Here is a 53,220-nt window from a genome sequence, read left to right as displayed (position 1 = left end):
CAGTAGTGCTACAGGCAACGGCACTTAAAAGACAACCTAGATGACTGAGAACCTTCACAGTATACTATGTACTTTCAGTCATACTCTGTACTCGCCTCAGTTTACTGCCTACTTCTGTTTCCATATCAAACAAATCCCTTCCCAGCACAGGAATGCTGTGTCGTGTGGAGCTGCAGTAACCGAGGGCGATAAGTGTAGAGTCTGGGTTCATCCATACACAGTAAAAAAGGGAAGAGGAATGTTGCTAATGTCACCTATCTATCTATCTATCTATCTATCTATCCATCTACAATCCCACCAACATAACTAATGGCAATAACACAAACTACAGTATAACAAATCAGATGTAAAAACCTAAGAACACTACATTGTATACAGTGTCACATTTATTAATAGCTTTGTAGTAAAAAAACAGAACAAAAAAAACAGTATGCAATAAAGTTTGACAGGTTATGTTAATCATGTTTCCCCTCCCACCACACAGATATACGCCCATGTGCAGGTGTGCAGACAGGTGTGCGCGTAAATCAAACACAGTATCGCCTGTAAAGCAGCTTTTTGACAACTAATAAAAACATGTAGCTCTAACACAGTTGTAGATGTAGGAAAATTAAAGTTAAAGAAGCGTCAATGTGAACTTCCTTCCACCAATCATATAAACATTTGACTTTTAACTTGACAGCATTTAATGTTTTTTTTTGTTATAGCATTTTAACAGCTTTTACAAATGTTGGACATGTTGTCATGTTATGCAAATGTAGTTATGTCTATCTAAAATATCACTCACATCAAATCAGATCACCTGCCACCATTAGTCTCAACCACCGCTGCTATGCTGATGACACCCAGCTTTACCTCAAAACTAAAGCATTTACTGAACTCCCTCTGTAGTCTCTTATCAAGTCCTTATATGAAATCATATCTTTCTGTGGCTGCTACATCTGCTCTGCCCCAGACATCCACAATCTGGATGTCATTGTGGACGTACCCTTTCCTTACAATCTCAAACAAAGTCACCACAAAATCCACCTTTTAGTATCTCAAAAAATATCTCCATCCTCAAGTCATCCACTCTCCACCTCTGTGGTGGAGACGTTCATTCACACATTTATCCCTTTCCACCTAAAAAGCCTGGGTGAACCCAGCTGAGTCTGCCAACGATTCCATTTTGCAGGGTAACAACAAAGTCTTGTCCCAAGGACCTGGATCAAGTCCAGAATGTGCAGAGCTCAGCTTTTCTCAACCAATCCAAGCCCTGGCAACACATCATCTCCACACTCCAGTCAAGTTCCATTTCACACACAAAATACACCTCCTCCCCAACAACCTTGTATTGATCTATTCAACATATCACGATGTTCTGATTGGACAGCACACACAGGGTAAGAGTGGGAAGCAGAAGACAAGGCAAAGAAAAGAGAAGAGGCCTTAAAAACCCAAGAATGCCGTAATACCCTTCTCTGTCATACTGCACCATTTATGTTTTGAGCTGATCACGAGTTGATTGTCCAAATAAGGACACTTGTTCACCTGTTTTCCTCTGTCTTGATTGTCGAAAATGCTTGTTCATGTCTGTGTGGTGAGTGCTTCTTCTTCTGTTTCTCTGGTTAATGCTTCTTCTTCTTCTTCGTCGTCTGTTTCTCTGGTTAATGCTTCTTCTTCGTCTGTTTCTCTGGTTAATGCTTCTTCTTCTTTCTCTTTCTCTCTGGTTAATGCTTCTTCTTTCTCTGTCTCTCGGGTAAATGCTTCTTCTTCTTCTGTTTCACTGGTTGATGCTTCTTCTTTCTCTGTCTCTCTGGTTAAGGCTCCTTCTTCTTTCTCTGTCTCTCTGGTTAACGCTTCTTCTTCGTCGTCTGTTTCTTGGGTTAATGCTTCCTCTTCTTCCTCTGTCTCTCTGGTTAATACCTCTTCTTCTTTCTCTGTCTCTCTGGTTAATGCTTCTTCTTCTTCGTCTGTGTCTCTGGTTAATGCCTCTTCTTCTTTCTCTGTCTCTCTGGTTAACGCTTCTTCTTCGTCGTCTGTTTCTTGGGTTAATGCTTCCTCTTCTTCCTCTGTCTCTCTGGTTAATACCTCTTCTTCTTCGTCTGTCTTTCTGGTTAGTGCTTCTTCTTCTTCCTCTGTCTGTCTATCAGTTTCACTGTCACCTGTCATGAGCTTATTCTCAGTTTGAGAGGATGTGTGGAGAACATATTCATCCTCATCTGGGATGCTAGTTATTGTTTGCTGTACAATTAAAACACCCTCTTCGTTCACTCCATCTTGTTTGCTGTGTTCTGAGGTGGGACATTTGTCCAATTGTGAAATCACACTCTCTGGAACTTCTTGTTCACTCTGTTCACCTGTGTCATCATCAGCCTTATCAATAATGTTGTCATCCGTGATAAACTCATCTTCCATTTGAGGGCTTGTGCTCAATAAATCTTCTCTTTCGCTGTCTTCATCTTGGTGATCAGCATCAGTGAAACACTTCTGAGACAATCCTTGCTCCAAAACCTCCATCTCACTACTATTTATACTGTCTCCATCAACATTGACTTGATTCATGTCTTCTCCTAATCCCGATGTTGAATTTTGGTCATCTTCTTCTTCTTGGTGGTCCGAGCTTCTGGCTTCTGCTAAAGGCTCTAATGTTGACTCACTGGACTCCACTGACTGTACTTGAGTGGTAATTTCTTCTGTTGTCAAATTTACATCATCCAGATCTCCTTCTTCATTGTTAGCAAAAGTTGGAACTTGGGCAGAGGCGGACTTCTCTTCAATGTTTTCTAAAACCTCATCTGAAGGGGTTGCTGATGTTTCATCTTCTTTAGGACAAAGTCCCACATCAGAGACAAACTCTTCCCGCTCAACATTCTTCACGTCATGTGCGTCACATGTGTCAGATGTCTTTTCCACCAGATGATCATCTTTTTGGATACAATCACAAATAGAAGTATCCTGATTATTTTCTATGTTTAAAACGATCGTCTCTATTGCACTAAAATCTCTCTCCTGCTCAGTTTCTCTTTGATCCTCGGTGGAGACATTTGATTGGGATTCTGATTCTACTTCAGTAGTTCTGTCCTGTGGAACTTCTACTATGCCAGGTTGAACCGTTTCACGTTCCTTCATCAAATGTTCTCCCTTTGTTCTGTCCTGATATTCTTCTGGGACATCATGTGTATGTTCATCAGCCTTGACATGGTCTGCTGTAGAATCTTCTTTGCTTGCACACTTTGACGTCTCTTTCTTCTCTTTGTCTGTGCAATTTAATGCAGTAACTGTTGATTCAGGTAAAACAGCTTCTGTACAAGATGTTTGACTGACTATAGGTTTATCTTTTGCAGAAATAACGTCAGACAGAATATCATTTTCCTGTCGTTCCAGTTGTTTGTGATTCTCTTGACTGTTACTGAGTCCCGTGGTCTCACATCTCTCCACCTTTTTTGCGTCCACATCAATGATTCCAGGCACAATTTCATTTGCTGTATCTGCCGGTTGCTTTTCCTCTGTGTCAGGCTGATCAAATGATTCATGTAATACATCTGGTTCTACTAATGGTTTCACAGCGGCTTCATTTAGATAATCAACTGAGGACTTTTCTGACACTTGAGCTATATTCTCTTGGATACCTACATTGTTTTTAATATCAACATGGACCAACTCACTCAGGTCATCTCCTTTTGTGTCCTCTTGTGATGTGAAGGTAATCACATCCTCTGATGCTGACTCTTCAATTGTACCATCTGCCTTTTGCTGAACTGCATCACTGCTGTCCTGAAAGAGATTTCTCATCTGGACCTCTTCCTTTGAGGGTAGATGACATTTTATGATTTCAGCAGGAGTGAAGTTATATGTAATGTCAATGGTCTTGTTCTCCTTTTGTGAATCAAGTGTACTTGCCTTTGGAAAACCAGCGGGATCCATTGTTTGTCCTAAAGTAGTGAAACTTCCTTGGAACTGATTTACACTGGCCTGCTGAACACCCACTGTACTAATTCCAGCTGGCCACATCCCAGCCACTCTTGGCTGCCCAACACCAACTCCCAAAACGGTAAGTGGCCTGAACCCCATCTGCTCTGGCTGCCCACCCCACATTTGCCCACCTCCATTACCTGCAAAAACACCCCCATTTTTAGCAACAGTGTGTCCTGGCAGAATGCCATACACACTCTTCTGGGCTGCTGTGCTTGATATCCCCTGAGGGGAAGCAGCCTCTTTTACCAGGACAGCACCTCTGGGCAAAGTACCCTTAGATGAGCCTGAACTCACAGGATCTGTCGCACTTGACAAACTTTTCTTAAGTTTCTTTTTAACCATCACATAATTACCATTGGTATTTGATCCTACGACTTTCCAACCCTCTGCACGGAATGAGCCCTGGGGCAAGTTTATGCTACCAGGTAGCAACTGCGTGGGGCTGACAAGTCTGGTCGGGCTAGCAGAGCTTTTGGTGCTCTCAAAGCCGTGCATAACCAGCCCAGGAGCAGGGGCAGGGGCTGTGGGCATATTGAATGGGACTCCAGAAGCAGTCTGGGACCCACTGACTACATACAGTCCTGGAACATTGGCTCCATGGGCCCCATCTGCCAAAAGAACTGTGGTCTGCAGCTGTGGTTGAACTACGTACTGCATGGGTTGTAGCATAGGGCTGGTGTAGTAAACTGGCTGCTGCTGCAGGACAACAGTCTGAACCGGAGAAGGCAAAGTAGAAGTGTGTTGGATGTTAGATGACTGATGGATGTGAGATGACTGACTGATGTTAGTGACCTCAGCCTGAGTTATTTTCATGGGTGGAGGATCGGTTGGTTTCGTGACGTTAACAGACGACACTATCTTCTCTGTATTCACATTGGCTAGTTTCGTCTCAACAGTGTGTTGTGTGTTGATTACTAAATCAGCATCTACAACTTTGCCAGGCAGGGACGGTTTTGGTGTCGGAGGTAAACAGATGTCCGCAAGAGTCTTGAACTTGGGCTCAAAGTCATTTAGGAACTGTAGGTCATTGTCAGGCTCCAGGAGGCTGCAGCAGCCCACTGAACCAGCACAGGAACCTTGTCCCTCATAATTGAACTGCAACAGACCATCCCTGCCCAGCTCAGCAAACATTGCTTTCTGTTTAGGGCAGAGAAAAAAAACAAATAACGGTGTCAAATGATGCTGGGCATAGATTTACATGTTGAAAATGTGGTGAAAAACAGCTTCATATTTAACTATCATCGTACCTCTGTGTAGTAGTGATCGAGAAAAGACTCAGGTAAAGCCATATCCTCATAGAGATAAGTCGACTTCTGAGTACCAAATCCTAGCTTCGTGAATTGCTGCGATTTGCTGCTGCCCCGGTCAAACGATTGCCGAGCAAACCTGTAGCCGTCGACCTCCATGAAGCTTTGGCTGCTTTCCTGAAATTTCTGCACGGATTCATTATAGTATGTTTTGGTCTGATAGTTTTCCATGTTTAATAACCTCTGCTTTTGAAAGTTCACGTCCGGTGGTGAATCAACTAGGACTTGCTCTCTCAACCTGATAGGGACACTTTGGAGTGGGACTTCCTAAAAAAGGAACAGAGGAAACATTGTGTCATTTATTGTCGCATAATAACGTCTTGGATCAAATGTTATTTTACTTAACACTAACATAATGACAACAACATAACGCGTTTTCAAAGTTAAATAATAAGTAATTCCAGAATGATCATATTTCAGTGACACACGTGCAGTAAATACTGTCCCCGGGGCATTTACCCAAAAACATACTAAACATGTCAACTCCTGGGAAATAATACCATTATTTTACTTATCATTTTTTAGTAATTGTTGTGCTAGTTGTATGTTTTCACCATCTACCTGCCAGGGACTGCAGATCAACCCTAGTGTTATAGCTGAACTTTGCAAGTCGTAGTTGGGAAGCACAGGGGATATCATTTCTCCTGGGCTAAGATGTTGCTACTTTGGGCTAGCACCTTTATTTATTCTGGCAGATGATGAACACACAGACACTTCACGTGTCAGGAGGAGTCTGGGCATTTATTTTATTGCCATTGGCACGGAACATTAGTTCCCTCCTTTGTCACTGCTTACAGGAAAACTGTGTGCGATCGCCAGCAGCAGTCCAGAAGCAATGGTGGCCGTGAGCAACAGTGTCACTTTCATTCAAATGGAAAAGGTTCAGGAGTCAATTTCTGTAAAATAGAATAAACAAATGCCAGCTCACCTTGTCCTCGCCTTTGCCCTCAGTGTGGTAGGATATGAGGTGTTGTTTAGTGTCAAACGGCAAATCGTTAAATTGATCGGGAAACAGGGCCTCTTTTCCTCCGCACTGACAGAACAGTAGGAAAAGAAGAAGTACTGTGGAGAGAAGTACACCATTCACATCAGTGAAGCTCAAAAGGATGAAGCGATTGTTTTCAAAAATAAAACAGTTTTATCACCTAGATGTGTCCTTTCTAAAATACAATCATCATTTTCTTTGATAGATAAGGTATAATATAGTCCTACTGGAAAGTACTGAAACAACAAGTAAGACATGTAGATTTTAGGGCGAAATAAAGTATTTAGCTGTAAAAAAGAAGATTAATTATCACACTTTATGTCAAAACCCATCTGGTTTTTAAGCAAGCATATTGGAACGTGTTGCTATTTTGCCGTCTCCTGCAGCCATGTTTTCACTGTGGGAGTGAAAACTAGAAAACTAAATCCTTAAATCCTTTAACTGTAAAGAAAATCAACAGCGCTGATCTTGTCATTCAAGCATTTTCTTATGGAGACTGTTAACTCATTTTCACTTGCGGCTCCGTAGAGATGAGTCATTCAAAACACGAGTAAAAAGCTTTGCTTTTATGGCGACAAAAAGTCTCTAAAAAGTTTCTTGATTAACACTCGACTCACGCAGCAGTAAGCACATTGCCAGGAATATCAGACCGATGGCTGGGGCAGCAAGCTCAGATGAAGGCGTTTGCAGTTTCCTGTAGCACGTCTCTGCTGTCCCACAGGTACAAACATCAACGTGAAAAACCTCCTTGTCTGGGCAGGACAGACCCTGATTGTCCGACACCTCCACTTGCAACTCGTATGTACCGGGCCACAGAGCCTCCTGAGAGTGAAGAGCAGCAGTCGTCTCTGCAGGAAAAATGCCACAGCTGTTAAAGGCGACATAGACCGGAAGCTCCAATTAACGCTGTGTTTGTGTGTGTATCTGCGTCATTACCTTGTTTATGAAACCCTAAAATCCTGCTGCCACCACGCGCACAATGAGACCACTTTTATTACTTTTGCATTTTGTTTAATGCTCTTCTCGGCACTTTTGGGAACTCCGTCGGCAGACACGCTCAGCGGATCCGTTGTTTACACCAGGGATCAGCTGTTGGTGTTGCGCAACACCGCTCTCTCTCTCAACGTGGAATGGACGATTCCAACGGTTTTAAAGAGGAAGAGACGGGGCTGCAGAGCGGGTCGGAGGAAACAGGAGAGGAAACGTAGGTTCCGTCCTTTTATCCCATCTATCATCATGGGAAATGTCCGCTCCCTCGTGAATAAAACGGACGAGCTCGTGGCGCTGACCCGGCACCAGAGGGACTTCAGGGAGAGCAGCCTGCTGTGCTTCACAGAGACCTGGCTGACGGAGATGACACCGGACTCGGTCGTTTCCCTGGAGGGGTTTAAGACGGTACGTGCGGACCGGAATGTGGCTGGGAAGAGGAGAGGCGGAGGAGTGGCGGTGTTCATTAACGAGAGATGGTGCGACCCCGCGCACGTCTCCATCAAAGAACAAGTTTGCACAAAGGACATTGAGTTTGTTGCGGTGGGCATCCGCCCGTATTACATCCCGAGGGATTTCTCACATGTGATTGTGTATACAGTCTACATCCCTCCCTCAGCCGATGCAGCCGCAGCATGTGAGAGGCTGCACAGCTCAGTGTCAGCACTGCAAACTGAACACCCAAACTCTCTCCTGCTCATAAATGGTGATTTCAACCATGCCTCGCTTTCCCCCTTTTTCCCCACGTTCACACAGTACGTGAAGTGCCACACCCGGGAGAACAAGACGCTGGACCTCTTATATGCAAATATAAAGGGTGCGTACACCTCCGCCCCCCTCCCCCCACTCGGCCGCTCTGATCACAACCTGATACGTCTGCGACCTGAATACACACCCGTGGTGAGGAGGCAGCCCGCACAGAAAAGAACTGTAATGATGTGGAATGAAGAAGCCAAGGAGAGGTTGAGAGACTGCTTCGAGACAACAATCTGGGAGACTTTCTCTGATGGAGATAACATCGACGGCTTCAATGACTGTTTCACACATTATATAAAATTCTGTGAGGAGAACGTCGCACCAACCCGCAGGGTGCGGTGCTTTGCCAACACCAAGCCATGGGTGACCCCTCAACTTCAAGTTCTGCTGAACAAGAAGAAGAGGGTGTTTGCTTCAGGGAGCAGAGAGGAGCTGAAAAAAGTCCAGCGGGAGCTCAAGCAGGCGATCAGGAAGGCTAAGGACGTCTACAAGAGGAAACTGGAGGAGCAGATGGGACAGAGCAAAGCGAGGGATGTGTGGAGAGGCCTGAAGAACATCACAGGTCATGGACAGAGTGGAGCCAGAGTCACAGCAGGGGGGGACCAGCGATGGGCCACTGAACTGAATCAATACTTCAACTGATTCGATCAGGGCCCCCCTCCCCTCTCCACCTCTGCCCCCCACTCCTCACACGCCTGCTCTCCAGCGGCTACAGCCACCATCCACCAACCGTCCTCACCTCCAAAACACCTCACCCCAACACCCCACCCCCCACAGCCCCAGCTGCCCACCCCCCCTCAATCCCCCCCCCTCTCTGTGACAACTGAGCAGGTGAGGAGAGATCTGAGGCGACTGAAGATCAGGAAAGCTGTGGGACCAGATGGGATCAGCCCCAGACTGCTCAGGGACTGTGCTGACCAACCTGAGCCTCAGACTGGAGAAGGTCCCGGTCCTGTGGAAGACCTCCTGTGTGGTTCCAGTTCCTAAGACAACGCACACAAAGGAGCCGAGCCACTTCAGACCCGTCGCCCTGACCTCTCATCTGATGAAGACCATGGAGAGGCTGGTCCTCAGACATCTGCGCATGGTGGTGAGCCCCGTGATGGACCCGCTGCAGTTCGCCTACAGGCCGAAGATCGGGGTGGATGACGCCGTCATCTACCTGCAGCACCGGGCACTGACTCACCTGGAGGTCGCCGGGAGCGCTGTGAGTCATGTTCTTTGACTTCTCCAGCGCTTTCAACACCATCCAACCGGCGCTGCTGCGGAGTAAGATGGAGGACGTAGGAGTGGGGACACAGCTGGCTGCATGGACCACCGACTACCTCACCAACAGGCCGCAGTATGTGAGGCTGCAGGACTGCAGGTCTGAGGTGGCCATCTGCAGCATCAGGGCTCCTCAGGGGACGGTGCTCTCACCGTTCCTCTTCTCCCTCTACACCTCAGACTACACCTACAACTCCAGCATTGTTGGCTGCGTGTCTGAGGGGGACGAGCTGGAGTACAGGTCGGTCATCAAAAACTTCGTGGACTGGTGTGAGAGCAACTTCTTGTGCTTGAACACCGGAAAGACGAGGGAGATGGTGATCGACTTCCGGAGAAAGACCCCACCACACCCACCGGTGAGCATCCAGGGCTCGGACATCGAGCTGGTGGATAACTTTAAGTACCTGGGTGTTCACCTCAATAACAAACTGAACTGGACCACTCACATCGACGCCCTCTACAAAAAGGGTCAAAGTCGCCTCCACCTCCTGAGGAGACTGAGGTCCTTCGGAGTGTGCAGACCTCTACTCCGCACTTTCTTTGACTCTGTGGTGGCCTCTGCCATCCACTATGCTGTGGTTTGCTGGGGAGCGGGCAGCACGGACCGGGACAGGAATAAACTGAACAGGCTGGTCAGGAGGGCCGGCTCTGTCCTGGGCTGCTCGCTGGAATCGGTGGAGGAGGTGGGACAGAGGAGGACGTTATCCAGACTGTCCTCCATCATGGAGAACACACTCCACCCACTGCACCTGACTGTGGAGGGGCTTGGCAGCTCCTTCAGTGGCAGGCTCCGGCACCCTCAGTGTAGGACAGAGCGCTACCGAAAGTCCTTCATCCCCACTGCTGTTCGGATATTTAACTCCTCTTAAATGTCCACTCACTTTCCCTGATAATACTCTATATTAGAGTGTAATTTTATCTTTTTTTTACTTTTTATCTTTTGGTAATTTTGTCTTACTATTGTATTGTATTGTATTTTTATTTTATCTTATTTTTATTTTATTCTATATTTTTATTCTTATTTTTACTTTTATTCTATTCTCACCTTTCTTAACTGAGCTGTTGTGAATGTGTGTTTCCCCCCTGGGGGAGGAATAAAGTCATTCAATTCAATTCAATTCAATTAAAGTTTCAGTACAAACAGTTCAGCCACTGCTCAGAAAATAGGGTCGGCACTTGTTGATGTTGTCATCAGTATACCTCACCACTCCTCTCACCACCGTAGCACCTCCTGGTGCGGGCACTAGTCGTACATTCAACCGCAGAAGAAGAAGAACTATTCTCGTTGTAGCGGCTGTGATGCAGAGCATCCACCGTGCCAGAGGGGGAGCTGTGTATCTGAGAGCTGGCCTACCAATTACGTCACTTGACCTGGCCAATCACAGGACAGTGGGAAAGCTCTCATTCTGGGGGTGTGATTTTGGTCTGAAACAGCGCGGCTGACAAGAACGTCAGTGAGGAGATATTTCGATCAGCTCGCCTGCAGCGACTAGGAGGTTTTTAACCATGAAAACAGGTTAATATATGTAAGTAGACCTCCATAACTAACATATATGTGCGATACGAGCATTCGATGTCACCTTTAAACATGCACTGTACGATCATTATGATAGTGGAGGAAGTAGAGCAGAAACAATACTGCAACCTTTCCTACTCTATGCCATCATTAAAAACTATTTACTCAAATACTTTTTTAATGTTTGTTGTTGGAATAACTGTGCGCTAACTCCAAACACAAGAAGAACAAGATGATGACAACAAAGATTGCAACAGTGAACGTGAGTGGTGTGGAAAAAAGTCCATACGATACAAAACTCTTGTGGATTCTCCTAAACTCTGGCTTGTGTGTGCAGACCTGTAAGAAAACACTAAAAATGGTTGTCTGTAGCCACTGCAGTACTAAAACAAACTACGTTATTTTGTGATCGTCATATATTGTATATAAATGACCACAGTGACAAGCTTCTGCAGCAGGAAAAACAATCATATCTTCACTAATGTATCGATTTCTTCCCCCTAACCTGCGAGCATGTGTTCTTACCATTGAGGACTTCCATTACCCAGCTGCCATGAGTCCCCTCAGACAGGATTCTGAACGTGAACGGCGCAGCGTTGGGATGGGAGTCCTCGTCCAGGCCGGTGACGTAAACCGTTTTTTTGTTCGAGCACAGAGTGACGTGGCTGGTTTTGAGAGTGGGGCAGTGGTCGTTGAAGTCAGAGACTTGGATGGCGATTGTTCCTGTTGCTGTCTTTGCCGGCATGTCTGAGGACACAATGAGTCAGCGTAGTTAGTTACACAGCAGTGTGCCTGTAATGCCACATACAATTAAAACTGTAGTGTTTAACTTTTGGAGGTGCAACTAAACCCCTAAACTGTTGTAAAGCAGTGTATATGTGTATCTAGGGATAGTATTTGTTGATCCAGGTGCAAATCTTCACAGTTTAGGAGTTAAAGTATTGAAATTATCCAAGCTGTCACTGTTCCCTCTTCATCACGTGTGATGTCTGTTCCATTGAAACCGTTGTTGCATGAGTTTGCCTGGTTATGAGCTCTGTGTTTCTCAGTATATCACAGTTCAGATCTTGCGTCTTCTGGACATTATACTTATGGATGAAAAGACCATTCAGACCAGCATCTCTGCAGCAGCGAGAGTTAAGACGATGTTTTAAAGAAATAAGAGTAATTGAACCCATCTTCATATGCACCCATCAAGTTTAGTCTGGCAGTGTTTTACTTGTTAAAGCAGAACTTTGCAAGTGTGGTCACTTGCTGTGATGAACGTCCTGATTCTGAGGACGCCCTTGATCTTGCAAGTCTGGTCTTCCACCAGCAGATGATAGGGGGCAGTGAAGACAGCCCACCAATCTCCCCACAACAAGACTTTTACTTCACAATGAACTGTTATACTAGGGTAAAACAAATCCTGCATAGTTCTGTTTTAAATGCTATAAATGTAACTTAGTATATACAGTAGAGCTCCAAAGCTCCTGAACATCTTCTCTTATGATGTCTCACCGTATCACTGTGAACCCACTGATCTGTCACTTGAGGTGAGGAAGAGTCTTGAGACTTGAGGTAACATCGCGGGCCGGATCAAACTGGTTTGTGTGCCGGATCTGGCCCCAGAGCCGTATGTTTGCCCATGTGTGATCTAAAGCATGTGAACACGAAGGACTGTATGGAGTTGGCGGGGTCACCACGAGAGAAGGTGAGAGGTTTATTGATATTTATCTTCATTATCTATTCAATTAAGTGAAAGCAGTTTTTGTGACATGAGTCTGAACAAGTCTTTTGTCCCCATGTCAAGATGTCTCCTACTGTCAGTTTGTAGGGGGACGACTGTTAGACCTGGCAGTGGAGGGACAGTTTATTTACCTGAAGGCTTTTATCTGGTTAGTGCTGTTTTATTTCATAAAAAATCTTTGACAGCTATGTTTAGGAAACTGCTCTTAAGTTAACTTGTCGGTGTTTTGAAAGACACAACATGACCACACTGGATGTGTGAGTAGCATGTCTTCCTCTTTATTTAGGCCGGGGGTGCCCAAAGTGTGGCCTGTGGGCCAAAGTTTGACCACCAAAGGCTTTCATTTGGCCCACCAGACTAAAAAAATAGGCCTTAAAAAAGGCAATATACTACACAAAAATCGAAATATAATTATTAATTTTCTTAATGTGTGCGTAAAGCACAGGTGTAAATGCAGAGCGATGCTCCTCATATAGTGCTTTCAGTCAGAAACCAGAACCTGGTGCTGTTCTGGAGCCTCAGAACCACAGCCCATGTTCAGAACCGACCCACGTTCATATCACTTTAAGAGGAACTACAGGGACGTTACTCTGCGTTACTCAGGCAGAAGTAAACACAACACCAGCACAATCTCCAAAACCTTTCACACTGGTGACGTCATGGTTTGCATGGTTCCATCTGAAAACCAAGAGCTAACAGTGGTCACCGTTACGGCAGGAGGTCAAGAGGTGAACAATGTTAACCTGTGTAGTTGTGGTTCTGATTGTTTAAAAAGCTGCTATTTATTGTAATGGAGACACCTTACAAAATAATATTTTACAATGTTAAATAACACATTTAAATGACCAGGACTTGCTTTCATCTACATATAAAACAATAGAGCACAATGGGTGTTTACTTTTTGCCCACAGCTCACAATTAAGAGAGAAAGAAGTTTTAGAAACATGCAAACTTGTTTCATCATCTTGTTCTTCTTTGACTGACACACACACAGTGGTTTGGCAGGTTCAGTCATCGAGATTTGTGTGCTTTATGTCAGTAATTATCTTTGACAGCTGCGTTAACTTTCTTTTCATCGTTATATATGACGATGATGTCAAACAGATTATTCAAGAAAGACAAGACAAGTGTCCACAGCAAGAGATACATGTGCAGTTCTCAGAAAACTAGTAAAGTATCTAGTATCCTTCTCCACAGTTTTAATATGTACTATATATCCGTTTAAAAACTCTGAACCACATTTCAAAGTAAATGAAGATTTTCTGTAAACTAAATTGCTAATAAAGTTTTTGACTGTGATTTTTTTTCTTGACAATTATTTATTTTGTGTATCACTCCAGAATATACACACTTAAAGTTATGGTTATTAAAAAAAAAAAAGGCAAAGTGGATGAAGAATTATTTCTTTTGCCACGAAATTTGCATTTTAGTCTCAACTTCAGCAGTAGTAAGTATGTTCTATATTCATCCAATTTTTTTTTTCATTTTGATTTTATTGTTTTCCCCCTCCCGCTTTGTATTCGTTATTTTAATCAGATATTTAGCCTAACTTTGAATATAACATATCCTCCGTGTGCAATAGCAGTACACACATCCACTGTAACCCAGGCCCAAAAACGTATAATATGATAATTTACCTTTAGTTATCGCCACAATCTTGGCGATGTACGTTCCATTCACCAAGAACGGTGACTCCTTGTCAGGTGCTTTGATGAGTTTGATCTCTGCCGTTTCTTCATCGATGGTAAACCAGTGGTCTGGATCATAGGCTTTAGCATAACTAAACAACAACAACAACAACAACAACAACAATATTGCTTATTAGGCTTAATAGATTTCAGTTTTTCACACACAATACTGATTTACTATTGTTTAGTATTCTTTTTTTTGGTGCAGATATACAGATTTATCCTAAAATGTAAATAGTTTTGTTTGGTCAGTCCAATTATAATGTGAGTCAAGTTTTAATATCCATATGTCTAGAATATGTGTTCTCTAGAGAATGTGCTCTCTGTGATCGGATAGCACTTTACTACATGCATTTACACCTGGTATTACATGAAGTCGTGCTATTGTATGGACTCCTCTTTGCTTTTCAACAGTAGGGGAAGTCGTCGTCTTCGAGTTTTGCTTGAAATCAGTTCGGATGTTTCTGCCAACCTGTCATCCAACTGAAACGTAACTGTGAGTCGTTTTGGCCCCTGAACATGGTAGGTGTAGGTTAGTTTTTAGTGCACCGGAATTTTAAAACATGGGTTGACCTATGGGTCGTGGGCCACATGGTTGCTGTAGTGGTTAGCACTCTTGCCTTTGCAGCAAGAAGACCCAGGTTCGAGGTTGTTGGTTGTTTGTCTCTATGTGTGTGGCCCTGCGATGGACTGGCGAACTGTCCAGGGTGTACCCCGCCTATTGCCCTATGTCATCTGAGATTCGCACAGCACCCCCCACGACCCTCTGGTGGAGAATAAAGCTATATAGTCCATATATAATCTATAAAGTAGATGATGGATGGACCAATGGGATGAATTCCTGCATACGAGCCGTAGTTATGTTATGATGGAGGACAGTCTTGATTACACTCACGTAGTTGTTGTGGGTGGAGGTGTCTCAAACCACCTCCCAAAGTTGTTTGGCCGATTGGATAACAATCCGTTCAAGTGGTCAAGCACTGTCCGATTGCAATCCGATCACACTAAATGCATATTAATACCCGGTGTAAAGGAAACCTTTGAGGGCTTGACTTACTTGACATTTTCTGCTGGTTTTCCTGTGTCTGGATCAGTAGCAGCGAACACTGTGATCACAGAGTCTGTAGGATCTTTATCTGGATCTTCTGACACAGGAACAATCTTGGTGTCAGGTATGAACGCTGGATCCTCTGGCATATTATTCACCGCTATCTTAATGGGATAGCTATGCTTTTTTGTGTCTGGCTTTGCTTCCGGTTTGCCATCAACTCCGACCGGTACATTAGCATTTGCATCCACTCCAACTCCAGCACCGGCACCAGCACCGGCACCGGCACCAGCACCGGCACCAGCATCGACACCAGCATCGACACCGACACCGGCACCGACACCGACACCGGCACCGACACCAACACCGACATCGGCACCGGCACCGGCGCCTGCACCAGCACCAGATCCGACACCGGGAGCGCCACCTTCTCCAACCTGAACATCCACATTCATCGCAATAGCACCACCCTCCACAAAAGGTGCTACATTTTCAATCAGAAGGCCAAGCTCAAGATTTTGGATTTCCTCAAAGTCCACAGGCTATTTGGTCATGGTTCACGTTCAGAGAGAAAGAAATAGGCAACAACAAACAAGTGTTAGGAGCCGTCGCATAATGAGTTACGGTCACTGCAATGAAAACAAAATGAGCTAGTCTAAATACCTTGATTAGCTTCAGGATGCCCTCATTTGTTTCTCTGTCTGTCTCAATTGAGAAGAGATTGTCCTCGTTTCCTTTGTCGATTGAAAAGAGGGTCACCCAGTTGTCTGAGTGCTCAAGGTCCTTGTCCAGAGCTTTGATTCTCATCACAACAACGTCAACAACATTTTCATCCACCGAGCCAGAGTACTGCAAACAGAAAATAATAGTGAGGACGTGGGCCATTTTCATTAGAACCATTTGACGATAGTAAAATTCATTGTGTGTACTGTTTCTGATGGTAACTGAAACTCACTGAGCATGACTGGTGTTTTCAAGTAAACAGTTCTGGAACTACTTGGCTTGACTCGGTTTTTTTTTTTTTGCTTTTCCTTCAGTGACAGTTCCTGGTAGCTGGTGCTTTTGTGGTACCTGCTCTGACGAGGTATAAAGCGATCTGCGCCGATACTAAAATGTGATGTCAACAGACTGCCGGCCACTGATTGGTCAGAGAGCGTCATCACTGAAAGAGTCATGAGCGCGACGTCCAACACAAAAATCAAAGTGAACAATGCCATGCTGATTTTCGTCAGACCACACCCTGGAGACAATAGGAGGTTTTCCCCAGACAAACGTCATCACACATCCCATTCACCGTGGAGTTGGTCTGCTTATCAGAAGCGCCTACACATCAGCTGTGTGCAACGTACTGGCCGTATTTTCTACTTTGGACATTTCAATAAACTGGTATGTTAACCCTTCATTTCTAATATTGCCTTGTTGAGACTTCTGTTCTAATTAGTTAAAAATCTGTTATTGAATATTTATTTAGTCTAGTTATATGGTGAGATTTAACACTCATACCCTCCACCTCTGAGTTGAATAGAAAAGATTGAGTATCATGTCCTGTAAACTGTTTAGTTATATTTCTGAACTCTGAATACTTCAATCATCCATGTGGAAAAAGGTCACTGAGTGGTTTTAGTAATATAGACCATCCCTGAACTAGACTGATGTCAGATTTCTTGACAGTAGGATTTCATTCTTAAAGGGTTTACATTTTCAACGATTGGTTAACTTAAATTCACCAATATTTAAAAGTAAAGTTATTTGTTTTGTAAATGGAGTCAGATTAAATAAACATTTACTTTTCTTTATTTTGAAAAACCTCAGAAAGACAAAATACCTATTGGGGAGAAATTGTTACATGCTGCTAGATAATTCCTCCCCTACAGCACTGATTTAAAAAATCTGTTAACCTCTGATATTTAGCAAAGGAAATAAAATGTCCATATTTAACAGTTTTTGTGTGGTGTATTTAGTGATCGTGAGCCGAATCACAACCACGTTTAGTGGTATTTCAGTTCAGTGATATCATGTCTGTTAACCGTTAGAACACGGAGCATTTAGGCTGCTTTTTTCCATTACTATGTTTAATCATACAGTATATACAGAGGCATAAGAATGTGCAATATAGAGTGTCTTATATCCTTTTTTCATTCCCAGTCTTCTCCACGCGTCATTTGTTGTGTTTGAGTTGTGCTTTTCTTTAGATGTTGTTATGCAAATAAACTTCTTTAGGACAACAAACTCTCTGATGACATTTCAGTGACATCGCCGCCTCGAGACAAAGTACTTATATCTTCTCCTCATCTCCTTGAACTTCACTCTGTGTAAGCAGCTATTATCGCTGTGTAAGCAAACTACTCATGTTACAGTTTCAAAACTACATTTAGTTTATAACCTTTCACTCTTAGGCTGTGGAAAAGCTTCATAACGGCTAATTCACACTAAAATGAATGGGTATAACCCTTCTTTTACTAAGTTCTCTCTTTAAATTAAGCAGACAAAGACTTTGCTTGTTCAACCAGGTCCTTAACATTCCCACTGATACTGATCAGAGCCAAAGTTGATAAAAACGATTGCCAATTTCCCATTGGTGAAAAATCCCTTAACTGATGTGTGGCCTGCGGAAGTCTTATAAAAGTCTTATCAAAGAAACTTACGGGTGTTCTGTACTGGTACACAAGATCAAATGTGTGTGGAGATATTCCTCACCTCAGATTTCTCCAGAGTGGGGATGTTATCGTTAATATCCACGACCTTGATCTCCACTGTTCCTGTCCCCGATAGCCCTCCTGGTGCTCCGCCTAAATCTCTCCCCATTACAACCAGTTTGTACAAGTCATAAGTCTGTCGGGGGAAAAACAGTGAAACCCGAAAACATGAGCTGCACAATCTTAACTTCTCTCATGAGACAGATTCACGCTGTCCTGTGATAGAATGTAGATTAGATGTAGATTGTAGATTGAAACAAAATTATTTTCAGTTCAAAGGTTTTCTCAGCCTGTGGAGCGTGTATTATGACGTATCCACACCAAAAAATGTTTTCCATAAACACAACATCGCGTCAAGAAGTGTGTTCATCCACATGGAACCCCCCAAAACCACTCGGTAGATTCACTAAATCCAGAGAAGAAAATGTTGAGTAGCGCACTTTTTGAAAATAAAGCTTTATATGAATAAGTATACATCGCAATTAAAGAAACTGATGGAATGAACCAAGCCAGAAGGACAAACAAACAAGGGGACACTACGATTATTAGTGACAGCACAGCACAAGAGAGTGAGCTGGGATTATTAGTATTAGTTGTAAACATGAAAAAGCATCGGTGTGTGTGATAAAATCGCTCCTGATTTGAGAAAAAACTAAAGCGGATTCTCTGGAACTCGTCTTCATGTGTACGGGAAACAGTTGCACTCACCTCTCTGTCAAGCGTCTGCTCTTTGACGTACACTTTGCCCGTCTTCGCGTCGATGGTGAACATGTGACCTGTGCCTGCTGGCTCCTGGCTGATGATGCTGTAGGAGATCTCTGAATTAATATGTCCTGCTTGGTCGTCATCTTTCCCCACAATCTGCATGACAAAGGTTCCTGTAGTGGAAAAAAATCAAGTCAACGTCCAGTGGGCTCATTCACGTGGACAAATACTGTAAGGCCATGATGTTCAGTTACCTTTCTATACAGATCACATCTGATGGTTCACATTCAAAACTACTAAGTGTCATGTGATTACCACTGTTTTCATGTTCGTTTGTGGCCACGTTCATTAGAATTGAAGTTAAACATTTCTTGATTCCCTCCACTTTAGCTTGAGTGACGTCTTGTGCAAGATTTAGGACAATTTAGTGGCAGGAATGGAATATACTACCAATAATATGTTTGTATAAGCATACAATTGCTTTATAATAAAGATTCTTAGGTACTCGTAACCTTAGATGAAGCCTTTTATGCATACTTTAGGTCATGGTCTTGCCATCTTGTGCTGCAGTGTTTCTAGCAGAATAAAAGCAGTTTTGTGTGGACTTACTATGTACTGTAAATCAAGACAAATGGCTCCACCAAAGAAGAGAGAGAGAGAGACTGAAAGAGTGTTTACATCCTTGGCCACCATAGTTTCGGTAAAGGGAGGGGTGAGCAAAAGAGTCACTACTAGATGTCACTAATTCGTACACACTGGTCCTTTAAACCTTCACTTTTGACATTGCATCATTTTCTGACTCTAAAATGACATAACAATGACATCGCTGTCATGAATAGTGAAGATGAAATGGAAAATAATCCTGTTCTCATGCCTCAGGCATGTACTTCCACATTCATATGGATCATTTACTGATCAACATAAGGTTTGGATTTTCTGGCAATAAACACACATTACAATTTTTCCCCTTCACTAAAATCAGAGGTGGGTAAATTAGCCAAATAATAACTACTCAAGTAGAAGTAAAAGTCAGTCAGTCAGTCATCATCTACCGCTTTATCCTCCACCAGAGGGTCGCGGGGGTGCTGTGCCAATCTCAGCTACATCGGGTGATAGGTGGGGTACACCCTGGACAGTTCGCCAGTCCATCGCAGGGCCACACACACACACACACAGATAGAAACAAACAACCATTCACTCTCACACTCACTCCTATGGTCAATTTAGAGTGTCCAATTGACCTAATCCCCACATTGCATGTTTTTGGACTGTGGGAGGAAGCTGGAGAACCCGGAGAGAACCCACACACACACGGGTACAGAACTCCATGCAGCCCCTTGTTCCAACCGGGGCTCGAACCCGGGTCTTCTCGCTGCAAGGCGAGAGTGCTAACCACTACCCCACCGTGTGGCCCGTAGAAGTAAAAGTCAGTCAGTCATCATCTACCACTTTATCCTCAACCAGAGGGTCGCGGGGGGTGCTGTGCCAATCTCAGCTACATCGGGCGATAGGCGGGGTACACCCTGGACAGTTCGCCAGTCCATCGCAGGGACTCACACAGATAGAGACAAACAACCATTCACTCTCACACTCACTCCTATGGTCAATTTGGAGTGTCCAATTTACCTAATCCCCACATTGCATGTTTTTGGACTGTGGGAGGAAGCCGGAGTACCCGGAGAGAACCCACGCACACACGGGGAGAACATGCAAACTCCATGCAGAAAGGCCCTTGTTCCAACCGGGGAACCTCGAACCCGGGTCTTCTCGCTGCAAGGCGAGAGTGCTAACCACTACACCACCGTGTGGCCCAGAAGTAAAAGTACTCATGAAAATAATTACTCGAGTAAGAGTAAAAAAGTATGCAGGATAAATACTATTCAAGTACTCAAGAGTACAAGTACTGAGTTTCTCCGAATTTATCTTTGAAATTTTCAGAGCAACAAAAATGGTGCAAAATAGACACAACATAATATAAAACAGCAATGTTCAAATTATTATTATTTTAAATAAAACAATAAAAATCGTCTTTATAACAAAATAAATAACCCAGCTGAAACCCGGCGTCCGGAGTGTACAACAGAAACCCGGAGACAGGAGACCAGAAACCAGAGACCAGAGCCTTGGTGTCGGACACGGTGAACAACGAGCCGCTGGTGTGTTTTAAGTCCACTTGGTGCCGAAATCTGCGGCTAACAGCTGAGCGGCTTACAGCTGGTGCTGCGACACGGAGTCACATGACAGCACTTGTCATGTGACTCAACTGGCTGCATTTGATTGGCAAGATTTTGTCAGCCATGGCCAACAGGGAGAGAACTAGATCGCGCAAGCAATAAAAAAAAAAAGATATTAAAAAATAAAGTAATGACCGTCACTTAGCCAGATGGAACGGCGTAAAAGTACCGTTCTTATTTCAAATATATACTCAAGTAAAAGTATGTTGCAATAAAACCACTCCTAAAATGACAATTTATCCAAAAAGTTACTCAAGTATTTGTTACGGAGTAAATGTAGCGCGTTACTATCCACCTCTTGACTAAAACACTAGAACACATGTTTTCTCACTGAAACTGCTCGTCTCAGACGACTGAGAGGAGAAGCAGACACTAGACACAGTGTGGTCATTTCAAAAGTCCAGCATTACCTGTTTTGCTTGCCTCGTAGGTGCTCCCAGATTGCAGCTCAAAATATGGAGAGTTGTCATTCTGGTCTAGGACTGTGACCACCAGCGGGATGTTCTCTTCTGCTGCATTTCCATCTCTGTATTTAGCAACTCCAGTCAACTGCAGAAGACAGATGAAGAGAAAGGGCACTGTTTTGTTACAACGTAATGTTAAAAGTCATTCTGTTGCTTGCTTAAGTAATTTCTTTAAACAGGAAGTAAGTGAGCATGACTCTGATAGCTGTTGCTTATTGTATTCACACTAATCCAGTGCCATCTGCATACATCTTATGCCTTTTTGGTTGCATCTTGGGTATGTATCTGTCATTTTATGTGTTACCTACAACCATAGATCATTATTTGTGGGACAATGTTACATTTTGTGAAGTTTGATGCTAGAAAAATACCGGGTTACATATACACTGTTCTTAGGCCTTTGGAAGTTCATAAGAATAATAAATATATGAATAGACATGTTAAAATGCATAAAACCATAAAAACAGTAAGAATATGGGTTTTGATTTACAGTAAAGACTGAGTTATGTTATACTGTGTATTAATTTAGCATAGAGTATTGATTATGTTTTTTTGTATGTTTTAGTTTCACCTTTCCTTGTGTAGTGGGTCTGAAATAGCCACATATAGTTTATTATGTTAACAGACACCCCCCTCTTTTTCATTGTAATATTTGAACCTTTATAAAAACAGTTTTGCAGAAAGCACTACTACTTTGCACCAGTAGAGGGTGCTATAACACCAGTGGGTCCAAGCAAACTGCCTCCGTTCTGCTTTGCTCGGCGCCTGTTCAGAGAATAAACATACCGAGCAGCAGTAGCAGAAGCTAACAGCCCTCGTGTTGTGTGTTTGGATCCACATGTATGTAAAATGTACCATTTGTACAGTTCTGTTCAGTTCAACTATGTAACAACATATAAGCGAAGCTATGAAGTAGAGCTAAGCATTGTATTATGTTTAAATATGTACTTTATTGCCGTGTTCACTTCCGTCCGCAAAAGGTCGGTTACACCAGAATGAGTGTATAGCCGTTCCGTCCGTAAACGCTGCTGGCTACTAGTTATCTCTCTCTCCCCATATCCCACATCTCCAAACTTCAATCATGGCAGCTCGAACATAAATGACTTTGTAAGATACTTCGCTCGTCGTGAGCTTGTGGCTACAGGCTTACTTCAATTCAATGACAAGCCTCAGAACTACAGAGCCTGGAAACATTCCTTTCTAACTGCAACCAGCGGTTTAGACTTGACACCAAGTGAGGGGATGGATTTTTTGCTTAAGTGGCTCGGCAAAGAATCAGCAGAACATGTCGAACAGATAAGAGCAATACACATCAATCATCCAGAAGCAGGATTGGCAATGATATGGGACAGACTTGAGCAAACTTATGGCTCAGCAGAAGCTATGGAGCTTCAGCCATCATCATTCAGGCAGTGCAAGAGGAATCCTACGGCCAAGAGATCAAATGCATCAAAAAACACTAAAATATCTCTAAAAGTAGTCCTCTAAAAAATCTGAATCCCTTCGTTGATGCACACGGACTTCTGAGAGTCGGAGGCCGCCTCCACCCAAGATCCTTGAGCAGAGGGAGAAGACTCCTTTGATTATTCCTGGGAAACATTACTTGCAACTCTACTCATCAGACAGCACAATCAAGGTCGTCTCTTTACAAAAGGGGCTGACAGTTCAGCTGGCTTTTGGATAGTTGATGGGAAGAGAAAAGTGAGCATCATCATCCACCAATGCGTAACTTGCAGACGGCTTAGAACTCCATTTAGTGTCCATAAAATGGCAAGCCTTCCAGCAGATCGCCTTTCTACGGACCCTCCATTTACAAATGTTGGGTTAGATGTGTTTTGGCCCTCCGAGTGTCTCCTCGGACGTCGGACAGCATAGGCACAATTAGACAGTGTATCAGTGATTGGATTTGGGCTGGTCTCAAACGAAAGATGGTCTATATGAAACATTTGTGGTGATTGGGTGGAGTGGCTCAGTGGCTCAGTGGTTAAGAATGGTATCCTGTGTGCGAAAGACATCATGGTCGCAATGGTCGCAAGTGACATGTAATGTAATGTGATTTCTTTGGGTGGTCCGACGTTGTACTTTGGATTCAGTGGGTAAAGTAGTTAAGACTGTCAGAAATTGTGCTACTATGACCTACAGTAGGTCTACTGACTAGCAAATAGAAGTGCAACATGATAGTCTGGCTATGAGTATCTGAGCTCTTGTTTGTCTTTTGAATGTGTTAAAAATGTGCATCTCCATTCCATTGAGAAGCAAACAGGAACTTAATTTTGGGGTAACACGCATCACTTAGGACAGTTTTACAACATGTTCACGATCAAAGCCTGTAGGCCAGTCCTGGATAAGTCTTGTTGAAGAAACACTTCCTGTAAGTGGCACCACTGTCAAACCTGTTGTTGTTAATATTAATAATAATAATAATAATAATAATAATATTAATAATACTAATATTTACGATCATGTGTATAGGATGAGGATGTTAGAAAACCTTTAAAAAGTGTGGTCCTGCTCATGGAGGGCAGAGTTGGACTGAGATTGTGCTGAAACACTCGCTCAAGCTTGTAACAAATAGAGTTCTCTTTTTTCTATACGAGCCAACAACCATCAACTCATCACCTGCTGTTCTTAAGAAGAAGGAAGCCTGACTAAACGACAATGCAGTTGGACAGACCTACAACCAATCACGTTGTCGATGATGATGTATTCAGAGCAACGGAGAACATGTCAGCAAAGGTGCTTGTTGTGGTTTTCTAGCAATAATGACATATAACAACTAAAAACTGAAGCAACAGCTAAATGTTGGATGTTTACAAAAGCTGGCAAGAGGTTTCTGAATTTTCTGAGATTCTGTAGTTTGCCAAAAACAGCATCCTTTCCAAGACGCATCTGTAGAGTGAAGCTACCTCAATGGCAGACTCAGCAACATGAGCAAAGCACCAGGTTAGAACCAGCAACCACTCATTTCATCCGTGATGGGGCTTCCCTTAAAACCTGTTATGAGAAGGGAACTTACGTTGTAGGTTGGATATTCCTCGCGGTCCAGGATACCAGTGATGGTAACAAAGCCTGTTTCATGGTTCACCAAAAAGAGGTTGATGGGTGGTTTGTCTGCTCCCGGTCCAGAAAGATAGTAATCCACTTTTGTAGTGAGGTCATGATCGGAGCGAATCTAACAAGGAAACACAATTTGAATTTGCATTGTTGTAATTATTGCTGGTAATCCCAGAGACACAGGATTAGTGACTTTGAGACTATAGGACATACTTAAAAATTGCTGATTAAGACATTGTATAGTATTGATATTACAATAACTGTGCTGTCCAAACCTAATGAAGCTTCAAGTACGAGCACTGCTGCAGTCAAATGCAGAATCTGAGTTTAGTCAGACATAATAAAAATCATATTTGGGGGCTTTGACATCATCCATCCAGGATGGCTCTGTTTTTTTTTTAAACATTGTTTTTGATGAAGAGAAGTCAAATGACCTTGGCGATGAATGGCTTGTGGGTGTAGTCTATGTTCTCCATCAACTTGCTAGGAGGAAGAATCCACGCTCTCTTCTTCCTCACAAGTGTCTTATTCTCCCCCTTGGCCTCAGCGCTGAGAGTCTGAAACAAAGCATATTAGTGTTATGTTCATTTCTTTTCGTCTGGTTTAGAAGTGTTAAATCTTGTGGAAAAACCTTCAATAAAATATTGAAAGTCTTCAGCTTTGGTTAAAATTCATACGTCCAAAATGTGTTACCACGAATAAATGTAAATATAATAAATGTTTCATGGCAGACTACTATACCAGTTTGCTGTAGACGACACTTTTTTGTTGCTAGAGGTTAGTTTTTATTTATATACACTGTTTTGAATATGTTTTCATACTATAATATCTATTTATATCCAGGGTTTTTTAATAGGCCAGACTGCAGCTATAATGTGGTAGGACATCCTATGTATTGTCATTTTCTCTTAATTGTCTACCTGTCTTTTAGTTTTCTTATGTATTCTTATGTAGCTGTTAGACAACAGTACAACAAGCACTGCTCTCAGTAGGCAGTATATTTTACTTTATATACTTATATAATTTCCCATGTTCAACCTTTGTTTATTTATACTGTAAAAAGTCCATACTGTGTATATTCTCCAAACTGTCTATAATGTACATTATAGACAGATTCTACTTTAACTCATTTTGTATAGTCGCAGTGTTAATATCTTTATATATTGTACATATTTTGGTAGTGCATGTTTATTATTTGTTATCTTTATCTTTACTGTAACAATGTAAATTTCCCCACTGCGGGACAAATAAAGAACTATCTTATCTTATTGTACAATGTTCTTATTCTGTCCTAATTTTTGTTTGTTGGCTTAGTCTGGTCACTTTTTTGCCCTTTTCACTTCTAGGTGAACTAATTTGTGTTTCCCTGGTCGGCTGCCCTGATCTTGCAAGGCTGGTTTTCCTGCTAACAGACAGTAGGGGGCAGTGGAGACAGCCCCCCAATCTCATGTAACCATCACAATATCTCTAAAGCTGTTACATAAGGGTAAAACTCCTGCATAGCTCTGCATTAAAAGCTTAATGTTTCCAAACAGTGCTGAACAATATGGCTATAGTCTCGAGTCTCTCATGTCCTGCCTTAGTTTGTGATTCTGCTTTCTTTGGTTCACACCTGCAAAATACCTCACTCATGAAAGTGAATGTAAATTTAAAAATGTCCTCAGGAGATTTCGCTAAGCCATATACAGTAGACATCTATAGGTAACCTGTGCGTGTGAGTGCTTATTTCAAGACTGTAACTCTCTCAAGTTCTGCTGCTAAGGTTGAAAGGTGACCGTGAAGCCTCGGAGGAAGGGGTTTAACCTTTCGTCAAACTAACAAACAGAAACAGACAGGTGGAGCCAGTCTTCAAACACTGCAGGACTATTTCCATATTTATTTAGTTACTCTGTCAAGTGCAATGCTTTGAAATGACAATTTACAAATACAAAACTTAATTGCAATCATCCCAGATCTAATATGGATCATATTCATTCTATTTATTTTGGTTATAAAGGGCAGGCACTTCTCCCAGCCACAGTTTTCTTCTATTTTATTGTTAATTCATATTATTGTTTTTGACAAAGTTGCAAATTCCTTGTATGTGTGGATTGAAATGAACTAAACTAATAGTGAGTAATAATAGTTCAAACTATGAATGACTACGACTATGACTGAGGATATTTAAAAAAAAAAATTGTCAGTCAATCTAATCCAAATTTGTGAACATTTTCCATGTTCTAATTTTACTTTATTTTCATAAAATACAACAAATAAATAAAAAAGTTCATATCGAGAAAAATGTATTCTTCTGGGTTTTTAATTTATCATCCTAAATTTGCACCATCAGCAGGGCCGCTCCAAGCCTTTCTGGGGCTCTAAGTGGAGTAGCCGATGCTTGACAAGTGGAAACGTGCCGTGGCGAGTAGAGCCGGTGGAAATACGCCATTATTGATACCAATAAAACACTTTAAATTGCATTAATTATAGTTGTGTTATTTACACCAAACCAGTGCCACTGCAGTTAAAATCACAAAAGTGGACAAGTATTAACTTGCATCTTTGTATTTAAAGTAAAGTGTGGTAATACTTGAAAATGTGACCTACTTTTAATTCCCGCCCCTCCCCATTCCACATGCACACACACACACACACATTTTTTCTACAGTACAGTAATGTGTTTCAGTATTTCAGAAACTGCTGATCACACACAAACATCTACAGGATTTACTGTTTGTCCTCTGTACCTAATATAATGGCCAGCAAGTGTATTATTTCTTGTCTAGTTGAAGATTCTTTATTGCCAAACGCTCGGTAGCTGCACACCATCATTACAAGTCAAACTCAGCTTTGTATAACAAATCTAAAATAGTTACACAAGTGTTATATAATTGCGTCATGTTATAAAACTCGCTGTACGTGTATTTGTGACCTCTTCAGGAAAATAAACGCTGACCTTGTCATGACCAGGAGTCCACATGGAGACTAAATGGGGCACACCCTCGTTTCTGAGGAACTTGGCTGTTGTTGTCACTTGTTTACCGCGACATTAATCTGTTTTGCATATTTAAAACGTCACTTCCTCATTCCCCTGTTACTGATCACGGTTGTAAGAATATGCTGCATCAACCGTTTCCATTTCAGCTCACATTGATCTGAATTGTGGCTCAAACTCAAATGACCTGTGGGCCACTGACGGTCTCGTCTGGTCAGTCGGGGGCCAGTCAAGTAAAAAGAAAAAAGCCCAACTTTTTTGGGAAAAGCAACAGTAATGATGTTATGAGCTCATATCATTTTTTTATATGTACTTTATTGCCTCGTGTGAGCTTTTCTGTCTTTTACTTCTTTTGTCTTTTATCCATTATTCTATACAACTCGTACAAGAATAATACGACTCGTAACAACTTGATATTGTTTGGAGGGCCACATGCAATCGATGGGAGGGCCACATGTGGCCCGGCCACTTTGAGACCCCTGCCCTAATGCAAAGCCTTTGGATATATGTGCTCAAAATTAAAATGTAATTTACAAAATTGGCAACATGTTCTGCTGAAGAAGCCCCAAAAACCAGCGCTGTAGACGCTACAATATCAAATAGGGCAGTAACTAATGGTTATTTTCATATTCTATTTTGTGACATTTTTCAGCTTCTTTAATGTGAATATTTTCTATCGATTAATCTGTCGATTATTTTTGTTGATTTATCGTTTGGTCCATAAAGCCTCATAAAATATTGAAAAATATTGATCAGTGTTTGTGAAACCTGGAAATGACGATGTTCTCAAACGTCTTGTATTCAGTTTAATGATTTCTTTGTTTTATGGAACAAAGAAACCAGGCAATGTTCACATTTAAGAAGCTGAAAAATCACAGAAACTAGTTTTAATTCTTTAGAAATCACTCAAAACGAATAATTTAATAATCGTTTAATCCAGTAATCGTGTAAGCCCTAATATCAAGTAGACCCTCATTTTCCCATAGACTTTAATTAAATTTTGTAGTGGCTCATCCTGTTATAATCACAGATAAACATATTGTGTGATTGCTTATATACTACTACTACTACTACTACTAAACATGAGAGCACAACTACTGCAGAACAATTTCTTAACTGAAATTTTCCATCAGCATTAACACAAGCGTAAGAATAAGGACAATAAACACTCACCAGCACTACCAACAGCAGCAGGAGGACCATTTCTGGGCTGTGTGGAACCATGAGTGCAGGGGATGTCAAGTCCGTCTGTCCTTCCACTGAGCGTGCCGACGACTCATAAAGGACGACTGAGCACAAACTGGTTATCAGTTCCACTGAAGTCACACCTCTGTTGTCTTAATACACCTCATTTCCCTCACACGCCCACCACCTCCTCCTTCATGTATGCTGTAACTAACATGCATACATGTTTTTTTTGGTTTTCTTTCTGCAACAGAAAAACAGGTTTTAGGGGTTGAATGTTATGTTTGATTCACTTCTGAAGAAGCCCAGTGAGCCGGCTTCTTCAGAAATTTTAATTTGCCTGGACTTGTTAAAGTCACACAAAACAACACAGTGACACAAATCAGAAGCTTTCAGAGCCACACTTGAGTTACAATTTTTTACAATGTATTGATTTATTTGTTCTCCATTTAGTGATTGGAGTCATAATCATTGATCTCTTCTAGACTTTGAATTTGTGTATGTTCTCACCATAGCACTCGCATCATGTCATGATTATTTTACGGCTTCTAAGTAGTTATTGTATTGGATGGTTGGTTGTGCGCACTCACACCAATGACAGTTTCAGCTGTGGACTAAAGGATGTAACTGTAGCAACAAAGCTGTTCATCTGTTCAACTCTTCCTTAAAGATACTTAAGGAAGAGTTCCTTCAATCTGAGTATGTTAAGTACCAATCTGTAAATTGTCTGCTATTGCTGTTCCTAACTTATTCCTATTATTAGGGGTCATGGACCTGTGCAAGGGACAAGAGATAAAAATTAGCCTTTGACTATCATCTTATATATTAACATTTGTCTTATGTTCATTGATTTACGCCCTCCCAGTCTTAAAAAGTGAGGTTTGCTAACGTCATTCCTGGCTGATGGTCAGGTGATGAATGCTTGTCATAGCGCTGCACTGAAAGTGACTCAGGAAATTTGTACTGCTGCTAAAAAAGAAGATGAAAAACAGGGTTCAAACACCTTTGTTGACATCAAATTCAAGGATTTTCCAGGACCAGTTTGGCTTGTTTTCCCTTTCATTGTGGGCTTCATCTGTTGTTGAACACCAAGAAAGTGAGTAAAGATACTTAAGGAAGAGTTCCTTGAATCTGAGTATAATTTCCTTGAATCTGAGTATTTTTTGTTTTTTGAAAATACAAAAATACAGTAGTTTATTTATTAGTTGAGTATTTGGTATTTTATTTTAAAATACATGCATTTTTGCTCCCATGTGACTATTTCTGTGTAAAACTAACTATTGATTTCTGCATTTTTTGCAGGAGCTTTGGGGAATTGCTGAATTGGATAACTCTAAATGTGTGTAAGGTGTAAGTGTGAAAGTGAATGCGATGAACTGGCAACCTCCCTGCCTTTTGATTCTCAAAAAAACACAGAATTTGTTACCACAGCTATGCAGCAACACAAATTTACATCGCCCATATCACCTGACAACTGTAGCCCAACACAAGCGCTCAACGACTGCATTGAGCAAATTAATGAGTGGATGTGCCAACTATAAACTCCCAGAAGGAACAGGTCTGCGAAACCAATTCATTCTTTTAAATCCAGCCTGAAGACCTACCTGTCTGCCACTGCGTTTCAATAAAAACTAGTAGAAATTGGTGTGTTTTTTATGCCGGTACGACAATAGTGCTTGGGCGAGTTCGCTCATTTACGTAGGGTGCAAAACGCCATAATGGACGCCAAAATTCAAAATGGCTGTTGAGTTGAGGCCATAGTTACGGTCGACTTTTTTGTTCGTCTTGGTCTATAACATCTTCCATCAAGTTCCTGGAAATTCGGTGGAACTCAAATTTGCCTCTGTTTTCAACTTAGTGGGCGCTATAGAGACCATGAGCAACGCACGGGTCTGGGAACTATGCCTATATTGCATTTTCGTCAGACCTGACCTCCATGCAAAGTTTCAAGAGTTTTTATGCACGTTAACCTCCTCAAAAATGACCTCAAAGACCGGATATAATAATAATCTAAAGCAGGAGTGCCCAACCAGTCGATCGGGGTCTACTGGGTGTTGGAATAAATAATTTAATTTAATTTTTTTAATTTTTTTTATTTTTGGGGTGTTTATTTTGTATGTGTGTTATATTTTGTATTAAATGTACACTACAGCCTATCATCAGTCTCTTAAACACGTCCAAAAAAAAGTATTAAAAAAAAAGAGAAAAAGAGGTAGTGCGTGACGTGAATCACAGGAAGTTGACAATCAACAGTGGCTACTAGCTAGCAAACAGAGTGGTTACAGTCCTTTTGTAAACATGGCTGAGGGGAACGAGTCAAGACCTACCATTTTCACCCTGAATGGGAGGAAGATTATTGTTTTGTTTATTCTATTCTAGCCTGTCTGTTTGATCTGCAATGCAACGGTGGCGTTTGCCAAGAAAGGGAACCTAGAGCGGCATTTAAAAACAGTACACGGGAGCTACGAGAGGGATTTCCCTACAAAAAACGCCTTTACGCGCCACAAAAGTCCGAGACAGAGAGAGAGAGACAGGCAGAGAAGCAGAGACAGAGAGAGAGAGACAGGCAGAGAAGCAGAGACAGAGAGAGAGAGAGACAGGCAGAGAAGCAGAGACAGAGAGAGAGAGACAGGCAGAGAAGCAGAGACAGAGAGAGAGAGACAGGCAGAGACGCAGAGACAGAGAGAGAGAGAGAGAGAGAGACAGGCAGAGAAGCAGAGACAGAGAGAGAGAGAGACAGGCAGAGACAGAGAGAGAGAGAGAGACAGGCAGAGAAGCAAAGACAGAGAGACAGGCAGAGAAGCAGAGACAGAGAGAGAGAGAGTCAGGCAGAGAAGCAGAGACAGAGAGACAGGCAGAGAAGCAGAGACAGCGAGAGAGAGAGACAGGCAGGGAGGCAGAGAGAGAGAGAGGGACAGTTTGGTTCATATTAAGGTCAGTTACACACACATTATCCCTCATGCACACCTTACACTACTGACTGCACTGATCAGAATCAGCATCAGAATCAGCTTTATTGGCCAAGTATGTGAACACATACAAGGAATTTGACTCCGGTTTTATCCAGCACACGCTGTACATTAAACGTAAACATGAACATACATAAACATCAACATAACTTAACATACATTCAACTTGAAAGAACAAAGGACAACAAGAACAATAATTTAAAAAAATAATAATTTAAAATATTCACACTATATTTATATAGTAGTATTACATATCGTAAGTATAGTAATTATATAGTAAATGTTCATTTCTTAATTTGACTTTTGTTCAATCAATGACTTTGTTATTCCTTAAAGTGGTGTATCTTGCATATTTGTCATGCCTTTAGAGTCAGGGTGTGACAGAGGTTAGTTACTGCATGCTGGAAACGATGTGTGTGGGTTTGCAATGTTGGCACTGGACTGGTAGATCTTGGGAAGTTGGCTACTTAAAGTAGATCTTGGGTCAAAAAAGGTTGGGCACCCCTGATCTAAAGGATAACAATAGGGTCCTCTCACAAATTGGTACCAGGAGCCGTTTTGGCCCAAATTAAATTATCATCACTGCAGCACCTCAGCCGTACCTGCACATTTTAGTGTCTTTTAATCGTCCTTTTTCTCCCCTCTTTCCATTTTTATGATGCCTTTTATATCTTTAATGCTGCTGCTGTCTTTCTTTTTATTCTTATTGTAAAGCCTTGTTGTTGAAATTAGCTATACAGATAAACTTGCCTTGCCTGTTGGGACCCTCATGTGGAGGATAAACGATGATAATGAGGACATTTTAAGAGTGAAGTCATAGATGTTACACAATGCTGAGGAGAGAGAGAGCGAGATAGAGAGAGAGAGGGTGACTGGAAGAATGAAGGCTCATCCCAACAATGAGGTGAATCCATTTAAATGGTACCTTGGTATCAGGCAGCATGACACTAACTCCTATATAACTATATATATAATTACATGTTTAATGACTTTGTGTTTGAGAACATGTGATTTATGGTTTTGTTCTGTACCGTGGGATTAAATTGGACATCGAGTATTTCATTTATTGGTTTGCTGTTGCACTTTACAGAGAGAGCACTCCTTTTTAATGATAACTGAAGTTGACTTATTTTTTTTGTCTGTTATTGCTGATTTGTTTTGTTTATCTAACTCGTTTTTTATTTATTAGGGGCCATGAACCTGTGCAAGGACAAAAAACGAAAAATCGTCGGATTATAATCTCATATATTAACATATTTTATGGTCATTGATCTACGTCGTCCCTGTTTTAAACAAATACGCTTCAAACTTCAAAAAGTGAGGTTTGCTACCGTCGTTCATGGCTGACGGGGTCAGGCGATGAATGCTTGTCGTAGCGCTGCACTGAAAGTGACTCAGGGAATTTGTACTGCTGCTAAGAAAGAGGAAGATGAAAAACAGGGTTCCCACGCCTTTGCTGACATCAAATTCAAGGATTTTCAAGGATCAATTCCCTCAAATTCAAGGACAGAATGTGCTGACACAGCTTAATTAAGCCACTTTAATTGATTTGCAGCAACGCTCTGCATCTGGACAAGTGATTGTCCTTGGGATCTTGGTCAAAGTCAATCTTTGTACATTTTCTTTGGTGAGACAGAGATCTTGGTCACGTCGTCATTTGCTCCACTCTTGCTTAACTTTACTCGCTCGTTTGAGCAGTATTTTCACATATTATAAATGAGTTCAGTGTTATCAATCTACTAAACTGTTTGAGGTTACCACATAAACACAATGGAATACTTTCGATGTTGGCAGTAACTTGGTAACAATCCAAGTTTAATGTAATAATAAGGAAGTTACACAAGACAAGGGTGAAGACACCAAACATACACGGATACAAAAATCACAGAGATCACCGGGAGCAAACCAATCACTCTGACAGCGAACAAAAGGAGAAGAGTGAGTATTTATACACACGCGAGAAAACTCAGCACAGGTGACGCAAATTGGAGCAGACAGAAATCACAAAAGCTGGAAAGCGGGCAAATACCAGGGAGAGGTGGAGTACATGAAACAAGACAAGAGGTCAAAACAAAATTCTCCAGGCAGAAAACGAGTGCTGATATGGATTGTGGCTGCAGCAGGTTATTGTCTCTGGGAGCTCACTCCCTCCCTCATTTTTTCCAGCAATTCTATAGATTGTTAATTGACCAGATTATGGCCCTTCCAGCAATCATGGGTGTCTTCCGATTTTCTGCTGATATGAACAGATTATTTGGCCAAATGATCCTGTAGTGTGAGGGTTAACAGATGCATTGGAGTCTTCCCAACTTCAAATGCTGGTTTGAATATAACTGACATTTATTTCTGTCTAAAAGTAACATACATAACAGTTTAAATACCTGCAATGAATTGTGGAATCTGGTAAGTCCCAGTATACATGCGGCGGAGAAAACCGATTTATTGGCCGTGTACGTCTGACTCTGCCTCCGTAGGTGGCACTGTATCTCTCTATAAACTTGTGCATATTCAATCAGTTTCCTGTTGACCTTTGCGTCACAGAAAAACAAGGCAGGAGTAATCGGACTATGAATGATCTAGGTACGTTAGTCCAACTAAGACTAGATCAATTTTAGTCGGACTACGTGTTCACATGACATAAAGAAAACTAAATGATTGTCTAAATCTGACTTAAATCGGACTTTTAACACTCATGGAAACGCACTGAGTGATGTCTTGAACAAGTTTTAAATGTTTGACGAGACACCAGAATGTTAGGAAACAAAGTTGAAGACGTGAAATTACAGTCTTCAGCTCTTTACAGTGAAATATGTCATCTGCAGTCTCAGATGCTGAAATGAAGCCACATTTTTTGAGCTCTGTAAATTTACGACTGCCTGGTTGTAAAAGTCCAGAATGTGTTAAGAGTGGCCATCATTTTTATTTTATGTTTTAAGTTACAGAGCAGACACACAGACACTCTCTGAGTTTCTTTGTAATCGTGTAGAGCAGGATCGTGTAGACTGCCTTGCATGTTTTAGATCAACCACACCTGAGTCAAACCATCAGCCCTTCAGGAAGCTCTGCACAAGCCCGACAACAAACCATGTAGTTGAACCAGGTGTGTTGGAGTGAGGAAACGTCTTAAATAATAAAAAATAATAGAATTTCAAGATGTTTATTCGTCATTTGTGCATGAAGAGAGTCTGTATATTCTCCAAGGGAATCTTGCACTGATTTTCAGTTTTATTGCACTTGCAAAATATGAGTTGGTGAGGAAACACACAAATAAATTGCATAAGGTGGCATTAGTTCAGTGCTTTATTTGGTTTCTGCCATCAGTCTCAGGCTCCACTCTCAGATCTGGCTTTTTTGTTTTTGAGTCGGACTTCATACCACGCTAGTTGCCTTGGGAAGAAGATGATCCACATGTGTGTAAAGTTTTGTCAGAAATCAAACACAGACTGGGGGCCACACGGTTGGTGTAGCAACAACACCTGGATTCGGGACCCGGAAAACAAGCGTCTGCATGTTCCAGGTTCTCTGGTTTCCTCCCACGCTCCACAAACATGCAGATTTCGTGATTTGGCAAATCAGACACTCTAAATTGACCACATGTGTGAGAGTGGGTGGAACCACCCACTCTCACACATGTGGTCAATTTATGTGGAGAATAAAGCGGTAGAAGATGAATGAGTGAACACAGATTGCCCCCATTCTTCTCCTTTTACTTATATATTTAACCCCACTGGTTATCTTGGTAATTTTGTTTAACTCAGCACATTTATTTGTATCATAAGCACACATTCCTGTGAGATTGTGCACTCCCGGCTCATCACCACCATCAGCTCCTGCTGCTTTTTCTTCTCCACAAAACAGAGCTGCTTTCAACACAACAAGGGAACACACAGACAGTATAGTCAAGTACAGATGTTGACGCTCTGGAGTTAAAACTGAAGATTTAACACATGTTGTATAAAATACTGTGCTGTATATTGCCTAAAAATATGAATATGAGTTGCACTGCTTTATTAAATGATATTTGTGGTAAGTGTAAGTGAAATATTGATCACATTTTTTATTTGACTTTTCAACATTTTCTAGCTTCAGAGCGTCAGAATTCCTCACATTTCTGAGTTTTTTTAACCTGCATCATTAAAGACAACTTTAATTAAAGACAACAACGTACATCATCAGACTATAGATTATGGGTTTTGGAGGGAATTTAAATTTAACATGCAAAGTCCTATTTGTGGTTATTTTATTTATTTTTAATTCCATTTTTAGGTGAAGGCATATATTGCGCAGCAGCAGCAGCAGCAGCAGCAGCAGCAGCAACTCACTTATAGTGTATATACATATGTACACAACTGTAGATCTTTCCTGTCAATCCTGCTCAGGTCTTACATAATGGGTGGAGCCATCATGTCCAGACCTGCAGGTTGTTGTCGGCACAGAGCTCTGAGTTTCTTAAAAATTCGATCATTTTTAAAGTCAGGTACTTTAATCTTAGTCTAATTTAATTCTAAGTGTCATCATTTATGCTGCATTTGACAGTTTTTGTGAAGGAGACTTGGTAATGAGATCATTTCTTTGTCTGCTCTAAAGTGCTGTTGTTTCTTTTTACTGTGACAATAAACTTAAAGGTTTATTCTTGTTTCCTCTGTGTGAAAATGTTGGCTTGTTGTTTCTTCCCTCACAAAGTTGTGGTTTAGTTTAGATTACCATTATTCTATATCCGCTTTTGGATACATGTGTGCATGTTACATTACTTTGTCGGTTTTAATCGAGCTGAAGTCAGAAACGTTTTTAAAATATTAATATTAAAAGTCATTTTTTGGTGAAAATTTCCCTTTTTTAATGTGTAAAACACCTTTGAATCAAGTCAGATTTACAGCTCAACAGGTGTAGTCATATCAAGGTTTAGAGTGCCGACTGCTGGCCACCATGTCTAATCACACTTAGCCAGTATATACACATAGGTGCCTGACTCAAACTAAAACATGACAGTTATTTTACGGACAGATTTATTATTTATTCTTAACTTAAGTATTAAGTATTTAAGTATTTCAGAATTTTAGTAAGAAAATACTAAAAACATGACATTTTCTGACGATAACCAAGGCAACAAAAGTATATTTAATGTCGTCTGTCACAGATGAAGAGTTTTTTTTAGATTTTTGGCAACTTCAGCAGCAAACACCACCACTGGACGCCACTGAGGACACCAACTTTATTCATTTGACACTAATTCACCATAGCAGCACATTACAATATGGTGAAACCTGCAGTACAGTAGCAACACTGACAAATTAAGTTGTAATCTTGCAACACAGTTGTGGTTCTATGAGGTACTTCCCGATTTTAGCCACTTCTCAAAACACTATGTTTGTATATTTATATGTTTGTCACTGTGACGGGGTCCTTGGTGACACCCTCCGGAATGATATGGCTTAGTCGAGTTGTTACATTCAAAAGAAGTTTATTTTCACCGTGCCCCCAAAGAACCAATGACGAAAAACAAAAATATTTCCAAAGTAACAAAAGAAAAAAAATAGATGAGAACCAAACAAACAAACAAACAAAATCAACCCAAACTATTTACAGAGTTTCGGTGCTGAACAGAGTTCCTCTTTAACTCCTGCACCGTCTGACTCCAGCAAATAACAAAAAAAACAGTAATATTCTTTCTCGTTTGACCTACACTGTACCACATGTCATCAACTCTCTCCCACCTTGAACAGGCTCAAAATGGTTGCCTTATAACTGTTATGCCCCTCCCACTGGGCGTTGCACAAAATAGTACTTTCTAATTTGCCACCTCAGTCAGGTGGTCACTTTCCCGCCAAGAGCCCTATTTCTCCACCGAGATAGCTACTCCCCTGTTTGGCAGAGAGCAGCGGGGGAAACGCCAGCGTCTCTGGTGAGTGTGCCTGCAAGTGCAGTTAATGTGTGTGTGTGTGTGGGGGGGGGGGGTGTCGCTAACGAGTGTGCACCCTAGCTATGGAACTGTGGGGAATAGATTATGATTGCGTTTGTGTCGGATGCAGAGAAGCGGAACGGGACGGGGAATTGTTTGGCATGTTGCGTATATGTGTGGCGTGTATGTGCGCGCAAACTGCCCTCACTCAGTGACGGGGCCGCTCCGTCACATCATCCTCCTCCTCCCGGGGATTGACGATGTGCGGCAATCTGGAGAGATAGTCTGCCACCACGTTAGTCTTGCCCGTCCTGTGCCGGATGGTAAACTTGAACGGTTGCAGTGAGATGTACCATCCTGTGAGGCGACTGTTGTGGTCCTTCATAGAGTTGATCCAGGTGAGAGCTTGATGGTCCGTCTCCAGGTCAAACTCTCGTCCCAATAAGTAGTAGCGCAGGCTCTCCAACGCCCACTTAATGGCCAGGCCCTCTTTCTCCACTGTGGAGTATCTCGTCTCGCGTGGCTGGAGCTTGCGGCTCAAGTACAGGACTGGATTCTCTTTACCAGTATCCCCCTGGGCCAGCACTGCTCCAAGGCCCACTGCTGAGGCATCCACTTGGACCAGGAATCTCCTGCTGAAGTCTGGACTTTTGAGAACTGGCGAGGAAGATAGGCGATTTTTCAGACAGTCGAAGGCAGATTGGCACTCCTCTGACCAGGTTACAGGATTCTTCCGGTCTTTAGTAGTTAAAGCTGTGAGTGGGGTGGCGATGGTGGAGAACTGGGGAACAAATCGTCTGTACCACCCTACCAGACCCAGAAAGGACCGCACCTCCTTCTTGGTCCGTGGCCGAGGACATTTCCGGATAGCTTCCACTTTATACACTTGTGGACGCACCTCCCCTCTTCCCAACTGGTATCCCAGGTACCGAGTTTCGTGTCGGGCCCACTCACACTTGGCCGGGTTAAGCGTCAGTCCAGCTTCCTGGATTTTCTGGAGGATGAGAGAGACGTGTTGGGTATGCTCTGACCAGGTGTTGCTGAAGATCACAACATCATCCAGGTAGGCGGCACTGCAGTGGTCACAGCCCTGGAGAACTCTGTCCATCAGCCTCTGGAAAGTAGCCAGAGCTCCATGCAAGCCAAAGGGCATCATTTTGAACTGAAAAAGTCCCACTGGTGTCTAGAAAGCAGTGTAGGGTCGACATGACTCTTCCAGTGGCACCTGCCAGTACCCCTTGCACAGATCCAGGGTGGTGATAAATTTGGCGGCACCAATCTTCTCCAGGAGATCGTCAACTCTGGGTATGGGGTAAGCATCGAACTCGGATATGGCATTGAGCTTTCTGAAGTCGAGGCATATCCTGAGGGAACCATCCTTCTTGAAGACAATCACCACTGGACTGCACCACTCTGAATTGGATGGCTCAATCACCCCAAGCTTCAGCATTTCTTCCACCTCAGTCCGCAGCTTTCCCACCAGTTGTTGTGGGACACGATATGGGCGTTGACGGATAGGTTGGCCATCCTTTAGACGTATCCGATGCTCTACCAAGGCGGTCCGGCCCGGATTGGCGGCGAATAAGGAGGAAAACTCACTGAACACCTGCAGGAGCTGTGCCGCCCTATCAGGTCTCAGATGCACCAGGACAGGATCTGAGGATGCCCTGGAGGTCTCTGGTCCAGTGTCCGGCTCCTCCTCGTCATTGACCTTCCTGGCCAACAGGACCTTCACTGGGACCTGGTCTGGACGCTCCCGCCATTCCTTCAACAGATTAACATGGTATGTTTGTTTTACCTTCTTCTTGTCGGGTTGGTAAACCTCATAGGTGACTGGACCCATTTTTCTGGTGATTGTGTATGGCCCTTGCCATTTTGCCAATAATTTGTGACTGGATGAGGGAAGTGGTAGCAGAATCTTTTGGCCCGGCTGGAACCTGCGATGTCAGGCCTGTTGGTCATACCAGATCTTTTGGCTCTTCTGTGCCTTGTACAGGTTGACCTCAGCCTCCTCTTGGTACTTTGCAAGCCGCTCTCTCATCTCCAGCACAAACTGCAAGATCCCTTTGTCACTTGGCATGGTGGAGGGGGCTTCCCAGCCCTTTCGTAGTAGGTCCAGTGGGCCCTGTACATCCCAACCATACAATAGTTCAAATGGGGAAAAGCCAGTTGATGCCTGGGGAACTTCACGGTATGCAAAGAGCAGAAAGGGTAGCCAGCGGTCCCAGTCCTTTCCGGTGTCAACCACAAACTTCTGATTTGCGCGCAGGGCATGTTTTCTGACAAACGGGGCATGTTTTGCAATATTGCTGAACATCTTTGTACATGGATGGCCAGTAAAACCGTGAGCTTATGCGTAAATATGTCTTATGACGACCTAGATGCCCCGCCCAGGGAAGTGTGTGCCCCAGGTGCATAACAATACTTCTGCAGATAGCAGGGACAACCAGACATTTGTGACCATCATTTACGCAATACAAAACATCATTTTCCACAACACATTGTTCTGCTCTCACACTGATGTCATTTGTTTCATTAACTATATTTGCAAACAGGAGTTTTAAAGTTTTATCCCCCTTTTGTAGCTCTGCAATATTGCTAGATACAGTCCACGATGAACCCAATGTGGCAATACGTAGTTCATTGTCCTGGTAACTGTCAGGTGTGCTGCAGTTCCACCCAATCACCGTGGGAGACTGCCACATAAAGGCGGGCGTAAAGCACCTGTCAGCCCCTTGCTTGCTGGAGGCTGGGTCGCGTCACTCCTGTGCTTCCTCCATTTCCGCGTTCGTGTGGTTACAGGTGGGCTGCCGGCTGCACTTCTCACGTATGTCGCCCATCCAGTGCTAATGTTATTGTTTTATAAAGGTCCACCTGGGTGTTGCTGCTGGCTGCGCGCTGTGTGCCGCGCTGTGTGCCGCTCACTGTCCGCCGCTGGTCGCTCTCGGGGAGCGTGATTCCTCCGTCCCACGCTGTGTTGGCCGGGATCGCCTGATCGGTATGTAGTGCAGTGGTCTTAGCTTCCTCCTCCAGCCATTCATAAGTTTCTCATTGTTTGTTCACTTCATCGTAGGACGACTGACCGTAACGGCGCAGCGCCGACTAACCCGCTCCTAGAACCGCTGCTGCTTTGCTTCCGCTTTGTCTCTTCACTTAAAGGGTCTTTGCCTCATTTAAAGAGAATATTTGGACTGGTTGCTGTGCCTGATTGGAGCTGTGTGTTTGCGGAACTGATCGCCTCGCTTGCGTCGGCATTTGCCGCTCCGCCAGGTCGCTTGGTAACGCTGTCTCCGATTGTGGGCAGCCACGTCTTAAACTGCGTGCGTGCGTGTGTGTGTGTGTGTACTTGCATGAGAGGATATATAACATATATTTTATTTTGTTCTTTTGTGGTAATTTCTTTACTTTCGTTTGTAATTTGTTTTACTGTAACCCATAATTACAATTATTCTGTTCGTTTTGGGTTATTATGGGTTGCTTTCCAATTGCTTTTATATAGAATTTTGTTTATTTGTCATTGGGTTTAATTATTATAATTCCTGTACATTTAATTCTTTGATTTCTCTTTTGTTATTAGTTATTGTTGTTTCATTATTTGTTATTTTCTAATTGGTTGCTTTCTGGTCGCCCCCATTCAGGTGCTGAGCCTACGGTGGTGGATTGGTGTCCTGGTCACGGTGTCCCATTTTTGTTGTGTTAGCACTTTGTAGCTTCTTTGTTTTGTTTACTTTTATTTGCTTCACGTGTGGTGTTCCTGGGATCCCCTTTTCTTTTGGATACGGTTTATCGCTGTAGGTCTCAGCACTGATTGGTTCCCCTTATATGTCCCCTTACGTGAGTAATTATTTTATATTATTTTTAAAATAGAAATTTGTGTAAATAAAAGTGTTTTTGTATTATTGAACTGCCGTCTCTGTCTCGTTGCATAACGAACCTCAGTGCCTCCCTTTATTTGGGGTTAGTTCACTTAAAAGAAATCCCTGGGTGAAATTCCCAGGGTGGCGTTGTCTGGCAACAATTAAATTTATCGATGCTGCCTTAAAAAGGCATTCCCCCATATCTCGTGTCGCCACACCAACATTTCAGGTTCCGCCAACCTCAAGTGCTTTTCAAAGCGGCGTTGGCGACAAGACTTTTTTAGATCTTTGATGCTACTGTCACACAGACTACTGTCAAAATCTGGGAGCAGCAGAACATCAGGATCGACTTTTCTTGACTCCTGGGTGTCCCCCTCCCCCAGACTACTGTCAAGGTCTGGGAGTGGTTGGACCCCAGCTTTTATTTGAGCTCGGGTAAGCACAGGACAAGACATTTTGATTTCTACCTCCCCTGTTTTCCCAAAGTCAGTTTCCACTGGTCGATCCCCTAACAACATGTCCAGCAGTGTGGGCACGTCCCAGCCCAAGAGAGCTGCGGTAGGCAGTCTTTCCACAACACCCACAGTTAACAGATAAGGCTGTTCATCAATTGTCACAGTCACTTCAGCAGTGGGGTATGGATGCTTATCCCCGTGCACACAGACAATGTCCTGTTGGTGGCTATAATCAATGGCGCTCAGTGGCACCAGATCCTGTCGCACCAGAGACATAAAACTGCCACTGTCCAGCAGAGCAGTAACCTCATATCCATTAACAGTCACAGTCTTATAGTGTTGCAATTTTACTGTCCCCTCAGCCACTTCAGGCCGAGGTGCATAGCAGGCACCTGTCAATTTTGCTCTGCGTAGTGGACACAGCGAGGCTTTGTGGCCGGCCTGCTGGCAATAATAACACACAAGTTCCTTACCGGCTCCTTGTTGGTTTGGGGCAGAACTGGCTGTACCTAGGAATTCCTGGTTAGTGGCTTCCCTCCTGGTATGTCTTGGCTGGGATGGCTGGAACATAGGCTGTTGGGCTGTACTTGTGGGTCGTGTAGCTGGTCCTCCTATGCGGGCGTTGAGGTTTTGCAGTGCCAGCTTGGCTGCGCTGTGTCCATCAGTTGGTTCATGCTCCTTCACCCAGGTCCTCACCTCGGGGGGAAGCACTCGAAGCAGCTGCTCCAGGATGATGACCTCACCGATCTCCTCCTTCGTGTGCTGCTCGGGTCGGATCCAGCGACGATAGAGGCCTCTCAGACGGTGGTAGATCTCTGTGGGGTTCTCACCAGATGGCACACTGAGGAAGCGGAACTGTTGCCGGTACGTCTCAGGAGAGATGTCAAATTTCACCAACAAAGCAGCTTTCAGGTCATAATAGCAATGAGCCTTCTCCTCATCCATCACGCTGTAGGCCTCCAAGGCCTTCCCAGACAGCAGGGGAACAAGTCGGCATGCCCATTCAGCAGCTGGCCATTTCCAAGTCCGAGCCATGCGCTCAAAGCGCAATAAATAGTTCTCTATGTCCTCCCCCACCTGGTATGGTGGTATTTTAGGTTCAACCTGAGGTCTCCACTCAGGTCTGGGCTGCTCAGACACCCTGCTATCAGCCGGCAAATGCAGAGTCAATTCATCGGCTGATAAATCAACGTGTCTGCCCCGGGGTGTCGGTGTTGGTAGCCCAAGCCGTGGACTACTGGCGGTTACTGTGTCGTGCGTTGCAACCGTAGGCGCAGCCTGAGGCAGGGAAGCTCTTAGGCCTCGCAGCTCGGCCAGTAAACCCTCCTCTCTCCGACTTTGGGCTGTCAGAAAGTCTCTCATTAATCCAAGCATCTCACCCCCAGTGTCACTCATTGCTACGGGAGCAGGCCTCCATCGACGAAAAACAAAAATATTTCCAAAGTAACAAAAGAAAAAAAAAATTCCTCTTTAACTCCTGCACCGTCTGACTCCAGCAAATAACAAAAAAAACAGTAATATTCTTTCTCGTTTGACCTACACTGTACCACATGTCATCAACTCTCTCCCACCTTGAACAGGCTCAAAATGGTTGCCTTATAACTGTTATGCCCCTCCCACTGGGCGTTGCACAAAATAGTACTTTCTAATTCGCCACCTCAGTCAGGTGGTCACTTTCCCGCCAAGAGCCCTATTTCTCCACCGAGATAGCTACGCCCCTGTTTGGCAGAGAGCAGCGGGGGAAACGTCAGCGTCTCTGGTGAGTGTGCCTGCAAGTGCGGTTAATGTGTGTGTGTGTGTGTGGGGGGGGGGGGTGTCGCTAACGAGTGTGCACCCTCGCTATGGAACTGTGGGGAATAGTTTATGATTGCGTTTGTGTCGGATGCAGAGAGGCGGAACGGGACGGGGAATTGTTTGGCAAGTTGCGTATGTGTGTGGCGTGTATGTGTGTGGCGTGTATGTGCGCGCAAACTGCCCTCACTCAGTGACGGGGCCGCTCCGTCACAGTCACTTTATCTTGTATTATGCAGCCTTTTTTAAACCTTATACGCTAATTCTCCTGCACCAAAGACCTTAGAGAATGTATGTTTGTGTCAAATGTGTTACGCTCCCGAATGAGAGCGGTTTGAATATGTAGAGGACCCGAAAATGCAGAGGAGACAGATCACGGTTTTACCAGGGTTTTTATTGCTGATGCAGCTGTGCCGGGAAATAGCGAGAGCCCAGTGTGAGAGACAGTGAGTGCGGGGATACTGGCAGGAGCAGACTCACGATGGAGAATCGAGACAGGGGAGGTTCCAACGGCCAAGATGTGTCGTGGGGAATCCGGAGCTTTCGGGGAAGCAGGAGGTGTGGCGACCTGAAGCAGAACAACAACGACTGTGAGAATTCCGGGAGTCAGAGTTTCAAAGATTAAAGCAGAAGTCATGGACGTTACCACTAGAAGAGCAAAAACAATCTGACGCTGGTGACTGAGACGGCAAAGGCTTAAGAAGGCTCCTGATTGCTCATCAGGAGCAGGTGAGGATGAGCTGCCGCAGGTGTTGCTGATCACCAGCGTCATCAGTGGAAGTAGGTCAGCCACGCCTCCTGCAGAGAGGGGAGAGAGGGAGCAGCACGGAGGAAAATAACAAATAAGGATAATAGTGGTGGAGGAGAGTGGGATCGTGACAAAATGTGGTTCATCTGAACATAGGAATAACAAAATAACACATCTGAATTTAGTGAGTGGATTACAGCCGTGGATTATCAACTCCTGTGTGCTGGTGTGTAAAATCTCTATGGGCTTTGGGGCAGGAAGAGAGAGCTATTTACAAACAAAGTTTCTAGCCTGATAAAGGTTGTATAATAATGAGACATGAGATATATTCTGGAATGGGATGCCACACTCCAGAAACTCCTGAATTTTCCTTTGAAAAGTCCCAAGTTAGAGTTCCCATAGAATTATTGATATGAAGATCCTTCATATTGATCTTTAAAATAAAAGGAGAAGCTCAGAATTGAGCTGAATCTCCATTTGCTTCATCCAAGCATAGCCTGCCACCTGCTGGTGAGTCTGTGACCTGCACTCAAATATCACCATGACAGATCTGTTTTGGAAGACGAGTGCCTACATTTTGGATATTTTGTAAGAAAAAATAGGGAATATCAATAATTATATCAACACTGTGTCCATTTATGCAAATGTGTGAATTCTACACCAATCTATATATATATATATATATATATATATATATACCTTTCAGATAATCTGTCCTCGCACCGACAACATTAAACACTTGCTGACCTTATGCCATTTTATAAAAAAAACTATTTATTAAAAGGAGCAAGTGTGAGATTAATATGTTCCTTGAGACAAACATTAACAAATGATCTCAGTTACCCATTTCACTGAATCACAACTGTGTGCATAGAAATCAGTCAAAAACCATGTCAACATGAGATTTGTTTGTTTGTTTGTAAGTTCTACTTTAACATAATTACTGCTTGTAGGTTATTTAACAAACATTCTTCGGTCAAAAACAGGAAATCCTGGCTCAGTATCAGAACTAATCTCACGTGTACTCCAGTTTATTTCATGACCATGTTGCTCTGTGTCTTCCAGACAGTGGACGGTTCCACATGTGGCTATCAGGAAAACATTGACAATTTTTACACAAATAGTCAGCCGTTCAGGTAAAGTGTGCGCACAGCGAGGTAACGCAGTAACCTCACAGCTCTCTTGTCCACTGACAAAGACAAAACACGTATAATTTTAAAGCCATTTAGCTTTCAAAGCTGAGTTTTTATTGCATCACAAGAGTCACAACCTACCTTTCATTACAATATGTTAAGACACAGACCTGCACTTGCATTCTCACACATAAAAAAAAACACCACTTTATACTGCTTAGCTGCAACTCATTCAAAACTGTGCATCGAGAAAATACAGAAAACCAGGGCAATAGTTTATTAAACCTTTCTCATAAAAGTTCCTGTTTAATCAAGTAATTTGTGTTTTAATTAGCTTTTGGTAATAGAATGTGCTTTAAATACAATAGAAGGTAGAAAGTAAGTTTTTGTGCCCTTCTGGCAGCTAACAGTGAGGCTGTAGTTAAGCTCTACACTTGTGAAAGTATAGTAGTGCACCTGAGATGTATTGTGGCCGCATCTGAAATCCAGTCACTCAGACCCAATTGGAAGTTCTCCCAACAGCGTGTTTGTGTGTAAACCTGAGTGAACTGAAATATTTTCTAAGCTCTCTATACCTTAATTCATACGTGGTCACATTGTTGTATCATCAGTATATGAAGAAACATTTTTACCAAGAAAATATGCGATAAGTGAGATCTTACATGTGGTCACGTGAGACATTATATGGAGATGTGGTATCATGTTTATACCAGGTCTGAACAGCTTCTTTAGACACACACTCACAATGACAATACTAAAATGCAGCATGAGTGTATTTAACTTGATTACAATCATAACTTACTTAGCAGTAAACACAAAGTGCAGCTTTGGCTGATGGGAATATCAGTGCATTTACTATAAACAACATACTGGGAATGTTAAACTTATTTTGCGACAAAGAGTCTGCCAATACATCCTGTATAACTAGATCAGTTTATCAGAATAAATGAGAACATTGACCTCAAAGCATTATTTACAAAAACATCACGGTTTGCTTCGTGTTTGGATAAAAGTGAACATAAGCATTAAGACTGACTTTAAATCTAACAAAGTTGTTTCAGTGAAACTGCAGCTGAAGCTGTAACTTTAGCATGCAGGCATATGTGACTGTAGTCCTTATCAAGCTGCTGTAACACATCCACCACCATTAAGAAGTTGATATACACACACAGAGTGCTGCTCAGTAAAATTCTCGAGACGCTACCATGGCAGAAAGTCTTTCCTCACATCGCAGTTCAGCGAATTTCTCTGGTCTCCTGCACCACCACTTTGCGGACAGAGGGCGTCGCACTCATCATGGTGGATGAGGAACCCACCAGATTGCTGTTGGAGCCTGTGGTTGTGCTGCCCTTGCTGTAGAGGAGTCTCTGAGAGCCAGATAAATCACTCCTCTTGGAGAAACTTCCAAGACCTCCTACTTCCTGGACCAGTTGTCCTCCGCTGATTGATGATCCTCCGACCACCAAGACTCTCTGAGATCCTGCACCCCCTTGTCCCTTGAGAGTTCCCCCCTGCACGAGATGGGTCTGGCCCTCCTTCAGCACTTTCATTGACCCTACAGGGACCTTTTCCTCCACAACCATCATGGTTTGGGAGCCAGCGAGGTTTCCAGCATGAATCAGGTTGGTTCCTCCCCCCTGGATCCCGCCACTCTGCACCATCACCATGCCGGGGCCTGGGTATTGTCCACCTGACATCAGTGTCTGCCCCTGAATGACCATGCCTTGGGTGGGTAGAGTCTGGGTGCCATTAACCATCACCATGCCCTGCAGGTTGGTGGCTGGTGCCTCAGCCAGCAGCATGGTGTTCTGAACCTGTGGCTGGACAACGTAGTGCATCGGCTGCATCATTGGGGCGGTGGTGTAATACACAGGCTGCTGCTGCTGCGGCTGCTGCTGTAGCAAGAGCACCTGGCCTTGATTCCCCATTCCCCCTCTCTGTGTGGCCACATTCTCCCTCACCACCTGAGAATGTCGATTTGACTCCTTGATCACCATGTGGTCTGTTTTGGCGATGGTCGGCTGCACCTGGGTTGGAGGTGGTAGTTGTGGGGGAGCCATCAAACTTGAAACTGAGGTATGAGTGTTGATGGAGACACTCGGCAGAGGAGGAGGAGGAGTGAATTCATGCTTCTTGACTTCGGAGGGGATTTTCTTGTTGTGGCACACCTCAGCCAGGGTCTTAAACTTTGGTCCAAGGTCATCAAGGAATTGCAGGTCATTGTCAGACTCCAGAAGGCTGCAGCAGCCCACTGAGCCGGCAATCGAACCCTGGCCCTCATAGTCATAAACCAACAGATTGTCCTTCACTGCAAGGTTCTCAGTTCCACTGGCCAATCTCTGTATTAAAGTAAAGATAATCAATCACTAAAATGTACTTTTAAAACTGTAGTGCGTAACTTTGAAAAATACAAACAAATGCCTGTTATATTCAAACCATTGTCACATAAGTTCAGACAACATTGATTAAATCTATCAGCTCTTGATAGGTTGAAAGTTGAAAGTGCCCAAAGAAACTTTCAGAAGTGAATTCTACTGCTCAACCAAACAAAAATCCCCAAAGTTACTCGTGACAGGTTTAAGAAATGTTTTGACATAAAAAAAAATGACCATTAATATGATTATGTGCAGGATAGCTTAATGCCTTCTTTGGGTTACAGGAAATTCAAGGTAATATATATTTAAATAATTCCTCACCTGAGTGTAGTATTGTCCAAGGAAGTGGTGTGGCAGAGCCATTCCGTCAAACATCCCTCCTCTTGCCGATTCCCTGCTTTCATACTCAGAGTAGAAGCCACCACCACCACCACCTCCCATCTGCTGATTCATTGTCCCCCATCCTTCTTCTCTGAGATGACGTGCAACGTCATCTTGATAGACACCGCCGTTCATCCCATCCATTGAAGTGACTGATTTCACAAAATCCATTCCTGCCATATTTGCATTTACCGAATTTCTGTTTATGTTAAAATCACCAGCATCTACTTGTGTTGGCATGGTCAGCAGTGGAACCTCCTAAAACAGACCAACGATCCATAAGTTAGAACATATTTTTTTGTTTTTTGACAGTTATGCCATTAATAGACAGATGCTCCTTGCATTTACAGATAGACTTATGTTTGAAATTTGTGAGTCAGCAAACATTACTCCACTACCAACCAAAAGTTTAATTCCAACTTGTGGCCTTTTGCTTTGCTCTTTCTCTCCCCTCTAACATATTTTCTGCCAAAAAAGGGAAAATACATATTGATCTTACCGTGTTTTCTCCTTGGCCCTCAGTGCGGTAATTAATGAGGTGAGATTTGGTATCGAAAGGCATCTCAGTAAAGCCCCCTGCCACACCCGCAGCCTTCCCGCATTGACAGAAGAGCAGCAGTAGAGGGATTACTGTTAAAAAAAAAAAAAACTAAGTTAACTAACACACTGACATATGCCGTATTTGTGGGGAGAAGTGATCCACAGAGGGAGATGATGTGGATATGCTAGCTTGCTAAACATTCAGCGAGACACAAGACAGTTGCAGCAACGTTATGGCAGAAAAGGCGCCAACAACAAGTGCTGATACAGAGCGATCCAAGACCAGAGTGAACTGAAAGCCCAGGAAGGGTTGCAAGTAATGCCATGGTGGCACTGTTTCTAGTGGGCAGCTAGGTTAACTTTACGTCTTTCCGATCTTTTCAGAGTATGTGTTGTTTTTTTGGCATCAAGTTGTCATTTGAGTATCAAAAAAGTTAGCATCACCAAAAACATTGCATTAATACAGACAGATTATGAACTACTCTTACCCTGAGCACAGATGCATAAGGACCACCCTATTTGTTCAAGAGTGGGTGCATATAGGAAATGGTGTCTGGGGGTTCTCCCCCGAAAACTTTTAATCTGGTAGATGCGATTTCCTATATTCTGGTGCATTTTTGAGAGCTGGAGAAGGGCAATTAAGGTAGGTTATTAAGGTAGGGGCTTGGGCTTCAGAGCCCCTTGACCTCTTGGGCCTGGTCGGCTCATTCATTAACCCATCCTTGCTCACATGCCAACAATGTTTTGGGGCTTCCCTCGAGACTTCTGGCCCTTGGTAGAACCCTGCATTAATATAGTCGCTATTTACACCAAACCAGACATCTTTTAACCTTAGAGGGCACTGAGATCACAGATTTATTTTAAACTTTTATATTCAAAGGGAAGCACTAAGTATGGCTTCCTGAAGTTAAATTGAAAAATCCATTCATTCATTCAAACATGTCACATGTTATTTAATATTTTTAAAAACAAACAAAAAAAACCCCCCACACACTTGATTGGGGGCCTCCTTGTGCCTCGGGCACTGGTAGTCATCATGGTCTGGTGGGATTTTTCGAGGGGGCATGGTGCGATTTCAAAAGGGAAACTTGTGCGGTAACGGAAACAATGAAACAACGATCTTTTTTTTTTTTTTTTTAATCGTAGTTGGGGCTCACGTGAGTAAAAGCTGAAGTCATTTTGAACCAAACTCATCACTACAGCAAACTTGGAACATGGACTCTGGAAACATTTGCCTTTAACCAAGCCTTTTATCAGAATGACACTTCATGTCATACTTACGTGCTAACAGCAGCAGGCCCAAGAACAGCAGTCCGATGCCTGCAGGCCCCAACTCTGACGTCTTCGTTGGCTGACCACTGGAGCCTTTTTTTCCACACACCACTCCATCCTCACATGTACAAACACGGACCTTTACTTTCTGTGGCTCTGGACAGGCCACACCCTGCTGGTCCTTCACCAAAACTGTCACTTCATATATGTCAGGCCACAAGGTCTCCTGGGCCCTGAGGATAGCTGCAGTATCTACATGTAATAAGAGAACAATGTAAACTTTCAAGTTCACGTTACAAGAAGTTCAGTGTCATAGGATGGCTGTGCAAAACATATGTGATACTGAGGAGTAATGTGGCACATTACATTATTGAACAATGACAGGAGGTCAGAACTTGTTAAACTACACAATCTTTTACTGGGAGGAACCAATGACAATTACATCACGACACAAAATGACTTGGGTCACAACTCTTAAGGTTGGCAAAGGATTCTGGGCATTCGGGAAGTCTTGAAAAACATCCACTCTTTGATCTTCTGTGCTGTCCAATTGATTTATGCTTTTCCAACGTTTATACACCAGAGGTTGATTCTAAAACTCTTACCATTGTGATACTCCACCCTCCACTTTCCCACAGTGTCTTCAGGGACAATGGTGAAGTCAAAAGGAGGTCCATTCGGGGCTACATCCTCATCTTTGGCAACCACAGTGACACCAGTGGCTGTGGTGCACATGGTCTCTTCATCACTGGTCAGGGTGGGGCAGTGGTCATTAAAGTCTTCCACCTGAATTGCCACAGTGCCAGTGGCTGTTTTAGTGGGCATGTCTGTTATTAGAAAAACACAAATAAGAACACAGCAGTCAGCATTTTCTCCAGGATCAGATATCAGAGAGGCAGTTTGCTTGGTTTTCTCCGGGTTCTCCGGTTTCCTCCCACAGTCCAAAAACATGCAATATCCTGATTAGGTAAATTGGACACAGGTGTAAGTGTGAAAATGAATGGTTATTTGTCTCTATATGTGGCCCTGTGATGGACTAGCGATCTGTCCAGGGTGTTCTCTGCCTTTCGCCCTACATCAGCTGAGATTGGCACAGCACAGTGAGTGGAACTGTACGGTACATGTTTACGGTATATGTTCCATTAGGAATAGTACCAAAAAACCCAGCCCCAACTGTTCCATTCTTTGGGAACCCTTCCCTTCGGGTACCAAAGTAAAAAGGTGCAGTACGGACAGCAACATTCAGCTGATATGGCGACAGAAAAACATCACTCCCTTGCGACCAGTGTTTCTTCAATGCCCGCATTCTATTGTCTTTTGGAGACAGCCACAAACTGAGCAGGAAAAAAGAGCTGCTGGATGTTCTCCTTTGTTTCACAGGTTTTTGTACACAAATAAAACAAATCCCTTATACACACACACACATATACTTTACATGTAAAATATCTGGAACTATATATTGTATATTGAAATATACTGTACCTTCAGAGATGCACAGGACTTTGGCAAGATATGTCCCATTGACCAGGAAAGGAGATTCTCGGTCAGGCATCTTGTTCATTTTGATTTCCGCTGTCTTTGGGTCAATGGTGAACCAGTTATCAGGGTCTAAGCCCTTTGCATACCTAGTGAAGCAGTGAGCTGTTTGGTTATCATTATTAAGTGGCAAAGGTTATGGCTCATAATTTTGAATGTATAGTGTTTGAAGTGTTCATCTTTGTGTTTGCACTGACCTGACATTCTCAGCTGGTTTCCCAGTGTCTTCGTCTATTGCATAATAGCGGGCAATGACTTCTTGCATGTTGAATGTGCCTCCCTCTGAAATTGGAATGGCTTTGATCTTGGGGCTGAAACTTGGCCCTTCAGGCAAATTCTTCACGTTGATTTTGATGGGATATGTTTTATATTTGTAGCTTGATGATCCACCACCTCCTCCACCAAATCCTCCTCCAGCACTACCACCTCCTCCTCCACCTCCTCCTCCTCCTCCTCCACCTCCTCCTCCTCCTCCTCCTCCTCCTCCACCACCTCCACCTGCTCCACCTCCAAAACTTCCTCCCGATCCAGAAAACATTGAAGCCTTGTTTTTCACGATTAGTCCCAGTTGAAGGTCCTTCACATCCTCATAATTTACAGCCTGTGAAATGACACAAAGGACACACATTACAAACATCAGAGAGATTTGTTAATACAACCTGAACTGTTTCTTTTAGGTTGACCTCAAATACAGTATGTTCTGGGAAAGACAACCAAAGAGATGGAGACAGGTCTCAGTCTAGTTTGTTTTCTACACAGTTCAGTGGGTGGCAGCAGAATGTAGATAAATGGATGAAATTCACTGCATCATAAACAACGTATACAGGAATGTTCGCACCCTGAAAGCAAATTACAGGCTACGGTATCATTCAGTAAACTCCTCCAAAATAAAAATGCTGTACCTTGTCAAGCATTAGGATGCCCTCATTGGTGAGTGGGTCTCTTTGAATGCTAAAATACCCAGCCTCGTTCCCTTGGGTAATTTCATACACAGCTTCCCAGTTGTCTGTGTTCTCCACGTCCAGGTCCTCTGCTTTGATTCTCATCACCTCCACACCCTGTGCGTTCTCCTCAATACTGCCCGAATACTGTCAGTAGAACACATGAGACCAAAGTCATGAGGTTCTTTTCAACAATGCATCCACATGTCCACTATTTAAAAATCATGCACGTGATGACATAACATTGTGTGAACAGAAAAACTACCGTCTCTTTTTCCAGAGTTGGGAAGTTGTCATTCACATCATGGATCATTATGGTCGCAGTACTGGTGGCACTGTGTCCACCTGGTGCACCATTTAGGTCTTGAGCTTTCACGGTCAAAGTGTAGCGGTCGTCTTTCTGAAATTCGAAGTCATACATTTTGTATACCCAGTTAAGCTTTGACTTAGTTAAGCTTAAAGAAAAGACAGAAGTTGATAACGCACCTCCCTGTCCAGGAAAGGTTGTTTGACATAGATGGTCCCATCAGGGGCAATGGAGAACATGTCACCGGGTGGAGACTGATTTATGATGCTGTAGGCAATTTGAGAGTTCACGTTCCCAGGTTCATCAGCATCAGTTGCTGACATTTTCATAACTGAAGTCCCTGTGAAAAAAATGACACTGAACAATGAGTGGAGGCAAAGTAAACTGTTTTCAGTCTGAACAAAGAGAATGCAAACATTCGAGGATCTTTGACGATGTATGACGACAAACAGTCTGTGAAGCAAA

At 43.0% G+C, this 53,220-nt stretch overlaps 2 protein-coding genes across 2 annotated transcripts in view; both read right to left on the bottom strand.

Moving 5' to 3' along the window:
• Window positions 1-368: 368 nt before the first annotated feature.
• LOC131465615 (uncharacterized) lies at window positions 369-28,679 on the bottom strand. Its single transcript, XM_058638453.1, has 14 exons — window positions 28,540-28,679; window positions 24,827-24,949; window positions 24,355-24,510; window positions 21,285-21,423; window positions 18,644-18,813; window positions 17,937-18,071; window positions 15,903-16,088; window positions 15,249-15,781; window positions 14,141-14,283; window positions 11,300-11,521; window positions 6,867-7,097; window positions 6,193-6,326; window positions 5,205-5,531; window positions 369-5,094 (listed from the first exon to the last, which is right to left on the bottom strand). Exons 1-14 carry the CDS (start codon window positions 28,588-28,590, stop codon window positions 1,567-1,569), a joined length of 6,078 nt encoding a protein of 2,025 aa, XP_058494436.1. The 5' UTR covers window positions 28,591-28,679; the 3' UTR covers window positions 369-1,566.
• A 16,801-nt stretch (window positions 28,680-45,480) lies between these two features.
• Window positions 45,481-53,220, bottom strand: part of LOC131465951 (desmoglein-2.1-like) — a 14,192-nt gene continuing 6,452 nt past the window's right edge. The window contains exons 5-14 of the mRNA XM_058638947.1: window positions 52,935-53,095; window positions 52,714-52,848; window positions 52,410-52,595; window positions 51,705-52,108; window positions 51,454-51,596; window positions 50,577-50,798; window positions 49,981-50,223; window positions 48,659-48,789; window positions 48,100-48,417; window positions 45,481-47,742 (exon numbers count right to left, since the gene is read on the bottom strand). Of these exons, the coding sequence (XP_058494930.1) occupies window positions 46,639-47,742; window positions 48,100-48,417; window positions 48,659-48,789; window positions 49,981-50,223; window positions 50,577-50,798; window positions 51,454-51,596; window positions 51,705-52,108; window positions 52,410-52,595; window positions 52,714-52,848; window positions 52,935-53,095 (3,047 nt within the window). The 3' untranslated portion in view covers window positions 45,481-46,638. The remainder of the gene's footprint in view (window positions 47,743-48,099; window positions 48,418-48,658; window positions 48,790-49,980; window positions 50,224-50,576; window positions 50,799-51,453; window positions 51,597-51,704; window positions 52,109-52,409; window positions 52,596-52,713; window positions 52,849-52,934; window positions 53,096-53,220) is intronic.

The sequence above is a fragment of the Solea solea genome, chromosome 9 (genome assembly GCF_958295425.1).
Source record: "Solea solea chromosome 9, fSolSol10.1, whole genome shotgun sequence".
NCBI lineage: Eukaryota > Metazoa > Chordata > Actinopteri > Pleuronectiformes > Soleidae > Solea > Solea solea.
The sequence above is the reverse complement of the archived record's forward strand: the minus strand, read 5'-3'. Positions and strand labels throughout refer to the sequence as shown.

What these genes read in the sequence shown, in the direction of transcription:
- LOC131465615 (XM_058638453.1), bottom strand. Translation starts at nt 28,590, where the DNA reads ATGGTTCCACACAGCCCAGAAATGGTCCTCCTGCTGCTGTTGGTAGTG. An exon ending in GGCAATGTGCTTACTGCTGC is followed by an intron (nt 6,327 to 6,866) that starts GTGAGTCGAGTG and finishes TTCTCTCCACAG; the next exon opens with TACTTCTTCTTTTCCTACTG. An exon ending in TCGATCACTACTACACAGAG is followed by an intron (nt 5,095 to 5,204) that starts GTACGATGATAG and finishes TGCCCTAAACAG; the next exon opens with AAAGCAATGTTTGCTGAGCT.